This window comes from Rhinopithecus roxellana, chromosome 7 (assembly GCF_007565055.1).
Source record: "Rhinopithecus roxellana isolate Shanxi Qingling chromosome 7, ASM756505v1, whole genome shotgun sequence".
In the NCBI taxonomy this organism is placed as follows: domain Eukaryota; kingdom Metazoa; phylum Chordata; class Mammalia; order Primates; family Cercopithecidae; genus Rhinopithecus; species Rhinopithecus roxellana.
Genome location: NC_044555.1, coordinates 33,205,644 through 33,277,732, shown reverse-complemented (window position 1 = coordinate 33,277,732; position 72,089 = coordinate 33,205,644). Strand labels below are relative to the sequence as shown.

At 46.9% G+C, this 72,089-nt stretch overlaps 2 protein-coding genes across 2 annotated transcripts; both read right to left on the bottom strand.

Annotated features, from left to right (window-relative positions):
• Window positions 1-20,065: 20,065 nt before the first annotated feature.
• TSPYL2 (TSPY like 2) lies at window positions 20,066-26,693 on the bottom strand. Its single transcript, XM_030934127.1, has 7 exons — window positions 25,346-26,693; window positions 24,000-24,077; window positions 23,755-23,866; window positions 23,525-23,670; window positions 23,303-23,397; window positions 22,318-22,997; window positions 20,066-20,852 (listed from the first exon to the last, which is right to left on the bottom strand). The coding sequence occupies exons 1-7, from the start codon at window positions 26,150-26,152 to the stop codon at window positions 20,668-20,670; spliced, it is 2,103 nt and encodes a 700-aa protein (XP_030789987.1). The 5' UTR covers window positions 26,153-26,693; the 3' UTR covers window positions 20,066-20,667.
• Window positions 26,694-28,085: 1,392 nt separating this feature from the next.
• Window positions 28,086-59,376, bottom strand: GPR173 (G protein-coupled receptor 173). The gene is made up of 2 exons (XM_010364532.2): window positions 58,871-59,376; window positions 28,086-32,221 (listed from the first exon to the last, which is right to left on the bottom strand). The coding sequence occupies exon 2, from the start codon at window positions 32,122-32,124 to the stop codon at window positions 31,003-31,005; it is 1,122 nt and encodes a 373-aa protein (XP_010362834.1). The 5' UTR covers window positions 32,125-32,221; window positions 58,871-59,376; the 3' UTR covers window positions 28,086-31,002.
• Window positions 59,377-72,089: the final 12,713 nt, after the last annotated feature.

Genomic DNA, 72,089 nt, shown 5'->3' with positions numbered 1-72,089 from the left:
TTCCTTTAAGATGAGGAACTCCTGTCACTTCTATTCTACAGGATACTAGAAGTTCCAGCCAGAGGAATAAGTCAAGAGAAAGAAATAAAAGGCACCCAGATTGGACAGGAAGAAGTAAAATTGTTCCCATTTGCAGATGACACAATCTTAAATACAGAAAACGCTAAAGACTCCACCAAAAAACTGTTAGAACAAGCCCGGGCGCAGTGGCTCATGCCTGTAATCCCAGCGCTTTGGGAGGCAGGCAGATGGCTTGAGGTCAGGAGTTCGAGACTATCCTGGCCAACATGGTGAAACCCTGTCTCTACTAAAATATAAAACTTAGCCAGCCATGGTGGCACATGCCTATAGTCCCAGCTACTCGGGAGGCTGAGGCATGAGGACTGCTTGAACCCAGGAGACAGGGGTGCAGTGAGCTGAGAACATGCCACTGCACTCCAGCTTGGGCGATACAGTGAGACTCTGTCTCAAAAAAAAAAAAAAAAAAAGAAAAGAAAAGAAAAAGAAAACCGTTAGAACAAATAAATTCAGTAAAGTTGCAGGATACAAAATCAACATACAAAAATCAGTAGCATTTGCATTTCTATACACTAACAACAAACTATCTGAAAAAGAAATCAAGAAAGCAATTCCATTTATAATAGCTACAGAAAAAAAGGTAAAATACTTAGGAATAGCTGGGCGCAGTGGCTCATGCCTGTAATCCCAGCACTTTGGGAGGCCGACGGGGGCAGATCACGAGATCAGGAGTTTGAGACCAGCCTGGCCAACATGGTGCAACCCCATCTCTACTAAAAATACAAAAAATTAGCTGGGTGTAGTAGTGGGTGCCTGTAATCCCAGATACTCGAGAGGCTGAGGCAGGAGAATCACTTGAACCCGGAAGGCGGAGGTTGCAATGAGCCGAGAGCACACCACTGTACCCCCAGCCTGGGCGAGAGAGTGACTCCGTCTCAAAAAAAAAGAAAAAAAGAAAAAGTCCAGCTAGGTACAGTGGTTCACACCTGTAATCCCATGAGTTCAAGACTGTAGTGGGCTATGATGGAGCCACTGCACTCTAGTTTGAGCAACAGAGCAAGACCTTGTCTCTAAAAAACAAACCCCTGACTCTGAGATAAAAGCATGAGGAGATTAAAAATTTTTTTAAATTAAAAAATATCCCATTTTAAAGTAGTATCAAAAAGAATAAAATGCCTAGGAATAAATTTAACAAAGGAACTGTAAGACTTGTACACTGAAAACTATAAAACACTCCTGAAAGAAATTAAAGATCTAAATAAATCCCATGTTCACAGACTAGAAGACAATATTGTTAAATGGCAATACTCCCCAAGTTGATACATAGATTCAACATAATATCTATGAGAATTTCAGCTGTTATTGCTGTTTTTTGTTTTTTAAAGAAATTGACAAGCTGCTGAGTTTGATAGATCATGCCTGTAATCCCAGCACTTTGGGAGGATGAGGCAGGAGGATTGTTTGAAGCCAGGAGTTTGGTATCAGCCTGAGCTACAAAGCAAGACCCTGTCTCTACAAAAAAAAAAAAAAAAAAGCAAAGAGGATCACTTGAGCCCAGGAGTTCAAGGCTGCAGTGAAGTATAATCACACTATTGCACTCCAGCCTGGGCAACAGAGAAAGATCCTATCTGTAAAAGAAAAAAAAAGAAAGAAATTGGAAAGCTGATCCTAAAATTCGTATGAAAATGCAAGGATAGCCAAAATAATCTTGAAAAAGAACAAAGTTGGAAGACTCTCATTTCTTGATTTCAAAACTTGCTACAACTACAGTAATTAAGACAGTGTGGTCTAGCATAGTGACAGACATGCAAATCAATGGAACAGAATTAAGAGTCCGGAAGTTAACCTTTATGTTTATGTTTTATGGTCAATTCTTAATTTTTTTCAGAGATGGGGTGTCACTATGTTGCCCAGGCTGGCCCTGAACTCCTGGGCTAAAGTGATCCTCCTGCTTCAGCCTCTAGTATCTGGGACTACAGATGGGTGTCACCATACTCAGTCTATGGTCAACTGATTTTTGACAAGGTTGCCAAGACAATCCAATGGTAAAAAGAATATTTTTCAACAAAAGGTGCTGAGAAAACTAGATATCCATGTCAGAAGAATAAATCTGTACCCCTACTCTCACACTATACACAAATATTAACTCAAAATGGGCTGGGTACAGTATGTCTGTAATCCCAGCACTTTGGGAGGCTAAGGTAAGAGAATCACTTGAGCCCAGGAGCTCGAGACCAGCATGGGCAGATAGGGAGACCTCATCTCTACAAAAAATACAAAAATTAGCTATGTGTGGTGGCTCATACCTGTAGTGTCAGCTACTCAGGAGGCTGAGGTGGGGGTATCACTTGAGCCTAAGAGGTCAAGACTGCAGTGAGCTGTGATCGTGCCACTGCATTCTAGCCTGGGTGACAGAATGAGACCCTGTCTTGAAACAAAAATAACTCAAAATGGATCACTGTCCTAAATGTAAGAGCTAAAACGATAAAATTCCTAGAAGAAAACATAGGAATAAATCTTCGTCAACCTGAGTTAGGGGATGATTTATTGGATATAACACCAAATGCCCAAGTGACAACAAAATAGGTAAGCTGGACATCACTGAAATTAAAACCTACTGTACATCAAAAGATACCATCAATAAAATGAAAAGAACCCACAAAATGGGAGAAAATATTTACAATTCATATTATCTGACAAAGGACTTATATCCAAATACATAAAGAAGTCCTGGCCAGACGTGGTGGCTCATGCCTGTAATCCTAGCACTTTGGGAGGCCAAGGCAGGCGGACTGCCTGAGCCTGAGCTCAGGAGTTCGAGACCTGTCTGGGCAACACAGTGAAACCCCATCTCTACGAAAATCCAAAAAAAAAAAAAAAAAAAAAAAAAAAAAAAAAAAAATTAGCCGGGTGTGGCATTGTGTGCCTGTAGTCCCAGCTATTAGGGAGGCTGAGGCAGGAGAACTGCTTGAACCCAGGAGGCGGAGGTTGCAGTAAGCCAAGATCACGCCACTGCACTCCAGCCTGGGTGAGAGTGAGATTCCGTCTCCAAAAAAAAGAAGTCCTGCAACTCAATAATAAAAAGACACATAATCCAATTAAAAATGGGCTAAGAATTTGAACAGACATTTCTCCAAAGATATACAAGCATATAAAAGGACATTCAATATCATGAGTTATTAGGGAAATGAAAATCAAAACTATAACGAGACACCACTTTCATACCCACTAGGATGGCTATAATAAAAAAGACAAACGAAAAGTGCTGATGAGGATATGGAGAAGTTAGAACCTTCATACATTGCTGATAGGACTGTAAAATGGCATAGCCACTTGTGCAAACAGTTTGATAGCTCCTCAAAAAGTTAAACATAAGGCGGGGCACCACGGCTCATACCTATAATCCCAGCACTTTGGGAGGCCGAGGAAGGCAGATCACTTGAGCCCAGGAGTTCAAGACCAGCCTGGGCAACGTGGCAAAACCCCATCGCTACAAAAAATACAAAAATTAGCCACGTGTGGTGGCATGTGCCCATGGTCCCAGCCACTCAGGAGGCTGAAGTGGGAGGATCACTTGAGCCCAGGAGGTGGTGGTTGCAGTGAGCCAAGACTGGGACACTGTATTCCAATCTGGGCGACAGAGTGAGACCCTGTCTCAAAAAGAAAAAAAAAAGTTAAACATACAGCCACCATATGACAGCATTTCCACTCCACATTCAGAGAAACATTAGTCATATTAGCCAACATGAAAGCAACTGAACTGACCAACTGGGGAGTGGAGGTAGATCCATACGACAGAATATTATGACAATAGGAAGGAATGATACATGCAACAGCATGGATGGACCTCAAAACATTATGCTAAGCAAAAGAAGCCAGCCATCAAGACCAGTATCTTGTATGATCTCATTTATATGGAATATCTAGAATAGACAAATCTCTAGATAGAGACAGAAAGTATATTAGTGGGTGGCTAGGACTGGGGAGAAGATTAATGGGAAGCGACTGCTAATGAGTATGAAGCGTCTTTGGTGGGGGTGCGGGGGTGAAAATGTTCTAAAATTGATCATGATTGGGAGGTCGAGGCGGGTGGATCACTTGAGGTCAGGAGTTTGAGACCACCCTGGCCAACATGGTAAAACCCCGTCTCTACTAAAAATACAAAAATTAGCCAGTCATAGTGGTGTGCACCTGTAATCCCAGTTACTTGGGAGGCTGAGGCAGGAAAATCACTTGAACCCAGCAAACAGAAGCTGCAGTGAGCCGAGATTGTACCACTGCATTCCAGCTTGGGTGACAGAGCGAGATTCTGTCTCAAAAAATAAAAATAAATAAATAAAACTACTGAACGGTATACTTTTATTTATTTATAATAATATTTATTATTATTTTAACAGTACCCTTTAAAAGGGTGAATTTTACTCTGGAGGTTGAGGCCAGAGGATCACTTGAGCCCAGGAGTTCAAGTCCAGCCTGGGCAATATAGTAAGATCCTGTCTCAAAAATAAATAAATAAAAGGTGAATTAGATGGTATGTGACATGTATCTCAATGAAGTTGCAACGAAAAGATGGATGAAGTAATAGAATGTCTGTGTGCTAATGAGAATGATCTTGCAGAGAGAGGGGAAAACCGGAGGAACCATGTCCTCAAGTAGGTGAGAGAGGATGGGATCGAGTGCCAAAGTGGACAGACTGGATTTTGATAACAGTAGGAGCAGCTTATCCAGAACAGAGAGAAGGCAGAGTATGTGGATACAGATGCTATGTGGTAGTTGGATGTGGTGGTGGGAATATGCAGATGTTTTATTCCAATGGTTTTCATTTTTTCAGTCAAGTAGGAAGCCTGAGTGTAAGGACAGGAGAGGAAATGTTGAGGATTTCAGCAGAGAAGGTACGAAAGAATCATCATCTAGGAGGGTAGGAGAGGAAATGCAATGGAGCAGGTAGAGAGCTGGATTTAACCAGGGCTGAGGCTGTGCCTGGTAAAGTGGATGGTAAGTATGCTGAAGTGACAGAAGGGGGAGGGAAGTGAGACTGTCCGCCCAGGAATTACTGTAACGGTGGGCCATGGAATCTAAGCTGATTAAAGGAGGGACATGGGAGCATGGACGAAGTGAAGGGGAGTGAAAGTGTTCAGTGCCAGTGGGATTGAGGGATTGCTGGAGTTGGAGTACTAGTAGGTGTGAGCTAGAAAAATAGGAGGCACTGGCTAGAGAAGAGGATGCCTGAAACCGAGCATATGGAAACAATGCAGTCACAAGTACTGACAAAAACAAGGGTCAGGCTTGGCGCAGTGGGTCACACCTGTAATCCCAGCACTTTGGGAGGCCCAGGAGGGTAGATCACTTGAGGTCAGGAGTTCGAGACCAGCCTGGCCAACATGGTGAAATGCCATCTCACAAAATTTAGCTGACCGTGGTGGCAGGCACCTGTAATCTCAGCTACTCTGGAGGCTGAGGCAGGAAAATCACTTGAACCCAGGAGGCGGAGGCTGCAGTGAGCTGAGATCACACTACTGCACTCCAACCTGGTGACTCCGTCTCAAAGAAAAAACAAGGGTCAGACTATTGGAGTAGGTAGCTGAGATGGGGTTAAAAGGCAGGATCATTGTAGGGTGGCAAATCACAGAACTAATAGATGAAAATATTAGAAGGACCAGCTACAAAGATATTAAAGTCACCAAGAATTAGGATTGGACCAGTATTAAAGAGAATGACAGTGAGATCTTAGCTAAACTCATCTAGAAATGGTAATGACGGGCGCAGATATGTGTGTATGTCTGTATATGATGATATAAAGTGGTAGTTGATGGTATATTCTGATGATATGAGATTTACAACAGGGTTGTTGATATTTATATAATCCCAACATATTAAATCACTTATTAATTATGAAGGAAAAAAGGGGAACTATAGTGGAAAAACCTGACAGACACCACCTTAAACACCTTAAACAAGGACTCAAAGTGAACAAAACCAGTATCAGGAAAAAATGACATCACATGCCTCCTGATAGGAAGCACTGAAGACATAACTTCTCTTCTGCAGTATTCTCACCAGAATTACATAACTTGAATATAACCACAGTGAAACTTGAAACAAACCCAAATTCTATGAAATAACTGTCCAGGAGTCTTCTAAATGATCAAAATCATAAAAGACAAAGAAAGACTCAAGAACTGTTCCATATTGGAAGAGCCTAAGGAGGCATGATAACTAAAGGTAATGTGGGAGCCTGAACTGAATCCTTGAAAAGTGGCACTAGTGAAAAACTGATGTAATCTAAAGAAACCCCGTAGTTTCGTTAAGAGTACAGGCAATACCTCATTTTATTGTGCTGCACCTTATTGCACTTCACAGATACTGTGTGTTTTATTAATTGAAGGTTTGTGGCAAAGTTGTATTGAGTAAATCTATTAGTGCCATTTTTCCAACAGCATGTGCTCACTTAGTGTCTCTGTCTTACATTTTGGTAATTTTCACATTTCAAACCTTTTCTTTTATCTGTTATGGTGATCTGTGATCAGTGATTTTTTTTTTTTTTTTTGAGACATGGCTTCACTCCTGTCACCCAGGCTGGAGTGCAGTGGCGTTATCTCAGTTCACTGCAGGCTTTGCCTCCTGGGCTCAAGCGATTCTCCTGCCTCAGCCTCCCTGAGTAGCTAGGACTAGCAGCACACGCCATGGGGCCCAGCTTAATTTTTGTATCTTTTGTAGAGATGGAGTTTCACCATCTTGCCTACGCTAGTCTTCAACTCTTGAGGTCAAGCAATTCACTCGCCTCGGCCTCCCAAAGTGCTGGGATTACAGGCGTGAGCTACTGCACCCTGCCTAGATCAGTGATCTTTGGTGTAACTATTTGTAATTGTTTTAGGGCACCATGAACTATACCCATGTAAGATGGCAAACTGAACTGACAAATATGTATGTTCTGGCTGCTCCAGTGACTGGCTATTCCTCCATCTCCCTCTCCTCAGGCCTCCCTGTCTGAGACACAACAATATTGAAATTAGGTCAATTAATAACCCCACAATGCCTTCTAAGTATTCAAGTGAAAGGAAGTGTCTCAACGTCTCTCATTTTATTTTTTATTTTTATTTTTTTAGAGACAGTGTCTTGCCAGGACACTGTCCAGGCTGGTCTCGAACTCCTCAGCTCACACAATCCTCCCGCCTCAGCTTCCCAAAGTGCTGGTATTACAGCCGTGAGCCATTGCGCCCAGCCTTCAATAGCTCTCACTTTAAATCAAAGGCTAGAAATGATTAAGCTTTGTGAGGAAGGCATGTTGAAAGCTGAGAGAGGCCGAAGGCTAGGCTTCTTGTGCCGAACAGTTAGCCAAGTTGTGAATGCAAAGGAGAAGTTTTTGAAGGAAATAAAAAGTGCTACTCCAGTGAACACATGGGTGATAAGACAGTGAAATCGTGAATTATGGATATTGAGAAAGTTTGGGTGGTCTGGCTAGACAATCAAATCAGCCACATTTCCTTAAGCCAAAGCCTAATTCAGAGCAAGGCCCTAACTCTCTTCAATTCTATGAAGGCTGAGAAAGGTGAGGAAGCTACGGAAGAAAAGTTGGAAGCTAGCAAAAGTCGGTTTATGAGGTTTAAGGAGAGAAGCCATCTCCGTAACATAAAAGTGCAAGGTGAAGCTGCAAGTGCTGATACAGAAACTGCAGGAAGTTATCTAGAAAAATCTACCTAAGATAGTTGGTGAACAACAGATTCTCTTTTTCTTTTGAGACGGAGTTTCGCTCCTGTTGCCCAGGCTGGAATGCAGTGGCGCGATCTCGGCTTACTGCAGTCTCTGATTTTGGTTTTCAACTGATTCTCCTGCCTCAACCTCTTGAGTAGCTGGGATTACAGGTGCCCGCCACCACGCCTGGCTAATTTTTGTATTTTTAGTAGAGACGGGGTTTCACTATGTTGGCCAGGCTGGTCTCGAACTCCTGACCTCAAGATCCGCCCACCTTCGCCTCCCAAAGTGCTGGAATTACAGGCGTGAGCCACCATACCCGGTCAACAGATTTTCCTTTTTTTTTCTTTCTTTTTTATTTTATTTTTTGAGACGGAGTCTTGCTCTGTCGCCCAGGCTGGAGTGCAATGGCATGATCTCAGCTCACCGCAACCTCTGCCTCCTGGGTTCAAGTGATTCTCCTGCCTCAGCCTCTCGAGTAGCTGGGGTTATAGGCATGTGTTACTACACCCAGCTAATTTTGTATTTTTAGTAGAGGCGGGGTTTCTCCATGTTGGTTAGGCTAGTCTCGAACTGCCAAACTCAGTCTATCCGTCCTCCTCAGCCTCCCAAAGTGCTGAGATTACAGGTGCGAGCCATCGCACCTGGCCAACAGATTTTCAGTGTAGCTGAAACAGTCTTATACGGGGAGAATATGCCATCTAGTACTTTTATAGCTAGAAAGAAGTCAATGCCTGGCTTCAAAGCATCAAAAGACAGGATGACTCTCTTGTTAGAGGCTCACGCAACTGGTGACTTTTAACTTGAAGCCAGTGTTCATTTTACCATTCTGAAAATCCTAGGATGCTTAAGAACTATGCTAAATATACTCTGTGCTCTATAAATGGAGCAACAAAGCCTGGATGATAGCAAATTTGTTTATAGCCTAGTTTGTTAAATATTTTAAACCCACTGTTGAGACATGCTACTCAGATAAAAATATTCCATTCAAAATATTACTGCTCATTGAAAATGCACCTGATCACCTAAGAGCTCTGATGGAGATGTACAAGGAGATTCATGCTGTTTTCATGCCTGCTAACACAACATCCATTCTGCAGTCCATGGATCAAGGAGTAATATTGACTTTCAGGTCTTATTATTTAGGAAATACACTTCATAAGTCTATAGCCACCATAGATAGACAGTGATTCCTCTGATGGATCCAGGAAAAGTAAATTGAAAATCTTCTGGAAAGGACTCACCATTCTAGATGCCATTAAGAACATTTGTGATTCATGGGAGGAGGTCAAAATATCAACATTAACAGGAGTGTAGAAGAAGTTAACTCCAACCCTCAGGGATGACTTTCAGGGGTTTCAAGACTTCAGTAGAGGAAGCAACTGCAGAGATGGTAGAAATAACAAGAGAATCAGAATTAGAAGTGGAGGCTGAAGAAATGACAGAATTGCTGCCATCTAATGATCAAACTTTTTTTTTGAGATGGAGTCTCGCTCTGTTGCCCAGGCTGGAGTGCAGTGGCGCGACCTCAGCTCACTGCAACCTCTGCCTCCCAGGTTCAAGGGATTCTCCTGCCTCAGTCTCCTGAATAGCTGGGACTACAGGTGCCCGCCACCATGCCTGGCTAATTTTTTTTGTATATTTAGTAGAGACAAGGTTTCACCGTGCTGGCCAGGCTGGTCTCAAACTCCTGACCTCAGGCAATTCACCAGACTTGGCCTCCCAAAGTGCTGGGATTACAGGTATGAGCCACTGTGCCAGGACCATGATGAAACTTTAATGGAGCCTGGGCAACAAAGTGAGACCCTGTCTCCACAAAAATTAAAAAAAAAAAAAATAGCTGGGCATGGTGGCACATACCTGTGGTCCCCACTACTCTGGAGGCTGAGGCAGGAGGACTGCTTGAGGCCAGGAGTTCGAGACTAGCCTGGACAACACAACAAGACCCCACCTTTGCAAAATTTCAAAAACTGGCTGGGCGTGGTGGCATGCACCTATAGTCCCAGCTACTTGGGAGGCTGAGGTGGGAGGACTGCTTGAGCCTGGGAGGTCGAGGCTGCAGTGAGCTGTGATCGCACCACTACACTCTGGCCTGGGTGACAGAGCAAGATCCTGTCTCAGAAAAAAAAAAGAAAAAAGTTAGTGGATGAGGAGTTGCTTCTTATGGATGAGCAAAATAGTGATTTCCTGGGATGGAATCTACTCCTAGTGAAGATGCTGTGAACACTGTGGAAATGACAACAAAGGATTTAGAATATTACATAAACTTAGTTAACAAAGTAGTAGCAGGGTTTGAGAGAACTGACTCCAGTTTTGAAAGACGTTCTACTGCGGGTAAAATGCTATTAAACAGCATCACACGCTACAGAGAAACCTTTTGTGAAAGGAAGAGCCAACGTGCCAAACTTCATTGATATCTTATTTCAAGAATTTGCCACAGCCACCCCAACCAGCAACCACCACCCTGCTCAGTCAGCAACCATCAACATCGAGGTAAGACCCTCCACCAGCAAAAAATTACAACTTGCTGAAGGCTGGGATGATCTTTAGCATTTTTTAGCAATATAGTATTTTTAAATTAAGGTAAATACTTTTTTTGATACAATGCTATTGTACACTTAATAGACTATGGTACAGTGTAAACACAACTTTTATATGCACTGGAAAACCAAAAACTTCATCTGACTTGCTTTATTGTGTTGGTCTGGAACTGAACCTGTGATATGCCTGTATGTACCAATGTTAATTTTCTAGTTTTGATAGTTAAACTGTAATTATGTAATTTATTTCTTTTCTTTTTTTTTTTTTTTTTTTTTGAGAGAGTCTCGCTCTGTCACCCAGGATGGAGTGCAGTGGTACGATCTCGGCTCACTGCAACTCACCCAGGATGGAGAGCAGTGATACGATCTCGGCTCACTGCAACCTCCACCTCCTGTGTTCAAGTAATTCCCCTGCCTCAGCCTCCCAAGTAGCTGGGACTACAGGCGTGCGCCACCACACCCTACTAATTTTTGTATTTTTAGTAGAGACGGGGTTTCACTGTGTTGCCCAGGCTGGTCTCGAACTCCCGACCTCAGGTGATCCGCCCACCTCGGCCTCCCAAAGTGCTGGAATTACAGGCGTGAGCCACCATGCCCAGGCTGTAATTATATAATTTCTTAACATGTGGGGAATCTAAGTGAAGAATATATGAGAATTCTTGTAAAATTTTTGAAGCTTTTTAAGTTTGAAATTATTTTAGGTTTAAGAATTCTTGGTCGGGCCCGGTGGCTGACACCTGTAATCCCAGCACTTTGGGAAGCCAAGGTGGGCGGATCACTTGAGGTTAGGAGTTCAAGACCAGACTGGCCAACATGGTGAAACCCTGTCTCTACTAAAACTACAAAAATCAGCCAGGCGTGGTGGTGCATGCCTGTAGTCCCAGCTACTCGGGAGGCTGAGGCAGGAGAATCACTTGAATCCAGGAGGCGGAGGCTGCAGTGAGCCAAGATTGTGCCACTGCACTCTAGCCTGGGCGACAGAGTCAGATTCCGTCTAAAAAAAAAAAAAAAAACTTAAATGAAAAAAGAGTTGTTTAAGGAGGGAGAATGTCTGGAAAGGGTAACTAGGAGCAAGCACACCCACCCTCACCCTCACCACCCAGTCTCTCGGTAAGAGGGGTACGAGAGGGCTGCCGGGAGGAGAGAGTGTTCAGGGGAAAGCCAGGCTGTTACTTAAGCAGTGCTTCTCACTGAAAGGTGGGGGCTGGACAATTAAAGGGTGTTTTGGGACATTTATTCTTTCTTTTTTTCTTTTTTTTGAGACGAAGTTTCACTCTTGTTGCCCAGGCTGGCTCACTGCAACCTCCACCTCCTGGGTTCAAGCTATTCTCCTGCCTCAGCCTTCCCAGGAGCTGGGATTACAGGCATGCGCCATCACGTCAGCCTGGCTAATTTTTGTATTATTAGTAGAGATGGGGTTTTACCATGTTGGCCAGGCCAGTATCGAACTCCTGACCTCAGGTGATCCACCCACCTTGGCCTCCCAAAGTGCTGGGATTACAAGTGTGAGCCACAGTGCCCGACCCATTTTTTAATTGGCTTTTTTTTTTTTTTTTTTTTTTTGAGACAGGGTCTTGCTGTCACCCAGGCTGGAATACAGTGGTGCAATCCTAGCCCACTGTAACCTCCGCCTCCTCGGCTCAAGCAATCCTCCCATCTCAGCCTCCCAAGTAGCTGGGACCACAGGCGTGCACCACAACACCTGGCTAATTTCTGTATTTTTTGTAGAGACGGAGTTTCATCATGTTGGCCAGGCTGGTCTCGAACTCCTGGACTCAAGTGATCTGCCCACCTTGGCCTCCCAAAATGCCGGGATTACAGGCGTGAGCCATCACACCCGGCCCTGTTTTGGGGCATTTTTGACTGTGACAATAATTGGAGATCATCAGTGACAACTCCAGCTATGGACCAGGGATGCTCAGCCCTCTGCAGCGTACAGGACAGCTCCACACCATGAAGAATCATACCACATCCCATACAACTTCAGAATATCTCACCAGTTATGTAGGTGAAAAACCTGTTCATTTGTTCTTTTATTCATTCAACAAACATTCATTGAGAAAGTCTACGAGGTGTCAAGCACTATTTTAGGTAATAGGAATATATCATAGAAGAAAAAAGACAAAAATCCCTGCCCTTCTGGAGCTTATAATTGAGTGGGAGAGTCAGACAAAAAACAGCAAACATACTAGGCAGTTAATGCTGCACTGTGAAAAAGGTGTAGAATACCATGGAAAAGACAGAGCAGGGGCATATTAGGGGAGAGCTGCAATTTTAAACAGGACGGTCAGGGGGGCCCTCTGAGAAAGTGACAGCTGAGTAGAGGCCTGAAGGGAGCAAGGGCCTCAGTCTTGTGGGTATTTGAGGAAAAAGCATTCCTGATACACGGAATGCAAAACCCCTGAGGTGGAAGTATGCCTAAGATGTTCAAGTAATAGTAAGGCGGCCAGCATGGGTGGATAGAGTGAGCAAGGCAGGGAGAGTGGTGGGAGATAAGGTCAGGGAGATTAAGAGGGTCTGATCATGGATATTAATATACATTGATTTTTCCAGAAATTTAACAACCATATAAACTAAGAAACGATTCCACATTATTTTGTTTAGAACTTTGTGAAGAACTGTTCATTGTTTAGGAAAACTGTGTCACTCTACCTGTGGCTTCTGGATCACCAATCAACACACTCGTAGTTGTCACTATCATTAAGTGTAAGACCATTTCATTATGTCTTCTAGTGGAGTCATATCCCAGTCTTTGCATATATATGTATAACATAATATACATTACTCTTCCTTTACTACTCTCTATATTACAATTACGGCATTATATTGGTTTTTAGGGAATTATGTATGTAGACAGATTCTATTTTCTATCCATTTCATTTTAGAAAAGTGAAGCATTTCAAAATATACCTTATTTAAAAAAAAAGCAATGTTGGGTCCAACAGGTATGAGAACGACCAAAGCATAGCAAGAAAATAAAGGGAGTATTCAGAAGCCAGGATGAGAATGGAGGGAATTTTGCTGATAACTGAAGGTGAGTTCCTTAAGGCCTGGTCAAAGGATTTCAGGATGAAAATAGAAAATAGGATGTCCAGGGCTGTATGGAGATGTAACCAGGAGATCTGTGGGCTTCTTGTGGTGACTAACATATAGGATAAGGGGTTATTAAAAAGTGGTTTTTAATCTAAGTTGCTCCCCACTTTGGGTGTCTCTACTTGTTTAACAGAGTAGGCTGGGGAGCAAATAGTTCTCTCTTCAATGAGACCAGAAGCAACCCAAAGCCAGTTTCCATTTTTTAACCCACAAAACAGGTCGGAGCCCCAGGCTAAGCTCCTGTCCTCGGGGGTAAACTAATTGCTATGAACTATGCACCTCTAACCTCTTAGGGTTGAGAAAGAGACGGGTAAAAAGAGGAAAACCAGTAACAGAGAAAGGCAGAAGCATTCAGAAAGATCCAATGGAGGAAGGGTCAGAGACAGAGAAAAGACAGAAACCAAGAGAGACAATATTCTTTTCAATCAAGATAGTCATTATTTATTGAAAAATTTCTAAAGACCGGGTGCAGGGCAAAGTAACGCACATGCATTGTCTCAGGTACAGATTATCAGACCCCCAATTGACAGATGAGGAAACTGAGGCCCAGGTTGGTGAAGGAGACAGCTCAAGGTCTCATAGCTAGTTTAAACTGGTCAGGTCAGGATTCAGCATATTATGTCTACTACATCTCAAAAAGTGGGACAGTCAGAAAGAGATAGAGATGGGAGAGGGGATGCAGAGACAGACACGCACGCAGATGATCACGTGAGCGGCAGACCTGCATGGAACCGTTTCGAAAGACACCGAGGGTGGGAAGTGGGGCCGCGGAAGGCAGCAACAGGCACCGACTGCTCCGCAGAGTACTCACCCGGTTGCCGTCTGGGAGCCGTAGGAGCACTCGGCCTCCCTTTGCTACCCGCACGATCCTCCCCAACCCGCTGACCTAGGGTTGAGAGGCCGCCCAAGTAAAAGCTCGCGCAGGCCCCACCCCTCGCAAGCTCTGGCCGGCCTCTTCCCGCTGCCACTCCCCCCACCGCCCAGTCTTTATGGCTTCTCACCCGTACACCTCCGGCCGTCGCCGCCGCTGCCCCTGCCGCGCGCGCACAGATACGAGAGGCCTACCGCAAGATCTGGAGGATACACTGGACGCAACCCTTCCACGGGCTGCAGCGCAAGCAGGGGCACGGGCCTATGCCGCTACAGACGGCTCCCCGGCTCCCATTGGAGGAGTGCCCTTCTGCCTTTCCAGGGATTGGCTGGGAATGGAAACACTTTTTTTTAACCCCCGAGGCTTAGAGCCAATCCGAGGAAAACTCCGCCCCTTCGGGGGACTTTGATTGGTTAGGGAGCCAAGCCCACCCTTTCATAGGATTGGCCAGGAAAGGAGTGCTCGTCATTGCCCTTTGCTGGTCTATTCGACAGGGCTTCTGGGAACTAGTTGGTAATACGCAGGCGCAAAGCCGGAAGCCCAAACAGGCGCCAGGTCATTGAACAATCGAGTTGGCTGGCTTCTTTGACGTTTTACTCTCCATAAGCCACCTGGCACTGCCATCGCTCTGCTAAGAGACACAATTCTGTCTCTAGTTTCTTACAGCTCCACAGCCACCTGCAGAGATTCCTAAGCCAGGTTTCTCTCACTCAAAGTGAGCAGAGTTCCTAATTCCATGCATGGAGGATGAGGTGGTTATGGGGATGTGGCGAGTTACCCACCAGTCCCTGATACCTACTGAGACATTGGTCAAGTGACGACCTCGCTAGGAGCCTCAGTTTAACCATCTGGTAATGGAAAGATGTTTTAAAATTTTCCTCACAATGTGTAAGGATTAAATGAGAGGACATATATAAATCAGTTGCCTGGGGCATAAATATTTAAGTTCTCTCCTCCCAATTCTTTCCCAGTGTTCAGGCGGACAGAATTTATGGCCCAGAGAGGCAAACTGACTGGCTTGAAGTCACACAGCCAGGTCCCCCCCTTCGCGCGCTCCCGCCCGGCCTCTTCCCGCTACCACTCCCCACCACCGTCCCGTCTTTGCGGCTTCTCACCGTAGACCGCCGGCAGTCGGCGCAATAAGACCCAGAATAAAACCCAGGCTTTCGTCTTCCAAAGGAAAGTTGTTTAAGAAGGAAGGAGAGATGGGAAGGACCCTCCGATTTGCAAGAGTTCTTAATTTGTATTCTACAGACCTCTAATCGAGGCTGGTGACAGGGTTTGGAGAAGCCCATGAATTTGGATGGAAACAAATTTACATCTTTATGGCCGGGCGCAATGGCTTATGCCTGTAATCCCAGCACTTTGGGAGGCCGAGGCGGGCGGATCACCTGAGGTCGGAGTTTGAGACCAGCCTGACCAACATGGAGAAACCCCGTCTCTACTAAAAATACAAAATTAGCTGGGCGTGGTGGCACATGCCTGTAATCCCAGCTACCAGGGAGGCTGAGCAGGAAAATCGTTTGAACCTGGGAGGCGGAGGTTGCGGTGAGCCGAGATCGCACCATTGCACTCCAGCCTGGGCAATAAGAGTGAAACTTCGTCTCAAAAAAAAAAAAAAAAAATTTACGTCTTTATTTTCCCTCTCCTCTAACTGAAATTTAGCATTTTTCAATAAAGAATGTAACTAGGCATAGTAGCACCAGTAGTAGCAGTACTGATTGTCACCAATAGAAATCAGAGATTTTCATATCACATTATAGATGTTGCAGATCTCTTGAAAATCATATAATTTCAATCATTATTTTGAAATCATGATAGTCATTAGACCCTCCATTAAATCTTATGATTTAATGGATTAATGAGGAGTACATATACGATTATACTATAGCACATATTTGCTTTTTCCATATTTTAATAACTATATTTCAATGTAATCAATTTCTTTTGTAATTCTAGGTATTTTATTTTATGAATTTAAACGATTTTTGTTTTTTTTTCTGAGAAAAGGTCCAGTGGGGCATAGTGGCTCATGCCTGTAATCCCAGAATTTTGGGAGGCCAGAGGCGGGTGAATCACCTAAGGTCAGGAGTTCCAGACCAGCCTGGCCAACATGGTGAAATCTTGTCTCTACTAAAAATACAAAAATTAGCCGGGGGTGGTGGCAGGCGCCTGTAATCCCAGCTACTCGGGAGGCTGAGGCAGGAGAATTGCTCGAACTCAGGAGGTGGAGGTTGCAGTGAGCCGAGATCATGCCATAGAACTCCAGCCTGAGCGACAAGAGTGAGACTCCATCTAAAAAAAAAAAAAGAAAGAAAGAAAGAAAAAAAGAAAAAGAAAAGATCCATAGGCTTCACTAGATTACCAAAGGGGTCCATGGCACAAAAAATATTAAGAATATTTGTCTTGAACTCTAGGCTCCAGGAGGAAAAAGACTTGCTCTATCAGCTGGGTGCAGTGGCTCACGCCTGTAATCCCAACACTTTGGGAGGCCGAGGCAGGCTGATTGCGAGGTCAGGAGATTGAGACCATCCTGGCTAACATGGTGAAACCCTGTCTCTACTAAAAATACAAAAAATTAGCCGGGTGTGGTGGCGGGCGCCTGTAGTCCCAGCTACCCGGGAGGCTGAGGCAGGAGAATGGCGTGAACCCGGGAGGCGGAGCTTGCAGTGAGCGGAGATTGTGCCACTGCACTCCAGGCTGGGCAACAACAAAAAGACTTGCTCTATCTTGTTTCCCTGCTATATCCCTGTCACCCAGTTCAGTACTTCAGGCACACAGTAGGTACTTGTAAGTCTTTACTGAATGAATAATAGGATTCCTTCCCAACCATCCTGCACACCCCCAACTGGGGGAGCCAGTGCCGGCCCTTTGGGTCACCTAAGAAGGAGGGACATTCCTGAATCTAGTTTTGTCCCTGCCAATCTGATTCTGCTCACAGAAGTAGGTGGCACTTTAAAGGTCTGGTCCCAGGAAATCCCAGGAACCTCCCACCCAGGAGCAGGGCCCTCTGCTGCAACGGAGTGAGGGCAAGCTAGGAAGCATATGAAGACAAGTAGTTTCAACATGGGAACAGGCCCTAGGGCACATTGGGCCCATGACTCTTCATCCTCCTGGTTTCTGTTTAAGGTCTCAGCCAATGGGGCCTGTCTTCTCTGGCCTTTGGCGAAGACAATATCTTGGAGCTAGATGTGACCTTAAAGACCTAGAACAGCCCTCCCTTTCGGAGGTCCAGACTGAAGAGTGAGGGCACAGGGAACAAGATGTTACTCTGGGCAAAGAACATCCTGTCCTCACATGGCTCAGCCAAGGACATGAGCACCCTGGCCAACTATATTAGAATCCTATGATTGACTCTTAAGAGCATCCCTGAAGATGAAGACCAGAGGCCCTATAATAGGGTGGGTGAAGAAGAGTCTGAAATGCCAGGATGAGAGGCTGGGGATTTGATTGGGGGGACAGAGAGGAATCAGGGAAGAGCACAATGAAGGCCAGACTTCAGAGACCGGCTTCAAGGCTAGACTCTGTCTTGAGACCTTAGGCAGGTTGCTTCTCCTGGACTGATCCCCCAGCACAATAAGCCTCAGTTTATAGATGGGAAAACTGTGGCCCTCTAGAGAGGACAAGGAGAGTCATGTTGTGAGGTCAGACTGAGGCAAGAGTAACCAGGCTAGTGACTCTGGCTCTGATTAGCTGGGATCCTTTGGCAGGTTGACCTCTTCCTGGCCTACTCCATTGCCTTTGCCCCTGCTGCTTTCCCCTCCCCTTCTCTTCACCGCATACTCATTGGGGTTGGCATGTAGATGTCTGTTTTCTCTAGGATCCTGCACTCTCAGCTCTGGCCTTGAGGTATTGTGTTACTTTAGGCAAGACATTCCCTTTTCTGAGCCTCAGTCCTCCCTACCCACCTCTGACAGCACATCAAAGCCTCCATCCTGTCCCCCTCAAAACATTTATCAGAATCATTGGAGAGACATGTCAAGGATCTGGTATTCCAACCGTCTCACAGAGGAGGCCCAGAGAGGGAAGGGGCCTTGCCAAAGGTCTCACACCAACGTGGCAGTCATCTTGACTCCTCTCAATCCCTCTCCTTCCATATCTAAAGCCTGTCGAGTCCAACATCTTAAAAGCTCTCATAGAACAGACAAATTGCTCTTGCAGAATAATTCCAATTAATTTATGTACATACTTCCCTCTCAAGGAAATGGAGCATAACTCCTCATTCCCTAAGCACGGGCTGCGCTTACTTGGCTTCCTTCCAAAGAGTACAGCATGGAAAAAGAGAAAGGAGTAGCTTTACAGTGGAGAAACCTGACGGACACTACCTCAGCCAGGTGATCAAAGTTAACATCAACAGTGGTCAATCATATTGATAGTACATGCCCTTGATATGATCTAGTGAGAATGACATTTGACTTCTGTGGTCTTCCTTCCCCAAACTCATATCCTCAGTTTAATCATGAGAGAAAACATCAGACAAATACTGATTAAGGGACATTCTATAAAATACCTGACCAGTACTCCTCAAATGACTCTAGGTCATCAAAAACAAGGAAAGCCTGAGAGAGTGTCATAGACAAGAGGAGCTTAAGGAGACAAGATGACTAAATGTAGTGTGCTAGTCTGGATGGAATCCTGGAACAGAAAAAGGACATTAAGTTAAAACTAAGGAAATTGGAATAAAGTATGGGCTTTAGTTAATAATAATGTACTGATATTGGTTCATTAATTGCGACGAATATGTAACTGTTAATAAGGAAAACTGGCTGTGGGGCATACGGGACTTCTCTGTTATCTTCACAATAAATCTGTAAATTTAAAACTGTTCTGAAATTAAGTTTATTTTAAAAACCTCTCAAATCCGCTCCCATCTTGCCAGTCCCACCTGAGGTCTAGCGTCTATTTCCTTACTGCTCTCCTTTCTTCCAGTCCGTTCTCCTGGCAGCCAGCAGAGGGCATTCTCTAAAACGCAAATCTAACCATATCTGAAGCCTTCCAGCAAAATAAAGGCGTTGGATGGAAACTTCGGGAGATATGTTATAAAAGACCGACTCGGATGTCTGAATAAAAGTTATTGTGACCCAGAACAAATCTGGGAAATATTTCTGGCGCCCACCGAGATAAAACTTATGTATCTAAATTTAATATAACTCAGCCTTTCCAAGGTCTCCCGGATAAAGCCCGTTTTTCAGATGTCCAACTCCCTACGTTTCCATCCCTTCGCACAGTTACATAGTTAATTTCCCTTTGTTTTTCCTTTATCTCTACGGATACTTCTCTGCCTGAGCTATCTTCTCCTGCCTTCTCCCCCAAGCCCAGCTCCAGGGACTCTGCACCCCCTCCCAAAGGCAAGAGAGCGCTCCTGCATAATTGGGTTGTGATATCCGGACCGAAGTCGTTTTTTGTTTTATTTTTACTAAATGCGAATGAGGAAAATGAATTCCTTTGGCTCCCCCAGGCCCCGCTCACTTCAGGCCCGAGGAAAGGTTTGACGCACTATAAATTAAAAGATGAATCACTGATAAATCGATGTTCTAGGGCGCAGGATGTCTCTATGCGCATGCGCCAGAGGGGAAGGCGTGGGAAGCCCTTTGCTACCTGGCTGAGTCCGCTGCGGGCGCCAGGAGGAGGAGGGGCTTCCTCAGCCTCGCCCTACCATTGGCCAGGATGATCCGCATTGGTCTGACGCAACGCCTCTGCGGCCTGGCTGAGCTCGCCCCCCACCCGCCAAACCCCCGCAACTAACATGTTGCAGGCTACTGCGTAGGCCAGGCGGCTACGTGTGGGCCTGGGGGAAACTGACCACTGGGGCCGGGGCACCAGGCGAAACAAAAGACTCGAAGGGGCACACTGAACTTGCTCAGAATTTTATTGGGATTAACAGGGTCCACAGGGAGAGGCAAGCCTTCTGGGGGAGGGGGACAAGAATACCGCAAAGAATACCGCAATGGCGAAGCGGCCTTGCATAGACACCGAGGCGGGCTAGCGGCGCGGCAGGAAGAGGAGAGGGATGGAGAAAGAACTTGGGAGAGGAGGGTAGCAGCAGCGCCTACAAGAGCACTGTGCGGCTGTGACAAAGGCCACAGCGACCCTCCCCGCTTCGGGGGTCAGGGTGTCCACTCCACACAGCACAGGGAGAGGGGCTGGGGCCACAACTGACTGGGAGAAAGTGGGTAGAGGAGCCCTGACCAAGGCATCACAATAAATACAGTTAGCAGCACACAGAAGCCTGCGGGGGCGGAGGGCCAAAAGAAGGGGACTAGCCCCCTTTCCCTCCCCCCAAAATAAGAACTCTGCAATGACTAAACCATAAAAATAAACTTTAAACCCGTGTACGAAGTCGGTCACCCCCCAGAAGTGCAATGTGGGGCCGCGTGGCCCTAGCTGAGGAGGAGGGCAAATGGGATAGGGGGTGGGGGATACAGAGAGGTAATCCCCAAAAGGGCAAGACCCTTATCCGGTTTTCCCCCTCTTCCCCGGGTTGGCCCAACCGTTTGGGACCTGAAGCACATCCTCCAGGTCAGAGTCGTCTGAATCTTCCCCTTCTTCCCAGACATCTTCACTTCCTTCCCCCTCATAGTTTCCTTCCCCCTCATAGTTTCCTTCCTCCTGATAGATGTCTTCATCTTGCTCGATGCCTGCATAGAGTAGAAGCAAGAAACGAGAAATGGAGGAAGGCAGTTACATGAGCAGATAGGTGTCACTCTAAAAGGGAACAGAGCCCATAGCCAGGGCTTGTGGGGCCTGGGACAACTTGCCAAGTGCCTCTGCTTGGAACAAACAGCCAAAAGTGTGTGCGGGTATACTCATAAGCCCACAGAATGAGGGAGTTGGAGGGAGGCAGGTAGGCAGTGTGGACTCCCTGCTTCCGTCCAGTCAAAACTGATACATCTCTGATAGTAGCTTTTTCTCCCCCTTGTACTCATCAGTGTGTGTCTTCCTGAGCTCCGACCTCAGCTGAATAAACCTATTCATCTCCAGGCAGCTTCCTTGCTCCTTTCCCCCAGTCTGATCCAAACAGGCCCCAGTCTGTGTTCTTCAACCCAATTCCCCACCCCCACTCCCACCCTTAGGGCTGGGCAGACAGCTCTGCCTCCCCTTCTCTGAGAGAAGAGATGCCATCACGTGGGAGGGGAAGAGAACTGAGAATCCGTTTCCCTCTCCTACCTGAACACGTCTAGATTGAGGCTCCACATTCATTCAATACCTCTTCCCTTAGTGCTCTGGCCTTGCCCTCAATGGAAGTTTGCCAGGGACCCCATGGCCAAAAACACCCCAAAAGTGGTTGATTTTCCTGCCCCTTCCACCTCCCATCTGAGTACTTCTCAGCATCCTTATAATTCTGATGTTATTCTCAGAGCCTTTAAGGTGCTAATGTGACTCTACAAGAGGGCATTATATGTAGTACTTGTCCAACATATACGACCACTGAAACCTTTTGTGGGAAGCAGCTTTTGGATCTGGTGAATGATCCTCAGGACATAATTTTGGAAACCCTGCCCAACATACCATGCATTTTCACCCTTCCAAGTCCTTGTTCACATGATCCACTCCACGGAGAATGCTCCATGATGCTCCTCAGTGTGAATGCAGCCTCCAATTCAGATGTCACCTTCTTCCTCTAGCTCTCCCCCGCCCCCCTCCCCCAACTTTTGAGGTAGAACTGGCTGCACCCTTTTCTGGGCTCAGAGAGCACACTGTTCACTTCATGCTCTGCTCCCAGCACAAGCCTGGGAATTCGCCAAAGGCCAAGGCTGGGTACAGACTGTGCTGAAATGCACTGTGTTTTGCCACTCCCCCACCTCGATGTGAAGTGTCCTTTTTAGTTTTCCACCCACTGTCTCCTATCTCTGTGTACTCTTCATCTTTTGCTGTTACAACCATCTACCCATCACCTAGAACTAAAATGATTTTTTAGAGTTTTGTTACATTTTTAAGTTAAATGTTCACTGGACTTCCTTTGTTTAAAAAGTTGCTCAGAATGCTTTTTCTTTCCTCCATAAAAGCAGATTGTGCTCATGCCTTGATACCCTGTCCTTGGCCAGGCTTGCTCTGAAAGAAAAGAAGACGGAAGACAAGGGTTGGGGGCGGGGGTTAGCTCACCTTCCTCAATGCCCTCCTCTTCTTCCACTGATTCGTCTGAGATGATCTCTATCACATCCTCGTAGTCATCCTGATCCTTGTCAAAGTCTTCAATAACTTTCTCATAGTACTCAATGTCTCTGTCGTCATCATCGCTGCCTTCATTGTCACCTTCATTGCCATCATCATCACTGCCCTCATTGTCACCTTCGTTGCCATCATTATCTTCATCATCACTGGCCTCATCTGCTTCATTGTCACTGTCGCTGCTGTCCTGGTTGTTGCCATGGCTGCCCCAGAAGCCACAGTTGAAGAAGTTGTTGCCATAAGTGTGCTCGTTGTTGTCAGGGTTCTCTTCGTTGTCATCAGTGTTCTTGTTATTGTCTTCAGCGTTCTCATTGTTGTCATCTGCACTCTCATTGTTGTCAGTGGTTTCATTGTCATCAGCACTCTCGTTGTTATCAGTGGTCTCATTGCGGACCTCATTGTGGTCAGGGCTCTCGCTGTCGCAGATGTTCTCATTGATGTCAGTTATCTCATTGTCAGTGGTCTCGAAGTAGTCAGTGGTCTCCATGAAGTCAGAGATCTTGATGTCATGAATTGTCTCATCAATGTCTGAGATCTCGCTGAAAATGTCTTCCACTGCATAATAGTCAGGGGCGTCTTCCATGATCACCACCTCACATCTGCCCCTGGTTTTACTGTAGGGAAGGCTGTGGCTGAGTATGGGGTTGGTGGGAGGTGTACCCATAGCACTCAAAGGTGGAGAGTAACTAGGGAAGCAGTAGGCTATAAGGGATCCCAGGGATGGGGCTAGGGTGGGTAAAGTCCCACTTCTGCCCCTGACTGTGTAACCTCAAGCCATTTCTGGACATGATTTCCCACTTGTAAAACATATTCCACTGGGATTATCTCAAAGGTCCCTTTCGCTCCATAAATCCTGTGTTACACTAGTTTTTGCCCCATCCCCAACAAACCACCTCTCAGCCACCAAACCCCCCATTACCGTTTCTTCATTTCTTGCTTCTTTCTCTTTATCCTGGAGCCCCTTTCTCTCAGGTAGTAGCGTAGAGGATTAACCCACAGATCATTCTTGATAATCTGTTGAAAAAGGGGAGAGGAGATAAGACAGCCATTAGTACAAGCTCCAGATCCTACTCTTAATTCCCCACGCACCCAGGAACAAGCCTAGCAAGGCCTTCTCTGGTGATGCCAGGAAGGGCCCCACCTCAGCAATCCTGTCAGCCTCTGGGAGGCTATGGTTTGAGAACCAGCTGAAGAAGCTGTTGCTTGCATCCTGGTTCCCATGACGGCGGGCCTGGGGTTCCTGGCCCCGGTGCCAGCGGATTGGAGTTGAGTGAGACACCAGCCGGCCTAGGGAGAAAGAAGGCTATGGAGATGGGACAAAACAAGGACAGATTGGGGGGGACATGGATTTACTCTGGGACTGCCTCTTACCCGAGCGGTTGCGCTGGAACTCCTTGACAATCACCATGTTTGTAAAGTAGGGGTTTGTCTGGAAGTACAGCTTCATTTTGTAGCCCATGGAGATATGTCTGAGATCCTGTACCTGCTCCAGGTGGGGGTGATGGTGGAATCTGTCTCCCCCCACACACACCACGGCCCTTCCCACCCACCTCCCCTCACCTCCAATAACCAGATTCGTTGCCCGATCCTACTAAAAAATGTCTCTCTGGCCTGACCTGCAGATTGGTCAAGTAGCGGAAAATGTCTTCATCACGTCGGTTGATCAAAATTGAAATTCTGGGGTGGTTGAGGAACTGATGAGTGGAGCAGTTTAGGTCAAGGATTGACTATTCCGTGAAAGGGAGGGACGGAAGGCCAGGGAGGGCACAGTAAGAGAGGCTGGAGCAGGAGGATTCCTTCTGTGTTTATGTTGTATGTATGAAGCAAGTGAGTCATGGGACATAACCCATACTTATTCCCATGATAAACCTCTATGTTAGGTGGCCCTGCAGAGTATTGACAATTTATGTGCATGTGGTATATGTCTCTGGGTGCTGAAGGCTTGTGTTCACAAAATGCACATGTCTGGGGGCTGAAGGCCCACGTCCAAGTGATGCTGTATCTGACTGCTGAGGGCCTGTGGTCACATGATGTTGTATGTATGGGTGTTGAAGGTCCATGTCTACATGATGTGTGAATGGCTCTGATGGCTTGTGGTCAAGTGATGCCATGTGTCTACATGCTGAGGACCTGTGGTCACATAATACTGTGTCTAGGAGCTGAGGTCCTATGTCTAAATGATATTGTATGCCTGGGTGCTAAGGGCCTCTTACCATGTGCTGTTTTGTATGAGGGCGCTAAGGGTCTGTATCCACATAATTCTATTAGGATGTTAGATTTATGTTCCTGTTACATGTATGTATATGTGTCCATCTACTCTCCTCTTTCCTTAACTCCTTTTTCTCTATACCTAGACACTCCCTCTCTTGACCTTTCAGGGGCTCCAGCCCCTCTCTAGCCCATTTCCCTCCAACGCAAGGCACTCCAGCCAGGATTGGGGTCTCCTAGTATCTTAAGCAGAAATCTAGATTCACAGAGCCTTGTATGGCTCAGGCACCCTTTCTGGGCAGTTTCTCTGCTGTGTGCCATTCCCCTCCCTCTTCAAGGTCTCTGAGTCAGTTGATCTCCTACGTGCCCCTCCCCTCCTCCTTTCACCATCTCTAGTCCAATTTTTTTGCTGTGTGCCCCTTTACTGCCCTCCTCCTTTTTATCATCTGTGATCCTTTTTTCAATGCTGTGTTCCTCCTCTTCCCCCTTTCCCATCTGTGGTCCAGTTTTTATAACCCCCCGTCCCCCGCGTCCCCCCCCCTTCCCCCGTCCCTTCATCATCTCCAGTCCAGCTTCTCTGCTGTTCTGCCCTCCTCCTTCCATCCCTCTTCCACCCAGTCTAATCCGTCTTCCGATAGGGGGCTTACGCCCACCTCTGGCTCTCCTCCACCCCCTTTACCTTTTCTGTTCCTCCCCCACCTCCCCCTTTCCTGTCACGGTCTTCTGACCCATGGAGTATCGATTAGAAGGATACTGCTTTGACCCAGAAGCCTGGGATATGCTGGATGATAAGGTCTCTGCGCTCCAGGAAGGGTCTTCGCATCTGGATGAACTTGCGCTTGAGACGCAGGAAGGCCTTGCCTGCCTTGATGTTCACCGCCTCCAGATCCAGCTGAATATCCTCCAGTGCCTGCAGGATGCTCTCCATCCTCTCAGCATTTCTCTCTCTGCTTTCCCTCTTCACCTTCCTCTGCTTCCTCCGCCGCCGCCGCCGCCGCCTCCTGCTGCTCCTCATACTCTCCTGCTCATCCTCATCCTCATCCTCTACTATGATGATCGCCTCTTCCTTGCTCTTTGGGTCAACTAATCTCTGGGGCCCCCACCCCACTGCACTACAGGTTTCTAGGGCCCCCTCTCCACCAAAACTGCTGGGCTGCACAACCTGAAAATCGATTTCCAGGCTCCCCCCGGAGGCCTCAGGAGTGGGGAGTGCTTCTAGGCTCTCCGTGGGCGGGGGCGCCTCCCCATACCCCGACTCGATGGTAGGATCCCAGCCGGGACACTCAGCACCGAGCGTGAAGTATGCGCGGATCCCCCCCTCCTCGAGAATGACATAGGGAGGCGGCGGGGGCAGCGCGGGGCCCAGTCCCACCCCCCTCATATCGGCCAGCACCTGTGCCGCCTCCGTTTCCTCCTGGAGCCTCGGGCGCTGCTGGGGTGGAGGCAGCGGCAGTCGGAGGAGCGGCGGCGGCGGCGGCGGCGGGGGCGGGTCGCGCTGTGGAGACTCGGAGCTGCTCAGGCGACGGGTTTTGGCCGGAGGCCCCTCATCTGGGCGGTCCATGGCGACCGCACTCGTACAGCTCAAGGGACTCGCACTCGCCCCTTCGCTTTTAGCCGCGTCGCTGCCGCTAGTCGCACCGGGAAGCGGAGCTGTGGAGACTCACGCAACCAGCTCTCCTCACCACCTCGCTCTGGCGTTCCCTCCCACAGCGCCCGCTCTACTCCCTCCGCGCCAATCGCCGAAGCCCCGCCCGCTCCTGACGCAGGGATCCGCTCGGCCTGGCCATTGGCTGCCGGCCGCCGCGGCGGCGCTCGCGCTCCCGCGACCCCTGCCCGCTCTCACGCAATCTGCTTGCCAACACCACACATCATCAGTTTCCGATTGGTTCCCCTCGGGCCCGCCAATCAACGGGCTGACTCCCCCAGCGACGGGAGGGAAACTGCAGGGCGATTGGCTGCGAGGAAAGCTGGGGAAGAAGCCCCTCTCCCTCACCCTCTCAGCGTTTTATCCAATGGGAAAAGTACCAGTGGTTCTGAAGAGCAAAAAACGAGACGAAAAACAAACGCAGGCGCTGAGCAGGATGTGCTCACGTGAAATTGGGAGAGCCTCGTTATCGTTCCCCCCGCCCCCCTCCCCTCAGCAACTACGCACTTTTAAAATCTGCCCCTTCCCCCATTTCCTTCAACTCCTTCCACCACCCACGCTTCTGCCCCTCCCCCCATCCCGGCTCCTGCCCCTTCCCCCACCCCCGCTTCTGCTCCTTCTCCCATCCCCCACTGCTGCCCCTTCTTCCATCCCCGCTTCTGCCCCTTCTTCCACTCCTCCACCCCCCGTTTCTCCCTCTTCCCCCATCCCCCATTTCTGCCCCTTCCCCCATCCCCGCTTCGGCCCCTTTCCCCCCCCAACTTCTGTCTCTTCCCTCACCCTCCACTTCTGCCCCTTCCCGCGTTCCCTATTTCTGACCCCCCATCCCCCAACTCTGTCCCTTCCCTCACCCTCTACTTCTGCCCCTTCCCTCACCCCCACCCCCCGCTTCTGCCCTTTCCCTCACCCTCCCACCCTCCACCTCTGCTCCTTCCCCTATCCCCCCATTTCTGCCCCTTCACTCACTCCCACCCCCGGCTTCTGCCCCTTTCCTCACCCCCATCCCCCGCTTCTGCCCCTTCCCTCACCCTCCCACCCTCCGCTTCTGCCCTTCCCCCATCACCCCACTTCTGCCCCTTCTCTCACCCCCCACACCCCCGCTTCTGCCCCTTCCCTCAGCCCCGCACCGCTTCTTCCTCTTCCCCCACCTTCCACTTCTGCCCCTTCCCCCACCCCCCACGTTTGCCCCCTGGGTGAACTCTGCCGTCGCTCCTCGGGGGCTCGGGCTGCCCTACCGCCTGCGCCTGCAATTTAGGCACCCAGGGTGTTTGGTTTGGGGGCCAGGTTTTGACGTGGCGTTTTCCATCTCCGCAAAATGGCCCTACAAATAATAATCACACACACAAAAAAGTAACTTCCTCTGCGTCATAAAAATGATTGTGATTCAGCTCATTTGCTAGAATTTTCTAGCATTTTCTGCCTCTTCTCCCCCTTTCCATCCTTTCCTCTCCTTTTCCTCCGTGTATGCTGTATTTTAAGATTTTTCTTTTTAAACCAGAGATGGATGGTCTTTTGTGAGGCATGGTGGTGGAGGGCTGGCTTTGGTGCTGGGATTCACATCATGGGTGTGCCCCTCATTTTGTAACCTTAACCAAATCACTGCCCTTCTCTGAGCTTCAGTTTTCTCTCCCCTAAATTAGGCATCCCTAAAGAGAGGTGTAGGTAACTGCCCATTGCAACCTTGTCGCGGAGCAGAGAGGAGACCTAGGGATTCATCATCAGGGGAGTGGATAAGAAAAATGTGATATATGTTTAAGATGGACCACTAGAATGAATTAGATCTATATACGGCAACATGGCTGGATCTCTCAAAGACAGAATGTTGAGTGAAAAAAGAAACAGAACAAGATTTATAGTACAATACTGTTTATGTAAATTAAAACACACAGCAATACCATACACTTTTCACAGATACACATATATGTAAATAAACACATGAACGGTGGATTGGAAAGACATACGTTAAATACACGAGAGTGGGTGCCTGTGTAGGGGGTAGGGAGGATGGGATCAGGAATGGGTGATGAAGGGGACAAAACTGAAGACAAAAAAATAAAAGGGCCTCACATGGACCAATGATGATATAGTGTGCCAAGAACTGAGGAGTATGGTCAACTCAATTCTGTGCACCTGAGAGAATAAATAGATAGTAAATTCACTGTCTAGGGAGCAGGCTGGCTGGGTAGACTCCTGGGCTTGGGTTTTTTTTCCCCATGACATCCCTCCCTCTAAATTTGGTCAAAGCTGACCAAAGTCCCAGCTGCATACAGTGGCCCCTAGGAAGGGCTCCCATCCCAGACTGAGCAGTCCTTCCAGAAGCCATTACTTTGTGAGGGGCATTTCCTAATCCCATCAGTTTCACTCACATTTGATCCTCAATTCCCAGTCCCCATTCTCCATGGTGGTCCAATTTTAGGAACACCTTGTTTGAGTTTGGAAAGGAGACTGAGACGGGGTTGAGATGGGGCTACAGGCTTTGTGAGGGGATGAGGTTCTCAAGTACCCTGGCGGCCCCAGCCCTCCAGTGCTCAGGGCCTGGGCCAAGGGAGACCCATCTTGTGAGATGGGAATCTACCCTCTTGCTACCTACCTATGTACAGTTTCCAAGATCCATCTATTGACCACTCTACTTCCTACCATGGGCACATACTCTAGTTTGTCTCCTCTCAACTGTGGTGTGTGTGTGTGTGTGTGTGCGCGTGCGCATGCATGCATGCACATGCTGTATATGTCCTCATATACAGGCATTTGCTTACGTGTGTGCACCAGGCAAGTTTTCCTCAGAAGTGCCTCCCCACACAAAATCACACAGACACACACTATCACTCAATCGTGTCTCTCCACATGTGGTCACACAGACAGGACACATGCACGCACACACACACACACACACACACACACACACACACACACACACACAGAAAGAGAAAACATCCAATATAGCATTGTTCATTTCAGTTTTTCCATTTACAAAATCCAATGGTGAATCCAGGCAGTTAGAAAAAAGAAATGGAGGAAAACCCTCCTGAATGTACCCTAACTACCCCCCACCCCCTTGGTCTTCCCACCCCACCCCCTCGGAAAGGCACCCCCATCACTATCGCTGAGAGAACAGGCTCCCCCACTCCCGGCCTCTCAGCCACTCTGGCCTGCCTTTCCAGGGCCACTCCGCAGCCAGGCTCATTAATGTCTCTCCTGTCTAGAGTGCCCTCCCCATTCTGTATGGGTCAGGCTTCCCCAGTTCTGGGGCTCTCTTGGGGTAGGGAGGGAGTTTAGGACAGGGACTTCTATAAAGAAGGGAAAGGGGGATGGATAAATACAGATTCCGGCCCCACAGGAAGTGAGGGGGGACAGAGAACCCAGGTAAGACCAGGGCAAGGAGTGCCAGCTTGGCTCACCAATCCATAGAACAGGCCTTGAAGTAAGCCCAGAGTGGACTCCACCCCCGGGAGGGAGGCTTGGATCTCTCACCTGGAGAATCTGGCTGCAGTCTGCTCCACTTTGGGTGTAGGTAAGGGTGGGGGAAGGAAGCGGAAGGAGGGTCGTTGGGAAAAGGGATGTTTGGGGCTCAGGGCCCGGTTGGCCAAGGGCTACTAAGGAGGGGCTTGAGGCCCCTGAGGCTTGAGGGGGACAAAAAGAGGTCAGATAGGAATGGACTCAAGTCCACAGTGCCTTGGAGTTTGTACCACTATCGGTTACCAAGGCCCCAAACAAATTTTCATTTTCAGAAGAGTAGAGTGAACCCAAGAGACAATTCTGGGGTTGAAATCGGCTCTGACCCAAGTCTTTGTGGTCCAGCTACTCTGGGGAGTTCAGCTCCCTCCCTACACTTTCCTGGTGGGCCACTCCTGTCTGTATGGCACCCACATCAGTCCTAGTGGGGCTGGAGTGGATTTCCATCCTCAGGAAGAAGAGTTGGGGGCTGGGGATCCTGAAGGCAGCGTGAGAGAATGTGACCAAGTGTGGGTCTCTTCAATTCGAGGAGTTCAGCTCACATCCTACTCTTCACCTAACCTGGGCCCATCCTTGGGACCCTTCTCCCTACTCCCTTGACTTCTCCAACAGATGCACAAGAACCATTTGGAAGGTCTGGACATGGTGGGGAGGGAGAGGAGACTAGGCTTGGGGCAAGGGTTGGCCTAAAACAACATTGCACACGACATAGTAATTAAACATCCCTGCTCCATGGGAACCCAGCACCCCCTTTGGTCCCTCTTGTCAGCAGCCTTGGACCACTTTCTCCCTAAACATCCAGGCCTTGCTAAAGGACTTGGAAGGAGAGGGTGCATGGGAGCAGAGGGGGCAAAAGAGCTCTGGAAGTCTATTTTACAGGACAAATTTCTCCCTTCTGGACAGTGTCAGAAGGAGAGACATTAAAGTAAGAAAGCCTGTCTCCTCAGCTGTTAGTAGAAAAACCTGCATTCTCAGTTTTCTTTTCTTTTTCTGAATTGTCACTTCTGAGAGAGAGAGAGAGAGAGAGAGAGAGAGAGAGAGAGAGAATGAGAGAGAGAATGAGATTGTAGAAGTGGAGAAGGAGGCAGCGGAGACAGGCCCCACAAAACTAAATATGCCTCTTTCCCAGTCCCTTGCCCAGTCCTCCATCCTTGGGAGGTGTTGGCAAAGGTGCCTAGATTACAGGTGGTTCGAGGGGCTGGGGCTGGAGCTCAGAAAGGAGGACTCCTGTATGGGCCCCTACCCTTCCCTTGCTATTGGCCCCATCACGGTGGCCATGAACTTCTCTCTGCCTGTCTGCCTAACAGCCTGCTTCACATGACACAGTAGGGTTCTCTGGGAGCCGGGGCACCTCCTGTGCCCCAGCAGGGGGCGTGAGTCCTCAGGCACTTCTTGAGGTCCTTGTTGAGCAGGAAGCAGACAATCGGGTTGACGGCAGCCTGGGCGAAGCTCATCCAAACAGCAGTAGCCAGGTAGCGGTGGGGCACAGCACAGGCTTTCACAAACACTCGCCAGTAGCAGGCCACGATGTAGGGTGACCAGAGGAGCAGAAAGAGCAGTGTGATCGCGTAGAACATGCGGCCCAGCTGCTTTTCACCCTTGACCTCGTCCATGCCCAGTAGCCGCCGGCTGGCTGCATGCCCATTTTGCCGGATACCCAGCAGGGTTGGCGGCATGGGCCCACGGCCAAAGCCGGCGATCCAGTTGGCAGCAGCCTGGCCGGTGGCCCCGGGACCATGGAATGTCCAGTTCTGGCTGATGGCTGGCACCATCTGCACTGGCTTCATCTTGCGGTGACGATACTCGAAGAGGAGCAGCTTGCCATAGACAGCATGTGTAGCTGCCATGAGCACAGCCAACATAAGCATGAAGCCCAGCGTGTCATTGGCCTTGAAGTAGCGATGCTCAAAGATGCACTGGTCCTCCTCCCGAATAAACTTGTAGGTGCCCACGTCAAAGACAGGTGGGAAGGCCATGGCCACAGACAGGGTCCAGGCCATGCAGATGACAGCTGCGCATGTCCAGAGTGTCATGCGCTTGGCGTAGAAGCGGTGGTGGGCGATGGCCATGTAGCGGGTGACGCTGATGCAGAACAGCATGAAGGCCGCATGGAAGCAAAAGAGCACGGCCATAAAGGCCACAATCTTGCAGCTGAGTGCACTGAAGGTCCATGAAGAGCCGTGGCGCACAGAAGCCAGCACAAAGGGGAAGCAGACGGCAGAGCGTATGCCATCGGCCAGGCACAGGTCCAGCAGGAAGTAGTAAGGAGCCTTGTGCAGGGCACGCTCCTTGAGCACCAGCAGGGACAAGATGGCGTTGCCTGCCAGGCTCACACACATAATCAGTCCCAGAAGTACCAGCTTCACATAAGCTGATGCAGACGGCGGGGACAGAGCGCCGCTCACCTCCTCAGGCTCTCCGGTGGTGTTGGCCATACTGAGGGTCAGGGGCTACTGCCAACCCTACGGGGTCAGCCAGTCCGGTACTCGATGGGCCCGGGGGGGCTCCATGAGTTGTCCTGCTACATTGCACCTGCAAATGGGAATGAGCGGGGGAGACACAGACACAGAGAGACAGAGAGATGAGGGCAAGAGAGAGACAGAGAGGGAGAAAAACACACAGGCGTGCAGAGACAAAGCGGGAAAGAGAGAGAGAGAGAGAGAGAGAGAGAGAGAGAGAGAGAGAGAGAGAGAGAGAACAAAGAGAAAAGTGATAAATGGATTGAGATTGACACAGAAATGGAGGGGATGAGAGAAAGAGTGAGGAGAGAGAAAGAGAGGGGAGAGAGAGACAGCCAGACAGGAGGCCATGAGAAACAGATGGAAAGGAAAGATGAGGAAGAAACAGAAAGGGCAGGGTTAGTGTGTCTACGAACCCTCCCCAATTATACCCTGGCTGGTGCCAGGCCCTGCCCCTGGACCACTCCTGCTCCTACCCACTCCTTGTCAGGTGAGGATGCTGCATTTCTCTGGATGTCTTTGGTTACCTGTTTCCTCCATTAGTGGATCTGTGGGGCAGGGATGTTGGTGCAGCTCTTCTCCCTCTTTGCAAAGCGCTAAGGTTGTGTTCAGACTTTTTTTTTACTGTCACCCACGTAAAAAAATACATTTTACATCACAACCCACTACACATACACGCACGCACACACACAACTCAACCAAAAGTTTCACAAAACAGTACTGAACCTGTATGCAATGTACCCCATTCATTTTTATTCTCTTTCATGTGTTCATAAAATGCTGGTACCACTCACTTAATAGATTTCTTTATTCATGATGGGGAATGTGTTTAGTATGCTTGAGGAACAGCAGGAAGATGAGTGCAGCAGGAACAGTGAGAACAAGGGAGACAGTGGTGGAAGGTGAAGTCGCAGAGGTGCCTTGGGGCCAGATTGTGTAGGGCTGTGGGCCACGATGAGGACTTTGGTTTTTATTTTAGGTCAGGAGGCAAGTATGTGTGATTATAAACATGTAGGTATGCTTGTGCATATTCATTCATACACTGAAAAAATATTTATCAAGCATCTACTGTGTACCAGGCACTGCTCTAGGTATTGAACACAGATAAAGATCCTGGCCCTTGTGGAACCGACATTCTAGATAATAAAGAAGAGACACGGGTGAAGTATAGTGTGTCAGATGATGACAAGTTCCTAAGAATAAACAAAAAGGAGGGAAGGAAGATAGGAAGTGCTAGGGGTGGGGAAGATGCTGCAGTTTTAGATGAGGTGGACAGGGGAGGCTTCACGGAGGAGGTGTCATCTGAGCATAGACCTAAGAGAAGTGAGAGAGTGAGTCATGGGGATATCTGGGGGAAGAGAAGTTCAGGCAGGGGGAACGGCCACAGCAAAGGCCCTGAGGTGGGACTCTACATGGCATGTTTGAGGAAGACAAGGAAGTCACGGTGGGTGGAACACAGTGAGTCAGGGGAATGTGGTGGCAGGTGAGGTCAGAAAGGTGGTGAGGTCAGATTGGGGAGGCTGTGGCGAGGGCTTTTTCCTCTGAATGAGATGGGAGTCACGGGAGGATTCTGAGCAGAGGCCAGATGTGGTATGATCTAGGATGGAACAGAATCCCGCTTGCTGTTGTGAAGAGCAGGGGTCATGTGGGGTGCAGATGGAAGTAGGGAAGACTACTCAGAGGCCCCTGCAGCAATCCAGGTGACAGATAATACCCCCTCCGTGCCACTCTCCCTATTGTGCTTCCTAGAATTTCTCTCTTCTAACACACTATATAATTTACTTTTAAATTTTGGTTTATTGCCTGCCTTGTCCTATCAGAATGAAAGCTCCACAAAGGCAGGAGTTAAAGACTCACTGACTCTCCTCTGAAAGAACACTACATAGCACATCATGGTAGGCTCTCAGTGACAATGCATCAAATGAATTGATTGAGGGATTAAATGGGCTGGGGCTGTGGGTCAGAGAGGGCACCCTGGAGACATCCAGGCAGGATTCACTACAAGAGCAGCCTGCGGGGTACACCTGGCAGTGAGAGCAGCGCAGCAAAGCTGTGGGAAAGAGGAGAGCTCTGGGAGTGTGGGGATGTGACTAGGTAACAGCACAGGTCCCAGGGGGAAGGCAGTGAGGCAACTGGGCAGAAACTGGGGAAGCTCAGGATGATTGTTGGGGCTGGGCTGGGGCTGGGCTGGGATTAGGGGGTGCAACTTGAGTGGATGTCTTCCTACTCCTTCCCTCCCAGGAAAAGTCTCCCCTCTGCATGTTTTCCAGCTCAATCCAGCCTGGCCTGCCACCTGGGGCCTGGCCTTTTTTTTTTTTTTTTAGACAGAGTCTCGCTCTGTTGCCCAGGCTGGAGTACAGTGGCACAATCTCAGCTCACTGCAACCTCCGCCTCCTGGATTCAAGTGATTCTCGTGCCTCAGCCTCCCGAGTAGCCGGAATTACAAGCACACGTGCCACCACGTCTGGCTAATTTTTGTATTTTTAGTAGAGACAGGTTTTTGTCATGTTGGCTAGGCTGGTCTCCAACTCGTAACCTCAAATGATTCGCCCACCTTGGCCTCCCAAATTGTTGGGATTACAGGCGTGAGCCACTGTGCCCGAGCCAGGCTTTTTGATGGCACCCTGAAATCTCAGAGCCCATGGCAGGAGGCCAAACTAGCCCTTAGAAAGTGCTAGGGCAGGGGCTGAGCAGAAATGGGGTTGGTGGGCTCCCTTTCAGCCCTTCAAAGCCTGACAGCCCCCTCAGACTGTGGAACAGCCCACAGCTGGGTGAATGTAAACACACACACTCTCTCTCTCTCTCTCTCTCTCTCTCTCTTTTACCTGGAGGGGAGGCAGAGGGAAAAGGATAAAGACAGAGAGAGACTGAATGTAAGAGAGAGGCCAGAGAGATACAGAGAGAGAGAGAGAAGGAGAGACAGGTGTGTGTGACAGAGACAGATGGAGACATAGGAGGGAGAAAGAGACAGAGAAACAGAGAAAGGTGAGAGATCCTTACATACAGAGAGGAAGAGAGAGACAGAAAGGGGAAGAAGGGTGAAAATGAGAGTGTGAAAAAAGAGACAGAGACACACACAGAAACCAGCACGCCAGACAGAGAAGGGAGAGAAATAGAGACAGAGAGAGAGAGAGAGCTCAAGAGAGAGAAAAGGAGAGCAGGGAGAGGGAGAGGGCTAATGCCATGAAAGAAAGAAAAATACAGACAGGGTGGGGTGGGGCAGAGATAAGAGACGGGCGCTGGAGAGAGATAGAGACAGAGACAGAAATAAAGATGGAGATAGAGAGGGAGACACGGAGAGCCACACTAAGACCAAGAAGGTGGATAATGCGTAGCCCTGAGTCTCAGTGAAAACAAAAGCTAAAGATAAAATTAAAACCCCCACATCCCCCCGAAACAATAGCCGCAAACAAACAAAACCCTGGGAAAGTTCGGGACATGTTACAAACAAGTGAGGAGAGGGTCTTCCTCCGCAGACTGGCAGCCGCAGCCCGGGCCCAGCTGAGGCTCAAGACGCGTGCAAACACAGAACACGCGCACACCTGCTCGAGCCCAGACACCTGCACACCTCCTCCCTCCATAAACAGTCTACTGCTGTGGACACCCTCAGACAGCAACCCGCTCTTGCATGAGGAACGCGCGCGCACGCATGCAACACACACACTTACACATACGCACACACGCACACGGAGGCAGAGGTACGTCTTGTACTCTGCCGTGTTCACACAGGTACGCAATGTACCCTCTTCGAGCGCCAGCGCTTCGTCCTCAACAAAGGCGTTACTGCCCTCTAGGGGACATTTTGGAAATTTGTGTAGGAGCATTTTTGATGGCCACAATGCTGGGGTGTAGGGTGTCCTTCCGACATTTAGGAGTCGGGGAGGATGTTGGCCATCCAGTAATATGGGGGACAGTCCCACGCAGCCAACATGTCCCGCATCCTCTAGGACTTTGGACTTTTAAGTGAACCTAGAGTCTACTTCACAGATAAACACCATTTTTTTTCTCTTGATTTTAACATACCCCTAATTATCCAGGAACGTGGCTGTCATGTAAGTAAAGAGGAGGCTGTACTTTGGTTTGGGATGACCTTTCCTTAGAGTTGTTGACTATTTTGGGAAATCTCACCTCCAAGGCCTGTGCCTGTCATTTTCCTGCACGTCCTGCCTCTGATGTTTCCCCTTCTCCTAAATCCGTATTTACCCAGTATAAGACATTGGGGGCCGGGCACAGTGGCTCACGCCTGTAATCCCAGCACTCTGGGAGGCCGAGGTGGGCGGATCACCTGAGGCCGGGAGTTTGAGACCAGCCTGACCAACATGGAGAAACCCCGTCTTTACTAAAAATAAAAAATAGAAAATTAACAGGATGTGGTGGCGCATGCCTGTAATCCCAGCTACTGGGGAGGCTGAGGCAGAAGAATCACTTGAACTTGGGAGGCAGAGGTTGTGGTGAGCTGAGATTGCGCCACTGCACTCCAGCCTGGGCAACAAGAGCAAAACTCCGTCTAAAAAAAAAAAAAAAAAAAAGGAGAGAGAGACATTGGGAGCCTCTAATTACTTCCTTGAATCTCCTGGGGAGTGTCATGCCCAAGCATTTACAAGTTGAAATACAAATCGTTTTCTTATAAATCATTTTCCTTTTATTTCTTATTTGTATTTTAGTTAATACAAAATGGATATTGTATAAAATATGGAATTTCTTTTTAAATTTACACGTGCAGAGGGCCGGGCACGGTGGCTCACACCAGTAATCCCAGCACTTTGGGAGACTGAGGTGGGCGGATCACCTGAGGTCAGGAATTCGAGACCAGCCTGGCCAACATGGTGAAACTCCGTCTCTACTAAAAGTACAAAATTAGGGGGGCGTGGTGGCATGCACCTGTAATCCCAGATACTCGGGAGGCTGAGGCAGGAGAATCACTTGAATCCGGGAGGCGGAGGTTGCAGTGAGCTGAGATCGTGCCATTGCACTCCAGCCTGGGCAACAAGAGTGAAACTCCATCTCAAAAAAGAAAAAATTACATATGCAGAGAGATTATGCTACCTGAGAACTTCATTTCCAGACAGTAAAGGGGTGTTACAGAATATCCGTTACATAGAAGAGGGTACTGGGTATGAGAGGGCTGAGAATTGTTCACATACACAGACACACTCAGATACACGCTCATTCACACACACACACACAAGCAATGGTCCACAAAACCACCTTTATAACTCCCCTAACACATACATGGATGAACGAGATCTCAAACACTGATAGATAGGTACACACAAGCAAACTTACCCACATATACTTTCTTTCACACAGACATATATATACTCATTGACCCAATATAGCTGATTATTCAAATCCTCTCACATATTCAGACACAACACAGATATACACAAAGTTGTATATTGATATTGTCACATATATAAACACTGTCACAATATTAACACTCAGATTCAAAGTTACTTACATATGCCAGCAGGCTGACACACACTTGAACCCTACCACGTGTGTGTATACAAACACACACACACAAACACACACAGGTATAGTACATAGAATTCCCCTCAGAGACCTACAGATATATATGCACTGAGAAAAAAGCAGGCAAGTAAAAAACTGCTCACATATACACACACACTCTAACACAAAGAGACAGATTCAAACTCTCTCACATAGATCAGGTGTGCTCACCAAGACAAGTATGTATATCCTGGTACATGTACACACACACACCCATTCACATATACACTCCCACCCATGAACAGACTTATAACAGCTCCAACACACACACAGAGAGGCACACTCATACACTTTAGCAATATGCAAAGAAACACAAAGATAAAAATTGCATATTGTACATATACAGACACACACAAAGACAAGTACACATGGGCAAACGTGTACACATATAAACTTGCTCACACACAGATACACTTAACTGATATACACATCCTGCAACAGGTATATCCCTAGAGCCAAACCTGCTCATGTGCAGAGACCAGCTAACTCTCGCACTTATAAGTGGACAAACGATCAGAGCTGCCCAGCTGGTAGGCTCCTACCACAGCAAAGGGCTAGAGCAAGAATGGCTCCAGAGCAACTATGTGCAAAGGGAGGTGGTAACTGTTTTCATCACTTCCCACTGAAACATTCCAGATAGTATGATTATTACTTTGCTATTTGTTTATCATCAGTGAGGTTTTGGGGTTTGGCCTAGACCTATGTGGACGATGTTTGTTTTTGTTTTCCTTTCTGTTTTTTTTATTGTTTTTATTTTTTTTAAGAGACAAGGTCGGTCGGGCGCGGTGGCTCACGTCTGTAATCCTAACACTTTGGGAGGCCGAGGTGGGAGGATCACTTGAGGCCAGGAGTTCTAGACCAGCCTGGCCAACATGGTGAAATCCTGTCTCCAGTAAAAATACAAAAATTACCTGGGCGTGGTGGTGCATGCCTGTAATCCCAGCTACTCCGGAGGCTGAGGCAGGAGAAACGCTTGAACCTGGGAGGTGGAGATTGCAGTGAGCTGAGATCATGCCACTGCACTCCGGCCTGGGTGACAGAGTGAGACTCTGTCTCAAAAAGAAAAAAAAAAAGAGAAAAAGTCTCGCTCAGTCACCCAGGCTGGAGTGTGGTGGTGCAATCATAGCTCACTGCAGCCTCAAACTCCTGGGCTCAGCCCCTCAAGATGCTGGGATTACAAGCCTGAGCCATCACGCCTAGCCTTCATTTTTGAAAATTTATTTATTTATTTATTTATTTAGGGTCTCGCTCTGTCACCCAGGCTGGAGTGCAGTGGCATGAACCTCAACCTCCTAGGCTCAAGCAATCTTCCTACCTCAGCCCCAGAGTAGCTGGGACTACAGGGATGTGCCACTATGCCCGGCTAATTTTTTAAGTTTTTTTTTTGTAGAGATGCAGTCTCACTATGTGGCCCAGGCTAGTCTTAAATTCTTGGGCTCAAGAAGTCCTCCTGCCTCAGCCTCCCAAAGTCTTGGGATTATAAGCATGAACCATTGCACCCCGCCTGTTTTTCTTTTAATTTGATTTTCTTCTTATTTTTCCACAAGTTTTTTTCTTCTTCAAAAATAGGAGGGCTGTCTCATCACCAAGAAACAGAGAAAAAATAGAAGTGTTGTATGATTGTTGCTATGTGGACTATTATATAGTATTAGGTGTTTCTAAAGAGAATAGTATTATTGTATTTTTCTGATTGTTACTTCTTTATAAAAAACTTTTTATTATAGCACATTTCAAACACTAAAACGTAGAGAGAAGGCCGGGCGGGGTGGCTCACACCTGTAATCCTAGCACTTTGGGAGGCCTAGGTGGGCGGATCACGAGGTCAGGAGATCGAGACTATCCTGGCTAACACGGTGAAACCCTGTCTCTACTAAAAATACAAAAAAAAAAAAAAAATTAGCTGGGCATGGCAGCGGGCGCCTGTAGTCCCAGCTACTCCAGAGGCTGAGGCAGGAGAATGGCGTGAACCCCGGGAAGCGGAGCTTGCAGTGAGCTGAAGTCGCGCCACTGCACTCCAGCCTGGGCAACAGAGCAAGACTCCGTCTCAAAAAAAGAAAAAAAAAAAAAAAAGAAACAGACAAAAAACAAGACAAAACAAAAAGTAGAGAGAATACTGTAATGAACCTCAGTGGATCCACTGCCCAGACTCACCAATCACCAACTCATAGCTAGTCTCATTCTGCCTATAACCCTACCCACTTCCCTCACTCCCAGTATTCTGAAGCATATCTATTATATCATTTCATCCTTAAGTATTTCAGTATCTACTCCTAAAAGGTCAGGACTCTTTTAAAAAGATTACAACAATATCATTTTTATCATTTCTTGGTTTATTTAATGATTTACTGGTGATTGGTATTTGATACTAAAAACTTAACCAAATCTGATTCTTGGTGGGATTTCATACTTATTATCTTTTGTTTTTACACAAAAATATTTGTCAATAAATAAATGAAGCCCAACAATAATTTAATTGAGTTGCTTTATGACTTTGTTTCAGAGTGTTGCTTTCTTAAGAATGCAGAGAAAAATCAGTTTTCAGAACTCACAGAGGTCTGCTGACCCCTTCAATAGAAAGATTTGGAATTTTTAAAGCATCTGGCAGGGCAAATGGAGAAACTGGGATCTTTTATGAGATGGGTTAGAATATTTTTAGCTGGAGCTCAACCAGCTAGTGACAGGGTTTCATGATTAACAAGTAAAGCTAAGACGCCCCTCCCAGTAGAATCACACAGGTTAGCAGTGTGCAGGGAAATTATCTACACGATTTTTAAGACCAATGAGGTAAAGGGAATAGGAAAGGGGCCATTTTCAATTATTGCTGTTAGGAGATACACTGGTGACAGGTCAAAGGGCATTGAGATGACACTAACTTAGATGTTCAATCAGAAAATTTTTCATTTTCCTTTTCTTTTTTTCTTTTTTCTTTTTTTTTTTTTTTGAGACGGAGTCTTGCTCGTCGCCCAGGCTGGAGTGCAGTGGTGCGATCTTGGCTCACTGCAAGCTCAGCCTCCTGGGTTCACGCCATTCTCCTGCCTCAGCCTCCTGAGTATCAGGGATTACAGGCACCTGCTGCCACGCCCGGCTAATTTTTTTTTTTTTTTTTTAATAGAGATGGGGTTTCACCGTGTTAGCCAGGATGGTCTCGATCTCCTGACCTCGTGATCCACCCGCCTCGGCCTCCCAAAGTGCTGGGATTATAGGCGTGAGCCACCGCGCCGGGCCAGGTTTTCATTTTCTACCCATGCATCCATGGATGTTGACATTGCATAGTTTACAGTACTAGTTAGAAACTTGAAGAGAAGTACAAGAAGCACCAACATAAACTAAGGTTGAAATATTCAAAGTGATACATGAATATTTTGAAATACTGTGGAAACTGCATAAGTCTGTGGACAGATGCTGCTGTTCACAACAGCAGTTTGTTCAGAAAACGCTGAGATTCATTTACTGAGGAGCCCTCACCTGTAAGTTTGTCTGTAGGTCTCATTTCCACAGTAAATTATGCCAGATGAATGTAATTAAATCCAAGACATTTCCCAACTGCCTTTCAGCTTTCTGTAAGGAATTGGGATCGGTACACTCTTCCGTGTTGTTTTAAACCTAAGTGTGTAGAGATTTGGTAATAATAATAATAACAATTGTGAGGTAAAAGAAACATGGCAACATTTCTTTGTGAATGCTTCTCATTTTTCCGATTTTTTTTTCTTTTTTTTTTCTTTTTTTTTTTGCAGTCTCGTTCTGTCGCCCAGGCTGGAGTGCAGTAGTGCAATATCGGCTCACTGCCACCTCCGCCTCCAGGGTTCAAGCGATTCTCCTGCCTCAGCCTCCCAAGTAGCTGTGACTATAGGCACAGGCTGCCACGCCCGGATAATTTTTTTGTATTTTTAGTAGAGACAAGGTTTCACCATGTTGCCCAGGCTGGTTTCGAACTCCTGAGCTCAGGCACAGATTTTATGTTTACTGGCTTCAACAAATGGCTTTTTTTGCACACGAATAAAGTTACATGAAAAATGTTAAAGATACTAAAGAATAGAGTGGAGAGTACTGACAGAGTTCATGGATTCGGAGCAAAACTTCAACTTAGGAGATGTGAAGTCAAGTGTGGTTCCCTGGGTGATGTTTACTTGGTGTTGCAATTTGAATACTAAAGAAGACTTGTTAGAGTCAGTAGAGCAATGCCTGCATTCACTTAGCGGAAAAGCTTCATCACTTTTTTTTTTTTTTTTTTTTTTTTTTGAGACAGAGTCTCACTCTGTCGCCCAGGCTGGAGTGCAGTGGCTGGATCTCAGCTCACTGCCAGCTCCGCCTTCCGAGTTTACGCCATTCTCCTGCCTCAGCCTCCCGAGTAGCTGGGACTACAGGCGTCCGCCACCTCGCCTGGCTAGTTTTTTATTTTTTTAAAATTTTTTAGTAGAGACGGGGTTTCACCATGCTAGCCAGGATGGTCTCGATCTCCTGACCTTGTGATCTGCCTGTCTCGGCCTCCCAAAGTGCTGGGATTACAGGCTTGAGCCACCGCGCCCGGCCATCATTATTTTAAGATACACAAAATGAAAATTTTCTGTTGCATTCCATTTGTGAGCATTTATTTATTTATCTATTTATTTTGGAAACAGGGTCTCACTCTGTCACCCAGGCTGGAGTACAGTGAGGTGATCATGGCTCACTGCAGCCTCAACCTCCCAGGTTCAAGCAATCCTCCCACCTCAGCCTCCTGAGTAGCTGGGATCACAGGCACGCGCCACCGTGCCTGGCTAATTTTTGTATTTTTGGTAGAGACGGGGTTTTGTCACGTTGCCTAGACTGGTCTCAAACTCCTGGGCTCAAGCAATCCTCCCACCTCAGCTTCCCAAAGTGCTGGGATTACAGGCATGAGCCACTGCACCTGGCCTGCATTTGTTACATGAAATTTCATATTTGATTGAAAGAAAATAAAGAGATGCTAGATTTAAAAAAGAATCCTCCCTTTGAAGCACAACATTCAAAAACTACAAATTATCCAAATTCTGCTTATTTGTCGAGAAACGAGTTTTAACCCAATAAAAAAATACTCTTTGACCATTTGCTGCAACCTACTTATGCCAGCAATTTCCTGTTGATGGTGACTACCAAAAGATAGAAAAGATCATGTAGCTATTTCAAGCACAAAACCTTAGTCTCTGCCTGGCCATGACAAGAACAAGAGAATTATAAAAGGAAAGTGGAAAAGGAAGGCACGAATAAGCAATTGTTGCATTTCTTAAGAAAGGTGGGTATGGTGTGAAAGCACCAGCCATACTCAACACTAGAAACTGCACCTGAGGCTTCTGAGAAACCAAAGGGTTATCTGATGACCCCAAAGCTTGTGTTTTTGAGGTCAGCTCTGCTGACCTGTAGAATGATGCAGCTACATTTCATACATTCAAGTTAATTACTGCGGACATTAGGTCAAACATCGGATTGTGTCTGAACAATCTCCATGGAATGTGTCTTACCTCAACAACATGCTTTCCAAGATCAAAAAGTGGCAGGCCACAATAGAAGTTTATATCTGTGTCAAAACTACCAATTGTTATTTACTTAATTTCCTTTGTTTGAGCTTTCACCAAGAAACACAATAACTTGATGTAGAAGATCTATGCTCAGCATCAGTGGATTTGCCAAATCAAGATTAAAATGACCATAAATGAATCAAAGGACTATAGAATAAATCAAACCACTTATGACTTGATCAGAAGTGGGCATGGATGTTGACCACTACAAATTCACATTAGTGAATTTAAAAGTTACGGTCTCCTATGGTTTGAATGTGTCCCCTAAAGTTCATGCGTTAAAAACTTAATCCCCAATGCAACAGTGTTGACAGGTGGGACCTTTAAGAGGTAATGAGGTTATGAGGACTCTTCCCTCATAAATGGATGAATGCTGTTATCACAGGAGTGGGTTGCTTATCACAGAAATGGGTTCCTGATAAAAGGATGAGTTCTACCCACTTCCCTTCTCTCTTTGTCACGTGCACATGCTCTCTTGCCCTTCTGCCTTCCACCATGGGATGATGCAGCAAGAAGGCTCTCACCAGATGTAGCCACATGATCTTGGACAGCCCAGCCCCCAGAATGATAAGAAATAAAATAAAATCTCTCTCTCTTTTTTTTTTTTTTGAGGCGGAGTCTCGCTCTGTCACCCGGACTGGAGTGCAGTGGCCGGATCTCAGCTCACTGCAAGCTCCGCCTCCCGGGTTTACGCCATTCTCCTGCCTCAGCCTCCCGAGTAGCTGGGACTACAGGCGCCCGCCACCTCGCCTGGCTAGTTTTTTTTGTATTTTTAGTAGAGACGGGGTTTCACCGTGTTAGCCAGGATGGTCTCGATCTCCTGACCTCGTGATCCGCCCGTCTCGGCCTCCCAAAGTGCTGGGATTACAGGCTTGAGCCACCGCGCCCGGCCTCTTTTTTTTTTTTTTTTTTTTTGAGACAGAGTCTCGCTCTGTCACCCAGGCTGGAGTGCAGTGGCGTGATCTAGGCTTGCTGAAACCTCTGCCTCCCGGGTACAAGTGAGTTTTGTGCCTCAGCTTCCCAAGTAGCTGGGACTACAGGCACCTGCCACCAGGATGCCCAGCTAATTTTTATATTTTTAGTAGAGATGCAGTTTCACCATGTTGGCCAGGCTAGTCTTGAACTCCTGACCTCAAGCAATCCTCCTGCCTCAGCCTACCAAAGTGCTGGGATTACATGCGTGAGCCACCGCGCCTGGCCTAAAATCTCTGTTCTTCACAAATTACCAGTCTCAAATATTCTGTTATAGTAGCGCAAAATGGACTAAGAAGATTGGTACCAAGAATAGGGCTGTTACTATAATGTCTGAAAATGTGGAAGTGGCTTTGGAACTGGGTAATGGGTAGAGGTTGAAAGAATATGGAAGAGCAGGCTAGAAAAAGCCTGTAATGCGATTAATAGAGGGTTAAGGGTGATTTTGGTCGAGGCCTCAGAAGAAGACAAGTGCTATAGGGAAAGGCTAAACCTCCTCAGGGATTACTTAAGTGGCCATGATCAGTTGTGATGCTCGTGTTAAAAATGTAATTGCCAAGTGGTTCTGATCATGACCACTTAAGTAATCCCTAAGGAGATTTAGGCTCCTTAGCTTTATTTCTAATCCCATGATCAGAAATATGGACGGTAAAGGCCATTTTGATGAGGTCTCTGATGGAAATGAAAAATAAGGTATTAGAAACTGGAATAAAAGCCACCTTTGTTATATGCGTGCAAAGATTTGGCAGAATTGTGTTCATGTCCTAGGACTTTGTGGAAGGCAGAATTTAAGAGTCATAAACTAGCATATATAGCAGAAAAAATATCTAACCAGCAAAGTGTTTGAGATGCTGCATGACTACTGGCTATGTACAGCAAAACGAGAGAAAAAATGATTTAAAGACAGAATTTATAATTAAAAGAGAAGCAGAACAGAAAGATTTGGAAAACTCTCAGCCTGACCATGTAAAAATTACAAAAGCGTGTTGGGGAGAGAATACTAAGGGTGTGACCAAGAGACTGCTAAAGAGACTAACATGGGTAGAAGGAAGCCAGATTCTATTCAGAGGCCTTTGAGGCAAGCTAGGATCTTGAGGGCAAGGTTTCTAGAGAGGTATCCCTAGGACTTCAGCATTTGCTGCCCTGTGCCACCTTGGGACTCTACTCCTTCAATTCTGGAGCAACACCCCTTGGCTGCCCCTGCTGTGGCTCAAGCGGATCCAAGTTCAGCTCTACTTGCTGCTCCAGAAAGTATAACCTGTAAACCTTGGTGGTGTCCACATGGTGCTAATTCTGTAGGCACACAGAATGCAAGAGTTGTGGAACCATGGCTTCCTTCGTCTAGATTTCAAAGAATTTCATGGACAGCCTGGGGAACCACACAGAGACTTGTCATAGGGATGGAGCCACTGCAGAGGGCCCCCACTAAGGCAACACTTAATGGAACTGTGGGAGTGGGGCTGTCCCAAGACCACAGAACTATAGGACCACGAATGTACAACTTCAGCCTGGGAAGGCTGGAGGCATGAGACTTCAACCCATGAGAGCTGCTGGGTAGACTGAGCCCAGCAAAGCCATAGGGGCAGGGCTGCTCAAGGCCTTGGGGACCCAGCCCAGCTCTAGTGTGCCCAGGATGCAGGATGCAGAATCAAAGATCATTCTCCAGCTTTAAGACTTATTGTTGGCTGGGCATAGTAATTCCAGCAGTTTGAGAGGCTGAGGTGGGTGGATTGCTTGAGCCCAGGAGTTCGAGACCAGCCTGGGCAACATGGCCAAATCCCATCTCTACAAAAACTCTGGGGGCTGAGATGAGAGGATCGCTTGAGCCCAGGAGGTTGAGGCTGCAGTGAGCTGTGACACCGTGATCACATCACTGTACTCCAGCCTGGGTGACAGAGAGGGAGACCTTAACTCACACACACACACACAAAAGACCATGTTGTTTCCTCTGTTGGATTTTGGACTTACTTGGATCAGTTACCCCTTTCTTCTTGCCTATTTCTCCCTTTTGGAATGGGAGTGTCTATCCTATGCCTGTCCCACCACTGTATTTTGGAAGAACGTAATTTGCTATTTTCATAGGCTAACATCTGGAGAGAAATTTGCCTCAGGATGAATTGCACCTGGAGTGTCTCCTGTCTGATTCAAATGGGACTCTTGATTTTGGATTTTTGAGTTGGTGCTGGAACGAGTCAAGACTTTGGGGCTATTGGGATGGAATGAATCTATTTTAGACGTGAGAAGGACATGGATTTTGGGAGTTAAGGAAGAATGCTATGGCTCGAATGTGTCCTCTGAAGTTCATGTGTTGGAAACCTAATCCCCAATGCAGCAGTATTGAGAAATGAGACCTTTAAGAAGTGATGAGGTAATAAGGGCTCTGCCCTCATAAACAGATTAATCCTGTTTTCATGGGAGTGGGTTTCTATCGTAGGAAGGGTTCCTGATAAATAGATGAGTTCGGCTCCCTTCTCCTCTCTCTTCTCTCATCTCTCTTCTCTCTTCCCTCTTCCCTCTCTTCCCTCTCTTCCCTCTCTTCCCTCTCTTCCCTCTCTTCCCTCTTCCCTCTTCCCTCTCCTCCTCTCCTCTCCTCTCCTCTCCTCTCCTCTCCTCTCCTCTCCTCTCCTCTTCTATCTCTCTAATGCAAAAGCGTGTTCTCTTGCCTTTCTGCTCTCCACTATGGGATGGCGCAGGAAGGAGGCCCTTGCTAGATACATGCCCCTCAACCTTGGACTTCCTAGCCTCCAGAACTGTAAGAAAGAAATCTCTGCTTGTTAAAAATTACCCAGTCTCAAGTATTCTGTTAGAGCAGCACAAAACAGACTAAGACATGTTTCTAGAAGTGAGCTCAAGTGTGTCATAAAAAAAAACTGAAAAGATTTCATTCGAAAGTTGTACACAAATTCAGTATTTAATAACTCCCCAAAAACTCTGCATTTTAATTTTTCTTCCTGTAATTGTATAACATGAGGAAAATGTAAGAAATTCCTTTTCACCCAACTCTAGTACCCCAACCCTCTTCAGTTTACTCCAGTGTGCCATAAAATATTTCACTTTCTCTGTGTGCCAGGTTGTGAATGCCCTAATACATTTACATCTAGTCACATTACATAGAAACACTAGCACATACAGACAGATATGTGCACATGGGGACATGTGTACACGGAAATTCAAATTTGCACTCACATTCAGACCAGCCGATAAGCACAATGAGACACTCATACACAGACACACAAATATGCCCCCTCAACTGCACAGAAACAGCTAGGCATGCATGTAGATACCCACACCAGCAAATTGCTCAAAGATACACACGCATACAATACACAGATATAACTATATAGCTGCCTTTCTATAGAAATACAGGCCTACAGTCTCAGACTGTACAGATGCTTCCAGAGGAGGACGGTGACATTTTTACTCCCTTTTTGAGGCTAACCGTATACCATTTCGTACATCAGCTATGAACAGCCAGAGATGGGTAGGGGGCGTGGGGCAGGGGTGAAGGGCTGTAGGGGCACCCCAATCAGAAATTTCTAACTTTTTGTTAATAATTAATCCCCTTCCCACTGTGGTTTCTGTTGTCTTTTTTTTTTTTTTTTCGAGTCGGAGTCTCGCTCTTGTTGCCCAGGCTGGAGTACAGTGGTGCGATCTTGGCTCACCGCAACCTCCACCTCCTGGGTTCAAGTGATTTTCCTACCTCAGCCTCCCCAGTAGCTGGGATTACAGGCACCCGCCACCATACCCGGCTAATTTTTGTATTTTTTGTAGAGACGGGATTTCTCCATGTTGGCCAGGCTGGTCTGGAACTCCTGGTCTCAGGTGATTCACCCGCCTTGGCCTCCCAAAGTGCTGGGCCACCACGACCAGCCGTCATTTTTTTAATTAAAAAAATTTTTTTTGGCTGGATGCCGTGGCTCACGCTTGTAATCCCAGCACTTTAATCCCGGCACGATAATTGCTTGAACCTGAGAGGCAGAGGTTGCAGTGAGGTAAGATCGTGCCGCTGCACTCCAGCCTGGACGACAAGAGCAAGGTTGTGTCTCAAAAAAAATTTTTTTTTCACTTTTTACCTCTTGTGTATATGTAGGGAGTTTACAGGGAAATATGTACTTTATGGAATAAATTTTAAGAACTATATACGTGTGTGTGTGTGTGTATGTATATATATACTTTTTTTTTTTTTTTTGAGACAAGGTCTCGCTCTGTCACCCAGGCTGGAGTGCGATGGCGAGATCTTGGTTCACTGCAGCCTTGAACTCCTGGGCTCAAGGGATCCTTTCACCTCAGCCTCCCAAGTCGCTGGGACTACAGGCATGTGCCACCATGCCTGGCTAATTTTTCTATTTTTTGTAGAGACAGGTTCTGGGGTGTTTTATTTTTTTTGAGACATGGTCTCACTCTGTCACCCAGGCTGGAGTATAGTGGCATGTTCATGGCTCACTGCAGCCTCGAACTCCTGGGCTCAAATGATCCTCCCACCTCAGCCTCCCGAGTAGCTGGGACTATAGGTGCACACCACTACACCTGGCTAATTTTTCTATTTTTTGTAGAGATGGTATTTTGCCATATTGCCCAGGCTGGTCTCAAACTCCTGGGCTCAAGCAATCCACCCACCTTGACTTCCCAAAGTGCTAGGATTACAGGTGTGAGTCACCACACCTGGCCTAAAACATATTTTATTTAAAATAAAGTAATGGAGCTTTAATCTTACACAGCTAAATTACTGATTATATATTTGTTGAGCTAATTTAAGGGTTAAAAAAAATCTATTTAACAAAAATTAAATGGCCAGCATGGAGGCGGAGGTTGCAGTGAGCCGAGATCGTGCCACTGCACTCCAGCCTGGGCGACAGAGTGAGACCCTGTGTCACACACAAAAATTGTATTGAGAGTTTTATTTTTATTTTATTTTATTTTTTATATTTTGAGACGGAGTCTCACCCTGTCGCCCAGGCTGGAGTGCAGTGGAGTGATCTCAGCTCACTGGAAGCTCCGCCTCCCGGGTTCACACCATTCTCCTGCCTCAGCCTCCCGAGCAGCTGGGACTACAGGCGCCCACCACCACGCCCGGCTAAAATTTTTGTATTTTTAGTAGAGACGGGGGTTTCACCGTGTTAGCCAGGATGGTCTCGATCTCCTGACCTCATGATTCGCCCACCTCGGCCTCCCAAAGTGCTGGGATTACAGGCGTGAGCCCCTGCGCCCTGCCGAGAGTTTTATTTTTTAACTTCAAAGCCTTCTTAATAGTCTTTCTTCTACGGAAAAAAAAAAAAAAAGGAATACAGGTCTAGGCGGTCTAGGCGAAATGCGTTCACCATTTACATAGGCACTTACAGACATACATACACATGAACCAAACTACATGAACCTACACACTTACAGATACAGTGTTACATGCACAGACATAAGAAAACATAGGTCAAGTCCTGCTCACATCCTATAGATCCAGGCTCTCCCATGCGCCACCCTACTGGTTCTTATACTAAGACATTAAAACCCGCTCTATTATTATACAAAGCCACTCTCAAAAATCTGCCCTGGAACACATCCATATACACAGAGTACAGACCTGCTCACACATACAAGCACATGGCTCAGCCTCACTGCTACACACACACAAAGGCAAGCAGGCATGTAGAGCAATGCAGACTGAAGCATACACACCCACATAGCCACTGATGTTTATAAATACAGAAAGACTCTCAGATGCACACTAGCCCTTTATACACACACACACACGCACGCACCTGGATCATCACATATAAACCTGGATACCAACCTTCTGACATAGGCACTCGCAACAGAGATTCACATACATACATTTACATATTGACCCCTACAAACCTGTTTACATAGGCAGATAAAAACACACTGGCATGCACACACAGATAGAAGCATGCTCACATGTGCAGACACACCAGCAGTGCAGGTCACACCCACACTCACAGACACTACACTACCACAGATACAGGCATGTGCACTCATACACCCAGATGTGTGTGCACTGGGAAATACACACATGGGGCCAGCCCCCCCATTCACGCCCGGGACACATGCTTCCTTTCTCACATGTTCGTGGTTTTATATGCACACTGGGATACACAGAAGTACAAACCCACTTTCATGTACAAACACAGATACACACAGGATATGCTCATTCTGTCACAGACATATGGACACAGATAACAGGGCAAATATGCACATAGAAACCCCATTCACACTTGCAGATGGACACATACTATTACACACTGGCATGGCTAATAATTATGGTAATACATAATGGCTTATATGGTGCAGAGGACTCATTACATGCCAGGCACTGTTCGAAGTGCTTTTCTCTTTTCTTTTCTTTTCTTCTTTCTTTTCCTTCTTTTTCTTTTTCTTTTCTTTTCTTTTTTTTTTTCTTTTTTGAGATGGAGTTTCACTCTTGTTGCCCAGGCTGGAGTGCAATGGCACGATCTTGGCTCACTGCAACCTCCACCTCCTGGGTTCAAGTGATTCTCCTGCCTCAGCTTTCCGAGTAGCTGGTATTACAGGCATGCGCCACCACGCCTGGCTAATTTTATGTGTGTGTGTGTGTGTGTGTGTGTGTGTGTGTGTGTGTGTTTTTAAGTAGAGATGGGGTTTCTCCATGTTGGTCAGGCTGGTCTCAAACTCCCGACCTCAGGTGATCTACCCACCTCGGCCTCCCAAAGTGCTGGGATTACAGGTGTGAGCCAACGCATCCAGCCTCTAAGTGCTTTTCATATAACTCACCCAATCCTCATCCTATGAGATAGGTAATAGTACTCCCACTTTTACAGATAAGACACTGGGGCTTTGTTGAGCTTAGGTGACTTGCCCAAAGCCATACAGCTAATAAATGGCAGAACTAGGATTTGAACACAAAAGCTGCCTCCAGAGACCTTGCAGATCCAACTTACATGTAGAAGTACACTCACCTCATGCACAAGTACAGATACATACCACTTTAGCACAAGCACGTGCACACCCAATCCAGCTGATACACTCAGGTACAAATGGCCACACACACCTAGTCACATACATAAACAAACATGGACATGTTCACATTTACAGACATTCCAGCAAAGATATATGTGCCCCAGGAAATATATATACATTCATACACATGTCCACAATCGCACACCCTACCCAGACACACCCACATTATTGAACACACAAAACCTCTAGATATACCACTTGCACACTCACACACAGATACAGTCACATTCTCAGATATATTCCTCACCCAAATACTCACACATGCTATCCTCATACTCACATGCTGGCCACATACTCACACATGTGGCCAGATGCAGCCACATGCACACCCCCCAGATTCACTCACACTCACACACACACCCACACACTCTCACACCACCCAGAGATGACACATCCTATTTATATATACACATCCTGATTCATAGCCATGTAGACATTCAGACACAGGCTGAGCCCTGCTCACATCCTATAGGTCTTTGCGGTCTTAGATATACCCCACACTCTCACATGCTCCAACTCAGATGTGCCCACATTCTTCTCAAATACACCTGCCTTCAAACATATACCCAACACTGATACACCCACACCCTCTCACACAAATCCCATCTAAATACACCCGTTCTCATATACACACATCTCAAATGCACTTACACGCACAGGCCCTCCACACTTATGCAAACTCCCAATTCAGTACACCCACACTCTCACATCACACAGATACACTCAAACTTGTACCCCACCCCAACTCAGAGCCCTCATACCCGAACCAGGTGCACCTACAATCTCTCTCTCTCTCACACACAGTATTAAGACACACCCACAATGACACACATACTTTCCAAAGGCACTACACTTACCCACACCCCATCCAAGTACTCACACTCACAAATTCCCAAGCCAAATACATCCACACACACACACACATCATTCTCATACCCGTACACACACACACACACACTCCAAATACAGCCCCACTCTCACAGCACACACACACTCCAAATACAGCCCCACTCTCACAGCCCCATCCAGACACATCCATCCTCTCCTACATCATCATCTAGATTCATCCCATATAGACCATGGAGATCCACTCAAAGCCACATGCACCACCCAGGTATAACTCCATCCACACACACAACCCACCTGGACATAGCCAACTCTCACACATGCCATCCAGTGGACCTCTGCACACGCCCCACTCCCCAGATCCACCCATGCTCTCATCTCCTCCACACCACCCACAAGCACCCACACTCCATACACACACTTCCCACTCAGCTGTGCCCCCAACTCTCTTTTACACAACCCATCCAGTTATACACATTCACATCCACACCCAAGTACATATATGCCCACATTCTCCACCCAGATACAACCAAAGCTCTCATCACATGCCATCCAGACATACCTTACTACACTCTCCATCACCCAAATATACCCATGCTCTCACTCGCCTACCATCCGGATACACCCACATTCAAACCCACTCTACCCCCAATATATCCACACACTGTCTCACACACAGCCCAAATGTACTTACACACTTTCTCTTTCACACACCATCCAGATACATCCACACCTCACATGCACCTATATTCTGATACACCCCCCCACTACATCCACACTTGCCTCCAACCCAGTTAAACCCAAACTCTCACACCTCATCCAGATACACATACATGCTCTTCCCATGGCAGACATGCATGCTCACACCTCTACCACACTCAGAAACACCCCCATTCTCTCTTACACACAAACACAATCTCGACCCCCCAATTCTCTTAATCACCATCAGCCAGATCTACTCGCACTGTACACACACAATGCAGATACATCCATACTGTCTCACACACACCACCCATACACACACTCCATAGACATCCCCAATTATATACACCCCCACCCTCACCCAGATGTGCCCAAATTCTCTTTCTCATGCACACCACCCACCCTATCTCACCATTCAGATAAACCCACACTCACACACCCCTCAAATACACACATCCTCACACATATCCCCAACCCAACTCTCACTTATACCATCCTCCACCCACACAGGCCACTTTACATACAACCACACTCACCCCACACTCCCAAACACACCCAAATGCCTCACATGCAAACCCTACCCAGAAACACCCATACACCCATGCGCTCTCTCTCTCTCTCTCTTTTTTTTTGTTTGAGACGGAGTCTCACTCTGTTGCCCAGGCTGGAGTGCAGTGGCGTGATCTCGGCTCATTGCAACCTCCACCTCCTGGGTTCAAGCAATTCTCCTGTCTCAGCCTCCCGAGTAGCTGGGACTACAGGCATGCACCACCACGCCCAGTTGTATTTTTAGTAGAGATGGGGTTTCACCATATCGGTCAGGCTGGTCTCAAACTCCTGACCTTAGGTGATCCACCCGCCTTGGCCTCCCAAAGCGCTGGGATTACAGGCATGAGCCACTGCACCCGGGACATGCTCTCTCTTACACACATGCAGACCACATCCTTTCTCTCTCACCAGATATACCAGTCTACACACACATGCACACACACACACATTCTCTACTAAGATCCTTTCTTTTTTTTTTTTTTTTTTTTTTTGAGACAGAGTCTCGCTCTGTCACCCAGGCTGGAGTGCAGTGGCGCTATCTCAGCTCACTGCAAGCTCCGCCTTCCGGGTTCACACCATTCTCCTGCCTCAGCCTCCCGAGTAGCTGGAATTACAGGCACCTGCCACCACACCTGGCTAATTTTGTTTTTGTATTTTTAGTAGAGACGGGGTTTCACCATCTAGATTTCTGCCTGGATGGCATAATTTGGGTCCTCTCAGTGAAAACTATTTACCAACCCTAGATACCATACAATGCCACTCTACTCTGGGCCTTTGATGGTTGGGGGGATGAGAAGGGAGTCCTTTGTGTTTCAAATAATCTTTTTCTAAATGGGCCTCTTTTCCCCAGTAGGACATCGGCCATGATTGGTGCCCACTTCTTGAGTGTGAATAATGACAGGAATTATCCTGAGACCCCCACAAAAGCCCAGTACATGGTCAAGGCCAGAGAAGCCCCAGAATGGGGGTCACAGGCATCAGGTGTCATAATTTGCCAATCTGCAGGATGTCTACACACTTACAGACAGACATAGTCTCGCAGGGCACCAGTGACTCTCAGTCATACACATAAATACATACTGAGGTACACAGACTTGTAAGTATTCTCCCTTTTCATCCCCTTGCCAATAAGGCCCAATCTGCACAGGCCCAAGGCCAAGTATCTCTCTTTCACATCGACTGACAGACACATGCACAAACACCTACACTCATCCTTACACATGGACACACTCACACTGTACTTAGTCACACGTGTACATCCGTTTACCCTTTTCTTTTCTTTTTTTTTGAGACAGAGTCTTGCTCTGTCGCCCAGGCTGGAGTGCAGTGGCACAATCTCAGCTCACTGCAAGCTCCGCCTCCCGGGTTCACCCCATTCTCCTGCCTCACCCTCCCGAGTAGCTGGGACTACAGGTGCCCGCCACCACGACTAGCTAATTTTTGTATTTGTAGTAGAGACGGGGTTTCACCATGTTGGCCAGGATGGTCTCAATCTCCTGACCTTGTGATCTGCCTGCCTTGGCCTCCCAAAGTGCTGGGATTACAGGCGTGAGCCACCGCACCCGGCCTGTTTACTCTTGAACATAGGCATGCATGCATGACATACATTCACATGACATAATGCCCACGAATGACATACATTCACTCACAAACACAGGGGTACATACATGCATACCTTCACATGTCCACAGGCAGACTTTGTATCACACCCAAGGAGATGATGAACAAACATGGAGACAGAGAGGCAAGCTCCCAAATGTGTGCACACACACACCCAGACATGACCACATATATTTACACACTCACACACCTGTGTGGGTGTACTCACACACATAAACACCTAGATATGCACATGCTTGTAAATGACATGAAGTACAGATACGCAGACATTCCTAACACAGACTTGTACACACAAGTGGGCATGTTCACATGCACATAGACTTGTTCATTAATTCATTCCCATATGCATACAGTCAGACATGGAAATACAAATGTACTCACAAAACATGCTCACACTATCACAGCCAGATATGTACATCATGTACATTCCTACAAGTGCATACACCCATATGAGAAGCTACACAATAAAGAGGAATCATTTACACCTACATTCTCACAGATGGACTTGGACACAAAGGTATATTCACACACATGCACACATGGAAGTACACTCACATACACACAACTGTACATCCATCCACACAAGAAGGACTGATCCACACTCATCACAGACACACACATCCTCACACACATCCTCTCTCTCACACACACACACACTTAAACACACTTAAAGGCTGAGAGTGGCATGCATGGACATTACCTTACGTTGTGTTCTACAACATATGCTCCAGAACAAAGATGCATTAACACAAACACATACATGCAAATAATTAGAACTGTACAAACTGGCACATTCACACATATGAATATACCTCTGTGTATGCCTGTCTGAATGTACAGGCATACACACAGGCATATTCACACACACACACACACACACGGATGTGTATGGACAGGCAGGCATATACAGACATGTTCAATGAAACACACACAGCCAGATGTTCACACATACTAGCGTATACACTCACATATACACTCACAATCACTCACAGGCATATTCAAATACACATTCACACTCAAACACTCAGAAATTCAGACAAAACACATAATGAGACATGCACATCCAAGTAGCTACTCATGCATGCCACAATCAGACATTTACTCACACATAGCAGTGTACACACAAACACAATTAGACATATAGACAATGCACCATTTCACCTATGCACACAGCATTTTGCGTGTGTGTGTGTGTTTGTGTGCAGACAGGCATACACTCCCCCACACAGCCATACTCACATACACAATCAAATGTGCACATGTAGGCATACCCACAAAATAGATTTTCATTCACACACTCTCCCCTACCCATACAATTAGTTCTCCTTATACTAGTGTGCCCACCTACACTAACATTTCCCTAATCGGATGTGGACATAAAGGTTTGTCTATAGGTGATATACACTGGAACATGCACACATGGACATCTATATAATTTAAAATGCTGGAGAACCCACATACAGACATTCACAGAAAGTCAAAAGCCTACTCACACAAATGCAGGACAGACACACTCATATATACACACACACACATACACACCCTCTCATACATGCATGGACATGCACATATATGCCCTTACACTCACAAACACACCCTTTAGATGCACCTACACTCATGAGCACACACCAGTATGCACAATCAGATACAACTAGGCATTCATCTAATTGGGCAAGCACACCCAAGCATTCTGAAACCCACACACTCATACACATACAACCAGACATGTACACTCAAAGAAAAACTGATGCCACACACATATACAACCAGACATTCAACAGGCCTGATGGCTCAGAGAAAACACACCTACACTCAGGCTCAAAATCAAACATGCCCATTTGATCACCCAGACAGACATGCAAAGTCATGCCCACCCCACAGTACACACACAAGCCTACCCAGATACCCACACACTCACACGCATGCCATCACACGGCCTGCTCACACACATAGGTTCATACACAGCCACAATGCCCATGAACAGATGTGCACACACAAACTACACACTCAGCCACACATTTCCAGTAGCATATATACACCCACGCTCGGGTCCAGAGGCCTCCAGACCACAGACCAGGTCCTCTCCCACACCAAATGCTTCTTCAGAAAAGTCTACTTTATGCCTCAAAGTCCCTCTCCCTGCCCCCACAGAGATGGTCTTCTGTGCCTCAGTCTTTCCCCATTCCTTCTCTTCCCTTGGTCACCAACTCCACACTCTGTGTCCCATCACATCTCCACACCCCAAAATCAGCCAGCAGACCCCATTCTTCCCCATCCCAGGCTCTAGGTGAGCAGCTCCCCGGGAGGCGTCCCTCACAGGTCTGGCTGCTGCATGGGCCACACCCCAGCTCTACCCGAAGCCCCGTGATCTCAGGAGCTTCAGCCTCATCTCCAGACCCTGCCAACCACTGACCACAGGCCAAACTCTTGCCAAGTCTCCCCTCAACAGGGAGACACATACATCACCAGGGCCAGGAAGGCTGCAGCCTGCAAGCCAGGCCTCTGCTGGCTCATGGGGGCTCAAGCCTCTGTGTGTGTGTGCATGTGTGTGTGTGCACAAACAGGGACAAGTGAAGGGAAAGAAGCCTGGAGTGGGGTGGGGGAGGGAGGCTCTGCCCATAACCACTTATCATTCTCTACAAATGAGAAGTATTAACACAAGGCTTCTCCTGCCTCTCTTCCACTCCCCTCCATCTGCCCACTTGCTGCCCTCCCCAGATCTCTGCTGAGACCCTGGAGAAGAAGGACCTGTCCCTCCTCCAAGTAATCAATAACACTATTAATCATGAATAATCAGCAACAATATTGACCGTGAGCTTTGCTGACATTGCTTCAGTGCCACCTCGATGCGCATCTCTTACACGCACCAACTCATTCAATCCCTACACACACCCATCAGGGAAGGGTTATCGGTCTCTTTGACAGATGGGAAAACTGAGGTTCAGTAAGTGGCATGCTTCCACTAAAGTTGCAGAGCTAGTAGTTGGGAGAAGTGTCCCTGGGAGGATCCATGTTCTGTATGTACCAGGCTTTCCTGCCCTTCCAGATATACAGACCTCTGGCTACTGGGCACAAGGCCACAAGATCTGGGGGGTCCCAGACACAACATGGGCATCTGAAACAGAGACAGCCTTGTGGTGGAGGCTGGGTCCCACACTGTAGGGATAACCATGTTGTTCCTGGCCCCTGCAGGTTGTCATGGGCTTGATCTTTGCCCCCACAGAACCATCAGGCAGCCTAGGGCCTGGAAGTGCTCCCCACTACTACCTCACCGTCCTTTAGCCCTACAGTGGCTTCCTCCCTCTAGCTGGGAATCGGCAACATCTTCAGTGGTGAGTGAGCAAAACTCTGCTACCTGTAGGGAGAGATGGAGGGGGGGTGCAGTGGTGGAGGAAGGAAGGAAGGAAAGGAGGAAAGAAGGAATGGGGGGTGGTCTGGGCTGGGAGCAGCTTCTCTGTCATGTCTACCCACCTGCTTGCTACCCAGGTGCACACATGCACACACACACACACACACACACACACACACACACCCTGCCAGCAGGCCAAGGATCCTGGAAGAGAGTGGAGGAGGAGGGAGAGGGAGAGGAGCAGCCGCAAGAGGCTGAGCCTGCCCAGGGTGCAGGCATTGTAAAGGAACACGGCCGGGATCCCAGGCATCCCCTCCACAGCCAGCACACAAGGAAAGATTAACACAGCCTCATGCCCAAACGCAACCATGATGATAAAAACAGACCCTGTGAGGGGAAACAGGTGGTGGTTCCCTTTCTCATGGGACATTTGAGATTGGGGAAGATGGGGGTAAGATGAGGAGTCCCCAGGCTTGGGTGCCAAGGAGCCCCTGTGATGGAGCAGAAAGAGACTAACAGAGTCAGAGAGAGACGGAGAGCATGGCAGTGATGGAGACTCTGAAGTATGTGTGGGGAGACAGAACAGAAGTCCCAGCCCCCAATCCTTGGTGGAGGGATGCTGACTGCTTACCTGAGCTCTCTCAGCAGGGATGTCTTAGAATCCACGATGGGGGCTCAAGCTGTCTCACCCAGGTAAATCACAGCCCGGGCCACATTGTGGGACCCTCAGTGATCTGGCGGCCAGTGACACTCCTGCTTCTGTTGCCGTGGATACAGCCGGGCTGGTCTAAATCGCAGGCATCAGGGAAAGCAGGCACCGGAGGGGTGCACTGGGTAAGGCTAGTGGTGTTGGGGAACACCAGGTGGGCAGCACACAGCCTTGGGGTGCCCAACTAGCTGGCAGGTGGGGGTCCCGGCAGGTGCTTCCTCCACTATACACTCCCACCCCCATCTTCATGCTACTGCCAAGCTGGGAGGGGGGCCAGTGCTGGCCCCTGCTACCCGTCTGCCTGCCTGGCTGCCGGTCCCCCTACTCCCCCCACCGCCCCCTCCGTCTGCCTGCTGGCCGCCGCCTTTTGTCCTCAGAAGACACGGTCCCCGCGGGGCCTCTGCCAAGCCTCCAGCAGATGCTCAGGGTCCGGGGATCCTCCCTGGGAGCACACGGGCCATGGCCTGGGAGAGCCCCAGATTGGGGGGGCTCTCATCCAGGCTCACCCCGCTCCCCGGGCCTGGCGGCGATGGGGAAGAGGTGCAGGTCCACAGCCAGAGGCAGCAGCAGAGGTGGTGTTGGGGAGGGGATGGACGCCAGAAAGAGGGGGTGGGGTGGAGAGAGAGGCTGGCCTGATAGCTGTGTCCCGGGTTTTAGATCCGGGTTGAGGAGGGTGGCTCAGAGCATCCGAGGGGGGTCCTCATGCAAAACGAGGGCACTAAGGGATTGCCGGAGGGACCCTCTTGGCCTGGGAACCACCCTGGTGCACACAAATCCAGGTCCCACGATGCTGGGGACACCCATCCTGGGTAGAGCATCAGTGGGGAATCTGGGGCCATAAGTTGGACCCCATCAGGCCTGTCCGTCCCCCCTCTCCTCGATTTGCACGGTCCCTGCCTCAGGGGCGGGCGGAGGAGGAGGGAGGCAGGGAGGGAGAGGGAGGGAAGGAGGAAGGCTGAGCAGGCAGGGAGACTCCCAGCTGCCAGCCTGGTCCTCCCTGGGGCGGGGCAGGGAGGGGGGGCTGGCGAGGCCAGGGAGCACCCGGCTGGCTGGCTGACTGGGTGGGGACGCTGGCGTGGCGACTGTGCTGCCAGGACAATAGCTGGCTGGGGAAGTCAGGTTTGGGCCTTTCTGAGATGCTAGAGAGAGGCATGAGTGGAGGTGGGGAGAGATGGCCAAGAGGCTGCTGAGAGAGAAACTCACATGGGCTACAAGTGCAGAGGAGGCAGGGCGTAGGGGACGCTAGGGTCTGGGTCGGGACAAAGGTCCGGCGAAAGTTTCTCAAAAGCTTTGGACTGGGAGGCATGCTTAGGGCCCGGAGAGGTGGGATTCATACACTGATTTAGAATGGGGTTCTATGGGCATTTTTCCTTGCAAGGCCTGGAGGTTGGCTGGGGGGGGGGGAAGGGGGGCAAAGAAGCGCTGCCCAACTCTGAACAGCCCCCTCTCAGGATATCTCCTATGCCATCCCCACTTTCTTAGGGCCAGCAGACAGGCAGAACTCATACTTAAAGCTATGTCCCAGGACAGCAGCATAGGAGAGGTGAGGAGAATGTTTGGTAGGCAGAGATGTGAAGACAAGGAAAAAAATATTTGTTTCAAATATGATTAAATTGGGACCAGATGATGCTTCAGTGGTTCCCCTAAGTTACAGCATTCAAGAATTCAAATTATCTTGGTATAAGAAATTGTGTTTTATTTCCTTTCTTCCTTCATCCATTGGTTCCTTCATTTATGACAAATGGCTTTATGTTAGGCCCAGTGCTGGGCACTAATAGTACCGGGTGACTCAGACCTGTGCTCTCTGCCCTTAGGAAATGCAGGCTCTGCTACCAGACTGTGGACCTGGAACCCACTTGTGTCTGAATCTCCTGGAGAACTTGTAAAGTGTAGATACCCAGGCCTACCTCCTAGAAATACTAATCTAGGAGGTTTCAGATGGGGCTCCAAATCCTGTATTTTGACAAGGCCCTCCGGTGGTCATTTTTATGCCCACGTGCTTTGGGGAGGGAGAAAAATCCATGGAAAATTAGAAAATGTTTTGGAGGCCGGGTGTAGTGGATCACACCTGTAATCCCACCACTTTGGGAGGCCAAGGCAGGAGGATTGCTTGAGTTCAGGAGTTTGAGACCAGCCAGGACAACATATTGAGACCCTGTCTCTACAAAAATTTAAAAATTATCTGGACATGGTGGTGTGGGCCTGTAGTCCCAGTTACTTGGGAGGCTGAGGTGGGAGGATCACTCGAGCCCAGGATGCTGCAGTGAGCTGTGTTCTCACCACTGCACTCCAGCCTGGGCAACAGAGCAAGAGTCTGTCTCAAAAAAAAAAAAAAAAATAGGCAAAACAGGCTGGGCACGGGTTCACGCCTGTAATGCCAGCACTTTGTGAGGCCAAGGCAGGCAGATTGCTTGAGCTCAGAAGTTCGAGAAAAGCCTGGCCAACATGACAAAACCTTGTCTCTACTAAAAATACAAAAATTGGCAGGGTGTGGTGGTGCATGCCTGTGGTCCCAGCTACTCCAGAGGTTAAGGTAGGAGGCTTGCTTAAGCCCAGGAGGTCCAGGCTGCAGTAAGCCGAGATCGCACCACTCCACTCCAGCCTGGGCAACAGAGCAAGACTCTGTCTCAAAAAAAAAAAAAAAAAAAAAAAAAAAAAGCGAAACAATAAGGCTTCTAAAATATGATATAAGAGAATACCTTTATAACCTCGGGGTAAGGAAGGAATTGAACAAGACAAGAAGTAATTACCATAAAGGAAAGGAGTGATACATTGAACAGCATTACAATTTAAAACTTCTGGTTATCAAAGGATACCATTAAAATAGTGAAAAGAGGCCAGGCGCAGTGGCTCAAGCCTGTAATCCCAGCACTTTGGGAGGCCGAGACGGGCGGATCACGAGGTCAGGAGATCGAGACCATCCTGGCTAACCTGGTGAAACCCCGTCTCTACTAAAAAATACAAAAAACTAGCCAGGCGAGGTGGTGGGCACCTGTAGTCCCAGCTACTCGGGAGGCTGAGGCAGGAGAATGGCGTAAACCCGGGAGGCAGAGCTTGCAGTGAGCTGCGATCCGGCCACTGCACTCCAGCCTGGGCGACAGAGCGAGACTCCGTCTCAAAAAAAAAAAAAAAAAAAAAAAAAAGTGAAAAGATAAGTCATAGAATTAGATAAAATATTTGCAAAATATATATACAGTAAAAGGCTCATATCCAGAATATACAGATAACTTTTACCAACCAATAAGAAAAAGACAGATAACCCAATAGAATAATAGACAAGACACTTGAACAGGGACCTTGCAAAAGAGGATAGCCAACTGGCCAAAAACTTAGGAAAATGTGCTCAATCTCATTGGTGGTCAAAAAAAAAAATACAAAATGAAACCATGCTCACTAGATTGACTAAAAAGAAAAAGACAATATGGAATATTGGTGAGAATGTGGAGTGATTAAAGCTCTCATACGGTATTGATGAGAATATAAATTGATATAGCCACTTTGGAAACTGTTTAGCAATATCTACTAAGGTGACCACATGCACATTTCATAACCCAGCAGTTCTACTTTTAGGTATGTGCCCATCCGAAATGCGTATATATGTTTACCAAAAGACATGTATGATAATGTTCGTAAAATCACTATTTGTAACAGTGCAAACTGGAAACAACCCAAATGCCATCAATAGGAGAATGATACATAAATTGTGGTATATTTGCACATTGGAATAGTATACATCAATGAGAAGAAATGACTCACAACTACAATATGGATGAATCCCACAGACATTACACTGAGCAGAATAAACCAGACAAAAGAATACTGTATGATTCCATACGTATAAAGTTCAAAACCAGGCAAAACCAATATATTGTGATAGAAGTCAGAATAGTGATTACCACTGGGGTCTGAGTAGGAGGCCCAAAGAGACTTTCTTTCCCCTTTCTTTCCTTCCTTCCTTCCTTCCTTCCTTCCTTCCTTCCTTCCTTCCTTCCTTCCTTCCTTCCTTCCTTCCTTCCTTCCTTCCTTCCTTCCTTCTTTCTTTCTTTCTTTCTTTCTTTCTTTCTTTCTTTCTTTCTTTCTTTCTTTCTTTCTTTCTGAGTTGAAGTCTCACTCTGTCGCCCAGGATGGAGTGCAGAGGTGTGATCTGGGCTCACTGCAACCTCTGTTTCCCGGATTCAAGCGATTCTCCTGCCTCAGTCTCCCAAATAGCTGGGATTACAGGCGCCCACCACCTTGCCCGGCTAATTTTTGTATTTTCAGTAGAGGCAGAGTTTCACCATGTTGGCCAGGCTGGATTCGAACTCCTGACCTCAGGTGATCTGCCCACTTCTGCCTTCTAAAGTGCTGGAATTACAGGCGTGAGCCACCGCGACTGGCCAAAGAGACTTTTTAGAGTGCTGAGAATGTTCTGGTTCTTGATTTTGGAGCTGATTACTCAGGTGGCTTAGTAACAGTTCATCGAAAGTGTGCATTTATGTCTCGAGTGCTTTTCTTTTTTTTTTTTTTTTAATTGAGACAGAGACCCACTATGTTGCTCAGGCTCGTCTTGAACTCCTGGGCTCAAGCAGAGTCCTCCTGCTTCCCAAAGTGCTAGGATTACAGGCATGAGCCACCACACCCGGCCTCAAGTACTTTTCTCTTCTTTTTTGAAGGGAAAGGCAAGAAGCTTCTATTGCAAGGCGAAAGTAAACACTTAAGAGAGAGAAGTGCGGGCGTGTTTGTGAGAACGAGTTGCACAGAAGGGAGTTTGGATTTCTAATTTTATGGGTGTTTCTTTAATTAGGGGGTGGAATAATCATTAGATGTTCTAGAAAAGGAGGGGACTTCAGCTCCCCCACTCTGGTTACCACCTCCTTTCTCCCTTATTTTGGTTTTCCCAGAAGAGTCATGGACATGTCACCCTGGCCGGGATTCTGGCCATTTTCTCTCCCTTATTTTGGATTTTCTGTTATCCCATGGTTTATTTGCCTAGCTCTTGTTTTAGCTGTTGTTTGAGTTTTTTCATTCTCCTGTAACCACCCAGTGCTCTTCCTATTTCATTCACCCTTCAGAGATTTCCATCCCTTATTCTTAAGGGTTGATGATGGAGGAGGCCAGTCATCTGTATCTTCTTATTACTGATTTAAGGGTGCTGGCCTTGCCTGTCCAGGGAATGGAAATCTCCAGCTGCCTGGTCTAAGGGTCCCCAGGGTGCATCAGCAGGTGAGTCCGATTCTGAGACAAGAATTGGCTGGAATCCTTGCATGATCATCATCTTTACATGGAACTGCTGTAACCTGGAAGATATAAGCTTTGTCTGGGCCTAAAGATGAGGCTCTGGTTAGCTTGAGTTTGGTGTCAGATACTGGCAGGAGTCAGTGCCTTCTTTAGATGAGATACATGTGCCCAGGTGTCAAAGCCCTGTAAAGCTCTGCATGACTGGGGATGCCTCAGGAAACTTACACGTGTGGCAGAAGCTGAAGGGGAAGCAAGGACCTTCTTCACATGGTGGCAGGAGAGAGAGAATGAGTACTTTATGTGTTATACTACTTCAATACAAAGTTTTTAAAAATGAAAAAGTAAAAGAGGCAATCAGATTGTTTCATCACAGTGTGAAGCGAAGGTGGGAACTGAGAGCTGTGGGAGCTTGAAAATGTCACGTGCAGCGTGGGGGGAGGTGTTGACACCCAAGGTCAATGTGGAAGAAGTGGAAGTGAGTCAGAAGTTTAAGAGGCAGCATAGTGCAGTGGCTAAGAGCACTGACTCAGGCACCAGACTGCTTGGGTTTGAATCCGTGCCTCTTACCCTCCTTGTGCCTCAAGTTCCTTATCTGTTAAATGGGGTGATAATAGTGCTTATAATAGGGTTGTGAGGATAAATGAGGTAATATCTGTGAAGTGTTCAGAACAGTGTCAAGACATAATTAGTACCATGTACCTCTTAATTCCATTTAAAAAGGTGACTAGGTAAGTGAAACAGCCTGTACAAAGGCTTAGGGGGTCCCAGAGAGTAGTGTGTTTGGAGCATGCTGGAAGCAATTTGGTGTGGCCTGATGAGGGATGCTCAGGAGGCAGGAATGAGACCCTGAATGCCAGCCTGAGGATCTCAGACTTTATCTCAAGACAGGGATCTTGACCTGGACTCCTGCTATCTCAGTTGGCCCCCAGTTAGACTTCACTCATGACCTTCCAAGGCCGTCAAGAGAAAGGGTTGTTCTGTTGTTGGCGATGGTGAGGAAGAGTGATGAGGAATGAATGCCTTGCGAAGGAGGGTGGGAGGGGCCAGCTGGACTGAACCCGCCCCCACACTCACTATCCACTCTGAAGCAACTTTCCTCCCTTTGCGGTGGGAGGAGAGGGTTCTCTAGAAAGGTCTGTATTTATGAGATGGGCACACAGAAATCATCAGGCAGAGTTGTAGGGAGAGAAGACAAGGGGAACAGAGGAAACTGAGTCATGCACTTGTAGCCACAGTACCCCCTCCTTTTCTTTTTTTGAGACATAATCTCACTCTGTCACCTAGGCTGGAGTGCAGTGGCATGATCTTGGCTCGCTGCAAGCTCCACCTCCCGGGTTCAAGCGATTCTCCTGCCTCAGCCTCCCAAGTAGCTGGGATTACAGGTTCCTGCTACCACACCCTGCTAATTTTTGTATTTTTAGTAGAGATGGGGTTTCACCATGTTGGCCAGGCTGATCTTGAACTCCTGATCTCAGGTGATCCGTCCACCTCGGCCTCCCAAAGTGCTGGGATTACAGGTGTGAACCACTGCTCCCGGTCCAGAGTCCCCCATTTTGAATAAACTCCAACACTCCAGGAATGGAAGAGACCTGATTCCTTTCTGCCTGTGCCCCTCTGTTTATCGCCCTGAGCAGGCAGGGAGATAAGCAGGTTTTGGAAGATTTAAGAAGCTCCTTCCATATTTGCTCCTGTTTCTATCTCTACAATGACTGTACTGGCCCACCAGATGGTGGAGTACAGTCAGCCCCTTCATGGGGCTGTGACGGTCTCCTTAACCAGTCAGTGAGGCTAAACTGAATTGGGAGAAAAAGTGTCATGTTCTACTATTCAATTTTACTTTTCAAAAATTCAACTTTTTAAATTGTGAAATATAATGTACAGATAGAAATGTGCATAAGACTTGTAGATTAAGAAATCGTTATAAAATAAACACCCACTTAACCGCAGCTCGGCTCAAGAAATAGAATATTAATGGTATTCAGAAGCCCCCAGCATTAATGATTATTTTATTTTAAAAAATAAAACACATTCCTATCATAAGGAATTTTTTTTTTACATAGTGTTAAATAGCTGGGAATGGTTTGATTCATTTCTCACCCATTTAAACTGTCTTAGTTACTGAATCTAAACAAGGCTTGAATAAAAATGCTCCTTTCCAACTTACTCTGAACATTTTCTTAGAGTCAGGATCCCCTTTCATTGTCTCAAAAAACTTAATTTTAAAAATTATGAACATTTGAAACATGCAGAGGGTACTACCATGAATACACATACACACACTACTCAGATTGGACAATGAAGATTCTACTGTATTTATTTCATCTACTCTATTTTTCTTTTGTTGAAGTATTTCAAATCAAATCTCAGACATTGTATCACATCCCTATATACTTCAGTATGCAATTCTAAAAAATAGGAATATCTTAAAACCACTATACCATTATTACACTGAAGGATGGTGACAATTCCTTGGTGATGTCTCATAATAGCAAGTCCACAATTACCCAATTGTCTTCATAATCAAATGTCTTTTTACATCCAGCTTGTTCAAACCAGAACACACTGAATGATTTGACATGTCTCTTGAGGGTCCCTTAATCCTAGAGCAGGGCCTGCCTTCCCACTTTTCGTTTCATGCCACTGACTTGTTGCACTTGTCCTGTAGAAGGACCTATCTTTTGGATTTCTCCGTTTGCTCCCTTGTGGTGTCATTTAACATGTTCCTTATCTGCCCCTCACTCCATTTTTTCCTGGAGTTGGAAGTTAGCTCTTAAGACTCTATTGTCTTCAGGTTATTTATTATTATTTATTATTGTTATTATTACTATAACTATTATTATTTGCAACACTTTAGAGGTGGTACTGTGAGATTTCTACTTCAACACACCAAGCGGCACATATTGTCTGGTGGTCTTGCTGTTAGTGATGTTAAGATTTATCAGTGGGTTAAGGTGGTAATAGCCCCATCTCTCCATGGTAAATTTCCCCATCAACCTTTCATCTAGTGGTTTCATGTATTGATGATTATTGCCTGAACCAGTTGTTTTATTAGGACTTGCAAGTGGTGATCTTTCTAATTCTGTCATTTTTCTACATTTATTAACTAGCCTTCTTCTGTAAGTAAAATATTTCTGGCCAGGCGTGGTGGCTAATGCCTGTAATCTTAACACTTTGGGAGGCCGAAGAGGTAGGATCGCTCGAAGTCAGGAATTTGAGACCAGCCTGGGCAAAATCGTGACACCCTATCTCTACAAACATTGAAAAATTAAGGGGGCCCAGTGGCATGTGCCTATAATCCCAGCTACTTGGAAGGGTGAAGTTGGAGGATGGTATGAGCTCAGGAATTTGAGGCTGCAATGAGTCGTGATCGTACCACTGCATTCTAGCCCAAGCAACAGAAGAAGACTCTGTCTCAGAAAAATACAAAAACAAAAACTTCCCTTCATCAACTTGGGCCATTGGGGTTACCCCAAGGTAGAATTTACATAAGAAAGACAAAATAAATATATAATTCTGTCATTATAAATGCCAATTTTCAGAGGAAGGACTTGATGTCCTAGTTATTTCCAGTGGTTCAAATGAGGTTTTTATGTTTTTTGTTTTGCTGCTTGTTTTTTTTTTTTTTTTTTTTGAGACGGAGTCTTGCTGTCTCCTAGGCTGGAGTGCTGTGGCACGATCTCGGCTCGCTGCAAGCTCCGCCTCCCGGGTTCACGCCATTCTCCTACCTCAGCCTCCCGAGTAGCTGGGACTACAGGCGCCCACCACCACGCCCCGCTAATTTTTTTTTTTTGCATTTTTTAGTAGAGACGGGATTTCACCGTGTTAGCCAGGATGGTCTTGATCTCCTGACCTCGTGATTCGCCCGCCTCGGCCTCCCAAAGTGCTGGGATTACAGGCGTGAGCGACTGCACCCGGCCGCTGTTTGTTTTTAGTGCCATTATGAACTCATTTTAAAAAATATTCAGTGTGTTTCAATCCATTGCAATTATCATTCTGTTTGATGTTCAAATTACCCCATATTTGGCCAGTGGGAGCCCTTTCAAGTTTGTTTTTGTGCCTTTTTAACATGACACTAAGTAGTCTTTGATCGTTTTCTTGGTTTCTGGTAGGAAAAGATGCCTCAGGCTCATGTTGGACATTTCCTGCTCCAGACCTAGAATCAGCCATTTCTTTAGTTGGGATGTAGTCAGACACCAAGATACAGGTGTTAGGCATGTTCATTGATACTAGATGTCACTGCTTCTGGGTATTTCCAATGAACAAGGCAGGGAAAAACTTTTTTTGAAAGAAGCAAAAATGTCGTTGGATCATATTGATATTTCCAATTCAAAGTTAATATTCCAAAGTGTTTATGTACTTTTAAAAATTTTATACTTCAGGCCGGGCATGGTGGCTCATGCCTGTAATCCCAGCACTTTGGGAGGCCGAGGCGAGCAGATCACCTGAGGTTGGGAGTTCAAGACCAGCCTGACCAACATGGAGAATCCCCGTCTCTACTAAAAATACAAAATTACCCCGGGCGTGGTGGCACATGCCTGTAATCCCAGCTACTCGGGAGGCTGAGGTAGGAAAATCACTTGAACCCGGGAGATGGAGGTTGCAGTGAGTCGAGATCACGCCATTGCACTCCAGCCTGGGCGACAAGCAAAACTCCATCTCAAAAAAAAAAAGTTTATGCTTCGTAGATGGCATTTTTATACTGAAAATCTTGGCTTCTAATAACATTTATGTATTTGTGTCCCTGCATTAAACTAATCTAACCAATATTTCTACCATCAATTAGACTCCTGAAAGAAGTCTAGGATTTCTTAGTAGTTCTATTTGTTCTTGGAATACATTCCAGTAAGGATATGCATTCAAAAACTGTGTTCTAAAGTTGCTGGAAATAGTATATTATCTTTGGAAGCTATGTTACCAATGTGATATAGTTAGGTTTACTCATTCCAGTTTGTTTTCTATTTTTAGAGATTGATTTTTAAATTTTTAATTGAATTTTAATTTTGAATATGTAAAATGTTTTTGTTTCCAAAGTCTCAACTCTGTAACAAGGCTTATTCAGAGAAATCTCACTTCCATCATGTCCCTATACCCTGTCACACCCCCTCCCTTGTAGGTTACTATTTTTGTTAGTTTTTAGTTTATCCTTCTAGTGTTTCTTTTTGCAAATATAAGTATCTATATATATAATACTTATGCATGTACATCTATATTTACTTGTATATAATACTTATACTTTGCTTTTTCCCTTTTTTCTCATGCACAGGTAGCAGACCGGATTCACTATTTTATACCTTCTGCAAGCATCTATTGAGTACTTATTATGTTCCCAGCACTGTACTGAGGTAGTCAGGCAAGAGTGATCCTACTTATCACCATGTTCCAGTGTATTTTTCAGCATTACAGTTAATTAGGGCTGCTGCTCTTATCTCTGTCTCTCAGAAGACAGTGCTCCTGGGTGCCGCCTCAGTGCAATTTATTTATCTCCACTATCTTGCAGAGAGCACTGACAGTGACAAGCACTTGTCCCTCAGCAAGTCAAAAGAATATACATATTTTTAATTACAAAAGTAATGCATCAGAACATGCACATCGTGAGATGCTTGAACAACACAGGAGTGTAAAGAATAAAAAGCCATAATTTTCCCTTGCCCTCACCCAATCTCACTGCACTTGCTTGAAACAATTATTACCTTGGTGGTTGCCAGAGGGTGATTTTCTAATTCCATCTGCATTTATTGGTTCACATTCTACAATAAGGAAGAATTTTCCCTTTGCCTCCATTTATTTATTCATTCAGTTAGCTAGTTTTATCATGGCTTTGTGGATTCTCAGTTTATTCAATGGGTTATAAACTGCTACATTTATTATTAATTTTGATGCCCAAATTGTTCCAGAATTTGACAGGGGAGCCTTTTCGAGCTTGTCTTTTTGTGTCCTTTTGATTCGTGTCCTTGTTTTTGTGTCCTTCTCATGCTCCATCATTCTTTGAGGATTTCCTTACTTCCTGGAAGAGCAAGATGCTCCCGGCTCATCTTGTACTTTTCCTGACACAGCCCTGGAACCAGCTCTCCAATAATCCAGGCTTCATTCCTTTTGATAGAGAAAACAAGTTATGGGCATAAGGTGTGTTCTTGCTACTAGGGGATCATTGTTTCTAGGCCACCTTAGTGGACAAAGCTAGGATACATATGTATACATACGTGTAGGAATACATGTCTATCTATCTATCTATCTATCTATCTATCTATCTATCTATCTATCTGTCTATCTGTCTATCTAATCTATCTATATTATCTATCATCTATCTGTCTTATTTAATCTAATCTTATCTGTCTATCTAATCTATGTATCATCTTAAAAACCATGAGCAGACCAGGCATGGTGGCTCATACCTGTACTCCCAGCACCTTGGGAGGCCAAGGTGGGAGGAATGCTTTAGCTCAGGAGTTTGAGACCAGCCTGGGCAACATAGTGAGACCTTGTCTCTATAAAAAAAATTTTTTTAAATTAGCTGGGCATGGTGGAGTATGCCTGTGGTCTCAGCTACTCAGGAGGCTGAGGTGGGAAAATCACTTGAGCCTAGGAGTTCAAGGCTGCAGTGAGCCATGATCGTGCCACTGCACTCCAGCCTGGGGAACAGAGTGAGATGCTGTCTCAAAAAAACAAAACGAAAAAGCCATAAACTCATACTGATACTCTAATACCAATCCCAAGATACAGAGTTCATTCCAGCCTTTCTACTTTCCATATTTCTAACTCCCTTCTCTAACAGTGAGAACCTCACTTCCCATCATTCACAATGTTTACTTGTTTGTTCAGTCCTGCGATACACATTCAGTAGTTTCAGAATGGTCGACCCTCACTGTGAAAAATAAAGCTACTGAGTAAGGTTTAATATTAGTTTATAGTTCTTTTTGTTTTCCCCCTTTTAGTATAGTCCCATTATTCCATTGAGATAGGCTCATCTGTTGCTGTTTGTATTCCATCCTCCACCACCATCATTGTTAATTGATTGACTATGTGAAACGTTAACGTGATTTTTAAAGTTAAGACTGTGCAAAAAATTATACTCAGAGAAGTGTCACTTCCCATCCCGTGTACCCCGTCTATCCTCTCATCTCTCTCTCTCTCTTCTTTCTCTCTCTCTCTCTCTCTTTCTCTTTCTTTTCTTTCCTTTCCTTTTCCTTTTCCCTTTCCCTTTCCCTTTCCCTTTCCCTTTCCCTTTCCCTCCCTCCCTCCCTCCCTCCCTCCCTCCCTCCCTTCCTTCCTTCCTTCCTTCCTTCCTTCCTTCCTTCCTTCCTTTCTCTCTCTCTCTTTCTTTCTTTCTTTCATCTTTCTTTCTTTCTTTCTTTCTTTCTTTCTTTCTTTCTTTCTTTCTTTCTTTCTTTCTTTCTTTCTTTCTTTCTTTCTTTCTTTCTTTCATCTTTCTGTCTTTCTGCCTTGAGATGGAGCCTCTCTCTGTTGCCCAGGCTGTAGTCAATGGCGAGATCTTGGCTCACTGCAACCTCTGCCTCCAGGTTTCAAGCTATTCTCCTGCCTCATGAGTAGCTGGGACTACAGGTGCGTACCACCACGCTCGGCTAATTTTTGTATTTTTAGTAGAGAGGGGATTTCACCATATTGGCCAGGCTGGTCTCAAACTCCTTACCTCGTGATCCACCTGCTTCGGCCTCCCAAAGTGCTGGGATTACAGGCATGAACCACCACACCCGGCCCTCCTCTCATCCTTTTCACTTCATTCCTACACATCCCCCGTAGGTAATAAATCTCACTAGTTTCTGGTATGCCCTTCTTGTTTTTCTTGTTCGTTTGTTTTTGCACAAATGAACAATATATATTTCTTGGTTCTCTTTCTTTCACACAAGATAGTATACTGAGATATTCTATTACACTTTACTTTTTCTTTTGCACTATTTGCTTTACA

Coding starts and splice junctions, on each gene's coding strand:
- TSPYL2 (XM_030934127.1), bottom strand. CDS start 26,152: ATGGACCGCCCAGATGAGGGGCCTCCGGCCAAAACCCGTCGCCTGAGC. Junction 23,867..23,999: donor GCTACTTGACCAATCTGCAG/GTCAGGCCAGAG, acceptor CACCTGGAGCAG/GTACAGGATCTCAGACATAT. Junction 23,671..23,754: donor GTTCCAGCGCAACCGCTCGG/GTAAGAGGCAGT, acceptor CTTTCTCCCTAG/GCCGGCTGGTGTCTCACTCA.
- GPR173 (XM_010364532.2), bottom strand. CDS start 32,124: ATGGCCAACACCACCGGAGAGCCTGAGGAGGTGAGCGGCGCTCTGTCC.